The sequence below is a fragment of the Glycine soja genome, chromosome 7 (assembly GCF_004193775.1).
Source record: "Glycine soja cultivar W05 chromosome 7, ASM419377v2, whole genome shotgun sequence".
In the NCBI taxonomy this organism is placed as follows: domain Eukaryota; kingdom Viridiplantae; phylum Streptophyta; class Magnoliopsida; order Fabales; family Fabaceae; genus Glycine; species Glycine soja.
In genome coordinates, this window is record NC_041008.1 from 6,331,778 (window position 1) to 6,402,983 (window position 71,206).

At 31.1% G+C, this 71,206-nt stretch overlaps 8 protein-coding genes across 14 annotated transcripts in view; 6 read left to right on the forward strand and 2 right to left on the reverse strand.

The window, feature by feature from the left end:
• LOC114418417 (pentatricopeptide repeat-containing protein At2g13600-like) overlaps nucleotides 1-1,568 on the forward strand; it is a 4,443-nt gene extending 2,875 nt beyond the window's left edge. For both annotated transcript variants that reach the window (XM_028383738.1, XM_028383739.1), the window contains exon 2: nucleotides 1-1,568. This exon is cut by the window's left edge. The gene's annotated coding sequence lies outside the window, so the exon portion shown is untranslated.
• Nucleotides 1,569-4,619: 3,051 nt separating this feature from the next.
• Nucleotides 4,620-12,999, forward strand: LOC114418418. The gene is made up of 14 exons (XM_028383740.1): nucleotides 4,620-4,924; nucleotides 5,770-5,828; nucleotides 6,263-6,380; nucleotides 6,884-6,957; nucleotides 7,195-7,263; nucleotides 7,464-8,066; nucleotides 8,673-9,208; nucleotides 9,437-9,501; nucleotides 10,004-10,083; nucleotides 10,393-10,497; nucleotides 11,167-11,306; nucleotides 11,397-11,525; nucleotides 12,198-12,350; nucleotides 12,438-12,999. Exons 1-14 carry the CDS (start codon nucleotides 4,720-4,722, stop codon nucleotides 12,577-12,579), a joined length of 2,478 nt encoding a protein of 825 aa, XP_028239541.1. The 5' UTR covers nucleotides 4,620-4,719; the 3' UTR covers nucleotides 12,580-12,999.
• A 2,833-nt stretch (nucleotides 13,000-15,832) lies between these two features.
• LOC114418420 (calmodulin-binding receptor-like cytoplasmic kinase 2) lies at nucleotides 15,833-20,220 on the reverse strand. Its single transcript, XM_028383741.1, has 6 exons — nucleotides 19,850-20,220; nucleotides 18,705-18,949; nucleotides 18,224-18,392; nucleotides 18,029-18,118; nucleotides 17,303-17,604; nucleotides 15,833-16,477 (listed from the first exon to the last, which is right to left on the reverse strand). The coding sequence occupies exons 1-6, from the start codon at nucleotides 20,094-20,096 to the stop codon at nucleotides 16,211-16,213; spliced, it is 1,320 nt and encodes a 439-aa protein (XP_028239542.1). The 5' UTR covers nucleotides 20,097-20,220; the 3' UTR covers nucleotides 15,833-16,210.
• Nucleotides 20,221-23,333: 3,113 nt separating this feature from the next.
• Nucleotides 23,334-25,802, reverse strand: LOC114418588 (pentatricopeptide repeat-containing protein At2g46050, mitochondrial-like). The gene has a single exon (XM_028384017.1). It carries the CDS (start codon nucleotides 25,593-25,595, stop codon nucleotides 23,661-23,663), a length of 1,935 nt encoding a protein of 644 aa, XP_028239818.1. The 5' UTR covers nucleotides 25,596-25,802; the 3' UTR covers nucleotides 23,334-23,660.
• Nucleotides 25,803-27,463: 1,661 nt separating this feature from the next.
• On the forward strand, nucleotides 27,464-31,847 carry LOC114418421 (probable E3 ubiquitin-protein ligase RHB1A). 3 transcript variants are annotated; one of them, XM_028383744.1, is made up of 5 exons: nucleotides 27,464-27,651; nucleotides 28,193-28,369; nucleotides 30,360-30,732; nucleotides 30,856-30,965; nucleotides 31,182-31,847. In XM_028383744.1, exons 2-5 carry the CDS (start codon nucleotides 28,307-28,309, stop codon nucleotides 31,209-31,211), a joined length of 576 nt encoding a protein of 191 aa, XP_028239545.1. In that variant the 5' UTR covers nucleotides 27,464-27,651; nucleotides 28,193-28,306; the 3' UTR covers nucleotides 31,212-31,847. The 3 variants fall into 3 exon arrangements, with proteins under 3 accessions (XP_028239545.1, XP_028239543.1, XP_028239544.1); XM_028383742.1 differs by having other exon boundaries at nucleotides 27,465-27,651; nucleotides 28,196-28,369; XM_028383743.1 differs by lacking the exon at nucleotides 27,464-27,651 and adding an exon at nucleotides 27,677-27,800 and having other exon boundaries at nucleotides 28,196-28,369.
• Nucleotides 31,848-37,307: 5,460 nt separating this feature from the next.
• On the forward strand, nucleotides 37,308-40,174 carry LOC114418422 (G-type lectin S-receptor-like serine/threonine-protein kinase SD2-2). The gene has a single exon (XM_028383746.1). It carries the CDS (start codon nucleotides 37,449-37,451, stop codon nucleotides 39,957-39,959), a length of 2,511 nt encoding a protein of 836 aa, XP_028239547.1. The 5' UTR covers nucleotides 37,308-37,448; the 3' UTR covers nucleotides 39,960-40,174.
• An 11,855-nt stretch (nucleotides 40,175-52,029) lies between these two features.
• LOC114418423 (AT-rich interactive domain-containing protein 1-like) lies at nucleotides 52,030-56,097 on the forward strand. 3 transcript variants are annotated; one of them, XM_028383748.1, is made up of 3 exons: nucleotides 52,030-52,171; nucleotides 52,622-53,836; nucleotides 54,594-56,097. In XM_028383748.1, exons 2-3 carry the CDS (start codon nucleotides 52,640-52,642, stop codon nucleotides 55,425-55,427), a joined length of 2,031 nt encoding a protein of 676 aa, XP_028239549.1. In that variant the 5' UTR covers nucleotides 52,030-52,171; nucleotides 52,622-52,639; the 3' UTR covers nucleotides 55,428-56,097. The 3 variants fall into 3 exon arrangements, with proteins under 3 accessions (XP_028239549.1, XP_028239550.1, XP_028239548.1); XM_028383749.1 differs by having other exon boundaries at nucleotides 52,031-52,171; nucleotides 52,647-53,836; XM_028383747.1 differs by lacking the exon at nucleotides 52,030-52,171 and having other exon boundaries at nucleotides 52,189-53,836.
• A 12,810-nt stretch (nucleotides 56,098-68,907) lies between these two features.
• The window catches only part of LOC114418424 (ubiquitin-conjugating enzyme E2 5-like), a 2,884-nt gene continuing 585 nt past the window's right edge, over nucleotides 68,908-71,206 (forward strand). Inside the window, exons 1-5 of one of the 2 annotated variants that reach the window (XM_028383750.1) lie at nucleotides 68,908-69,099; nucleotides 69,233-69,312; nucleotides 69,835-69,949; nucleotides 70,063-70,115; nucleotides 70,228-70,356. In XM_028383750.1, the coding sequence (XP_028239551.1) occupies nucleotides 69,056-69,099; nucleotides 69,233-69,312; nucleotides 69,835-69,949; nucleotides 70,063-70,115; nucleotides 70,228-70,356 (421 nt within the window). In that variant the 5' untranslated portion in view covers nucleotides 68,908-69,055. Of the gene's footprint in view, nucleotides 69,120-69,232; nucleotides 69,313-69,834; nucleotides 69,950-70,062; nucleotides 70,116-70,227; nucleotides 70,357-71,206 lie in introns of both variants that reach the window. The other variant, XM_028383751.1, reaches the window with a different exon arrangement.

Below are 71,206 nucleotides of genomic sequence, written 5' to 3' on the forward strand. Positions count from 1 at the left end.
TTATGTGTTGTATATGCTATAGTTGATAGGTGATTGAAGGAATGTTTGTCGGTCTAACTACTCAGATTCAGTGTAAGTTGTTGTACTGTCATCACATCAATTTAAATATAACTTATTTCATTTGAGTTATTAGAACTTCGATTTTGTTGTTTATGAATTGTGATTTTGATTTGCATGTTTTGGACATGTAGACTTTCTTTTATCGTAAGGAGTTCTTTCAATGTCTTTAAGTAGGTCCTGAGTCGGCTTTATGTAGATTCATTCACTGATTTATAGTCCAAAAACTTTTAAGATGCCAAAACACCTTGACAGTGTGTTGAATTTTGAATGTTGGAGCCAAAATGTCTTCACAACATGGCTTTGAGTATCCATCTCTATTAAAGGCTTAGTTGTGTTGTTTATCTTTATGTCTGTGTTCAGGTTTTTGTTTTAATTATGGATGGTGTATGAAGTGAATTCTTATCCACAAGCTAAATTGATCAAGGATAGTGACAAGGTTTATGGCCTTTTTGGTCTTTTGTCTTCCAATGATTCACATTTGGCTTATATCTTTTGACTTGTGTGTGCATGTATGTGACTAACTGACTATGTTCTTTGATGATGAGAGTAGATTCAAATGATGGTCTTTAGTGGCCTGTGATAGGAACGTATTATGATCATATACATGGATATTTTCCTTTTCTTGATATATTGAAGTTGTTTGGTTATTTTTGAGATTCTCTGTGACCTTCATGTTCAAGTAACCATGATCTTGGTTTCTGGAATAAATGTTCTGCACAGTTAGTTCTCACATATTGTTAATGTTTCTTTTGGTCATATTTCATCAAAAGTTGTAGAATATTTAGATACCGATCTATTTGTTCTGCTTCCCAAAATCTAATTGCTCTTCCGCAGTTCCCCTTATTGGGTTAACTCGCAGCTTTTCTATCTATGTTAAATCCTTTATCTGTAGCTTATAAATTTTACATTATATCTCTGTTTCATGCTACATTACTTCAAAAGCAAAGCCTTTCATCCTACTTATCTTTACTGCCTTGGTGAAATCTGAATGCAAAATGTATTGCTTTATATCACTTGAATATTTACTTTTTTGGTTCAGATCTGTTACCTCATGACCTACTTTGTTTGAGTATATTGTATACCATCTAACATGTAGATTTTCATGATCTACACCATATAGTAGTAGGTGTACAATTGATTTTGTCAACTTGAGATCTACATCACCCCAAATCTCAATATTTTCTTAGTTTGCCATTTTTGCAGGAAAGTGCTTAACTACCGAATCCTATCTTTAACGCGCATGGTATTTGTTAGTGGTAATTGGCATCCCTTGGCAGGAGAGCTCGAATATTAATGTGATTCTTATTTTTTTAATTTTGAAGGATAACAAGGTTGTAAAGAAGTTACTGGAGCTATTATGATAGGTTGGTCGTTGCCATAAGGCACTGTTCGAACTAGCTAAAGAATATGTCAATTCCCTTCATCATGATTGATAACATTTGTAAACATTTTTTTAATACAGTTGTAAGCTTCTGAATAGATAGTGATCATTTGCTCTTTATGCCCAAGGACGAGTTGCTTAAAATTATATCGGTCATCAACTTGATAATGGGAATCTATAGTTTGGTTAGGATAATAATTTTCTTTTTTAGAAAATTGCATCAGATAAATGTTGATTGAGTCAATGCTATCAAGGGATGTACAGGAATAGTTTGGTATGCACAGTACTATCTAAACAATGCAGACATCCGAGAACTGATTATAACATGATTTATTAAAACTTATATTTAAACTTAGATTTTTAGTCCATAAAATAAAGCTTTCTATATCCTCGGATTTCTTGCTCTTATTCACAACCTTATATCTATTCTGTATTGTAATTATTCATTTACCCCTATTTATTAAAGATTGTTTTCTAAAATTATATATTTCTTAAAATTGCTCATTTCTTTTAACACTAAGTACTCAAAATGCACAATTTATATCCCTTTATTTAACTTCTTTTATCATGTGGCAAACAAATTGTCATTCGTCATTCTATAGATTTTTCACGTTTTCCGTTTTCTGTTATGTGCTATTATATACCTTGTAAAATTCAACAACTTTTAAATCTTATTTATTCATGGAATAATAAGTAAAAATTTAATGTAAATTATTTCATTAGTTGCAATTTGAATAGTAGTTTTTCATTTTGTAATGCTAATATTTTTTTACACAATAGTGTTTTTTTTTTCATAAGGGGATATTATAACTATAGATTCATGATATAAGAAAGAGGTTCATTACAAAATTTGTTCTGTCTTATTTTAGCAAGAATAACGTAAATAAATTATATGCAAGATTTTCAAGCATAAAAATAATTTTAAAAATATAATATCATATTTTCTAAGAAAATAATATGAACAAAAAAATACATACACTTAAAAGAGAGACTATTGCACGACAGAAAGAAAAAGATGAATTCAAAAAATAGAATTCATTCCATAGATATAAAGAAAAAAAAATGTGTAAAGACTTGCAGAATTACCACATATTTTAGGCATCAACCATTGATATTTTTATTTAACTTGGATCGAATACTTTTGAATTTTCAGTGTATTACTTTTTTATATAGTTTTTATGATTTTTAATATGTATAAGTAATTTTATACATTTATAATTATTTTGGGAAGAAATAAAAAGTTAAAAATTTACTCAATAAAACCTAATGGTTAACTTCTCCTAAACCTTCAAATTTGCCAACTTATTTTCAAGTATAGGACCTCTAAAATTTTACTCGGCAAACAACAGTCCATAAATAATCCAAAACAACAAGAGATTAACCAAACAATTTATCTACATATATGTTAGTGAGTGTCCATAATCAGTTTCCAAAAATCATCACTCATTCAGCCCTAAAATTTGCTACAAAAATTTCTTGCGGTTTACAAGATATTTCTTTCACGAAGCCAAACTCATACTCAACAGCTGCAACTTAATTCATACAATAATTTTTTTTTAAGAGTATACCACTTTAATAATTTTAAAAGCAACCTACCCATTTTAGTGAAAAAGACCTGTTTTGGAAAATTGTATATGCAGTATGAAGGGTTGGAAAGAAAAAGAAAAGAGAAATAGATCAGTTTTTGGGAATAACATTAATTGCCAGAGCCATTGCATACACATAAAGTTCCTTCTATGTGCTTGATTATTTACGTGAGACAATGACCTACACAACTTTATTAGTTTCTGTCATTTTCTTTGGCGTAGCTTTGTTCTTTCATTTTTAAGTTTTACCAACTTTAATTAAATAGTTCCCAACATTTTTCCATTCAAATCAAATCCTGGTGCCGTTTCTGACCCACTTAGATTTCATACGTGTATAAACCATGAGTTGGTATTGTAGTGCGTTCAAACTTGCCGTTACTGATATTTATTCTTTAACTTAAAAAGTATTTTTATTAATATTTTCTTCATTTTAACTAAATTTAAAAATATCAAATTAATGTTAAACTATTTTTACTCATATATATGTTAAAATTTGATTAATTTTCGGTTCTTTACTTCAGTCATTGGAATTTGGACCCGTCCCTACATAATTGTATAAGTATACTTATACTTAGTTTTATTTATCTATTATTCATCCATATCATATTTAATTCTAATGACACGTTTTTCTAAAAAGGACAAAACAATATGTTTTTTATGGAACTCATGGAAGACTAAACAATATTTTTTTATTTTTATCTATATTTATATTTTAAAGCATAATAATCAGATTATTATTTGTAATGTTTTTCACAGTGTGTCACAGTTCACAGTATCGCGAATCTGTTGAGTCTTCGAAGCCTGTCGTTTACAAGTCAACTCCAAGACTTGTTATTATTGTATTTAACAAAATAATAAAAAGAAAAAGAAAGTAACACTAATATTATTTTTTGAAAAAGAAAGTAACTTCAATATGATTCTGATTATATATTATAAACCTAGTTTATAATTCCTATTACATTAATTAGGAATTACAATAGAAAAATGTATTTTAATGTGGTTACCTTAGGTTTAAGTTTGAAAATCACTTCAAACAAATATTAATCCTCATTTGAAATTTCTAGACCTCGTAATTATTTTGAACAATGTCTACAATAAAATCAAAATCAAAATTGAAAGATAAAGTAAAGGAAAAACCATCACAAGATCTTAGATTCATCAAATAAATTATTTATAATAATATATAATTTTTTAATAAAATAAAAAATTGAATGTTATGGAATCATCGCTATACTGAAATCAATAGGTGTAATCTTATTGTTTTAATTACTTTACTTGTATATAAGAATAATTACATTAAATAAATAGGTATGACATTATTATTTTATTTCTAAAAAAACTCATTATTTTAATTACTTTACTTACGTATAATAATTACATTAATTTTATTAACAATGTACTTTAAAATAATTTAATTATCATAGTTGAAAATAGTCTTGATTACTTATATATATATATGACAGTTAGCTTATTAGGTATTATTATCTTAATTAATATAATTATATGTTTTTGTAAATAAAAAAATTCAGCTGTACTTAATATATTATTATTATTTGCTTTAATTCAATTAGACTTACTAATACTAACGCCATTATTCATTCATTCATTCATCGTGACTCGCCTGCGTCTTCATGGTCTGAGAACAACCTCAATTCCACCAAAACACAAAAACAAAAAAAGACAAAAAAAATAATGTCTTTGAATTCGATTCCGTGGTGTCATCTCAAGCCGATTCTTCTCAGTGCGCTGTTACTTTTTTGTTGTTCTCTTGACCTCTGCTCTGCAAACGATGAATTTGGAGTGGGAACCACTGATGTCTTTGATGATGTCCTAACTCTTTCCGGCTTCAGCTACCCTCAGACTACCCTTAGACCCTATGATTTGCTCTACATCAGAGGTTGGTCACCTGTTTCTCTATATGCTTCGATTTTTCTGCTTTCGTTGTTCATGAAGCATTTCACTGTGTTGTGTTTAATGGGTTGGAGTTTAATTTTGAAGGTTATAGATGAATTAGCATGGTAGCACTTTCTCTTCTCTCTCTCTGTTTTTTTTTTTTTTGAATTTTTTGTTGTTCTTGATTGATTGAGTCAATTATCCATGGTCATGGTGATTGGTCTTCAAATTGTTATTGGTTTGATGAATCTCAGGTGATTGTTCTGATTATGTATGCAATTGTTCAGAATTAAACTCTACCGTGGGAAACTTAGGGAGGGGAGTTGAACAATTTAATGAGGTTGATCTTATGAGTGTTATGTGTTGCAGAGACAGATAAACTGCTCTATTGATAGTGCCTTATTATGTGGATACAATTGTGTGATATGACACTAAGAACCATGGCTTGAACGATAGGATGCTATCTTGTGATTGTGGGGCTGTCATTTGTTCTTTAATCTGTGATGCATTGAATTTTGTTTTGATGAAGTTGCTACAGTTTTGTCTGAAATTGTGGTTGTTGACTCGTGAGTTTTGTTTGCTGTCTTATTACATGTCTCTTTCTTTCCCTGACAGTGCTTGATTATTCATATGCACATTGTTTCCTGTGTGTTGTGATTGATTTACACCATTGGCACTTCTTATAATGTTGCATTTATGTCTAACTTTCATGCACTGAATCCCCCTGCATGAGCAAGAAATGGGTTCTAATAAGATTTTTCAGTTTTTTTTTTTTATGAATAAAAATAATAGTCACTGTCAAACTTATGGATGTTCTTACTTGTATCTTGATGTTTTCTCTTGTTACAGTTGATATACCACCATGGTTTTCTGCAGTTTCCATATCATTGAACTCAGATGTAGACCTTGTAAGTAATATCTATATTTCTCTCTAGATAGGAGCACTTTAGAATACTAGCATCTCTATTGATGTCTTTTGACTGGGAAAATGGTTTGTTCATTTGGATTAAATTTATTCCATTTGCCTCTATTTTGATATTGTTTTTGTTTTATAATGCCTCATAGTGCACAAGGCAATAATGCAGTTCTCTGATAAAAATCCTATATTGCTTATTATATGTCATTTTAATTTTCTCTCTATTTATTTATTTGTTTATTCAAATTATTTTTAGGAAAATTTTTAAGCATTTACTTATTAAAATTATTACTTATCTATTTAAATTGCTTGATTCTTGGTTTTGTTACAGAAATTTTTTATGGGGAACCTGTTTTCTGATTATCATATTTCTGTTTAATCAACTTTTACTTATTTTCCTCCGGTTCATAATTACATTGTTTTTAGGATGTTTCAAGAGTTGAAAGGGTGCCAAAAAGCTCACTGCCACTGATATGCTTTAGAGATGGCAGCCCTCCTCTGCCAGATGCTTTAAACACTTCTCTGAAGGATTCAGCTGTCAAAGGTAGAAGCCCTGCCTAAATATATTCAACTCTAGTTAACAAAATTAATAAACTTAATATTTGAGCACATAAGTTCTATTTTGAACTTCATTCTAAGATATTTAATATTTATAATTATAGACTTGTTTTAAAAAATTTATTCATCAACAAGATAGAAACATGGGAGCCCCAGTAAATTCCCACCATTCATTAAACAAGAATCATAGTTTCTATAGAATATTCTTCATTTGATTCATTAGTATTTCCCTCTTGTAATTTTACATACCCTACAATGATGGTTTCTTTTGGCTATAGTGTAATGAATGAAAACTGAACTGATGGATGTGTAATGTTTTCTTCATTTCTTAGTGTTTCCCTTCATTTTGAAGCACCACGATAGCATTTGTTCCTTCTTCCTCTTGTTTCCTGTGTCCTTCTCAATGAAGGAAAAAGACTACAATGTTTTTTTTTAAACTGTCTTGTGTAGTGCCACTATAATTACTTTTCGTTCCCCCTTTTTCTTTAGGAATAAATGGTCTTGATGTTGAGCAGTGCTTTCCTATGGAGAAAAATATCACTATGAAATTGACAAATGAACAGGTATTGTTATAAGCTTCTTTTTCTTTTTTTACTTTTGCCAATATCTTTATTGGCTTTTAGGTATTGTATCTTTAAGCTCAGTGTCTCATTTCCTTTTGAGATCTATAATGGCATAGCTATATCTGCCTTAGTATTAAAATTCCTTCATTAATAATGGGGAAGGGTTAGTTCACAAATGATTTTGCTTATTGTCCTCTTATAATATCATAGACAATGAACATGTGAATTATTGTTCAGATATCTCCAGGTGCTTGGTACATTGGTCTTTTCAATGGCATTGGAGCTTCAAGAACACAATCAAAGATGGTATGGTTTATTACCCAAATATTACTTTTATCACAAAGATTGTACACAGCTTCATACTGATTTCTGCCTTTATTTTTGCATCCTGTCTCCAAACAAAATAATCCTTAACTTATTTCCATTTTGCTCAATTCTATCTTAGCAAAGTTCTTGATGCAATAGCTACACATGGATGATTAACAGTTACTTCTCTACCTTTACAGATTATTCGAGGTTCAGCATACTCCTTCAGTGCCAATATAAGTGTGGAAGCATGCTCGAATTCAATGATGAGGGGGGAGTTATGTAACAGTACAGTCTATCCACTTTCATGCACAGCATCTGATGTCTATAATTCTATGAAGGCTACAGTGAAGAAGCCAATGATGGAAAATGCAATGACCTGCAAAAGTAACTTAGAAATGTTTTGTTCTCAGGAAGGCGTACCAGAATTTTACTCCTTGGATATAACAAATATGGCAGAAGAATTGACCATTATGGCAGCAAATGTTACATTCAATACTACAGCTTTAAATAACACTTTTAGTGCAAATGATGTTAGTTTAATGTGTTTTGCTCGCCATGGTGCAATTCCTTCAGAAACTTTGCATGATTATTCTGGGGATTTAAATAAAGCCCCTCTGGTTATCCGTTATCCACTGATTGGTCGTTTGTACATTAGTATATTACCAGTTAATGTTACAAAAATGTTGGGAGGGACACAGGGTGGCAATTTAAAAGTTTGCTATTCAATGGAATCACAAGTGCTTCAGTGTCCACTTGGAAAAGCTGGATCAAATTGCACAATGGACAGCTACACACTTCAGGTAGTATTGATTGCTAGATGTTTCTCTATATATACTTTTTGTGCTGGTGTTTTTTTTTTTTTTTACAAAGGTTCACTCTAAATTATGCTATTGTGATATTTATTGGACAACAAAACTTGTGCTTTGGGTTATAACTTAGAATGGGGATACAATCACATGCAGTCATATCTTGATGGCTAAGAAAAACATTAGATAACATCTGATCTGTACAGTTCAGAGTCCATCAAGATGTTTATAATTTGCAGAAATAGGAATGTGCCTATTCTTGGTGAGTGCAGGCATTAGCATATAAGTGGTGCTTATCTCTTGGGAGGTCTACTTGATTTCTTTCCTAGGATAAACTGAATTTGTTTTTCAAGACTGAACTATTTTATGTGCAATGCTAAAATATATGGATTGAAGAACCTGTTCAACATATTAAATTTCCTTGTATAGAAATTATATATTGGAGTTTTTCACTAAACACTATCCAATAGGAATTTTGAAGCATTTCCCAGAAATTCAAGTTTAACGGCACCTGTGGTAGAATCAGTTCTATATCTTGTTGCTTAAAGATATTTCCTCACAGGAATAAGTTACTGACAAGATAAGAATGGTTGTCTGCAGACAGTTCTAAGGAGAGGTGCAACCCCCTTTGAATCATATTTTTTACCTGTGGCTGTTGGTGAAGGAGCATCTTCTGCCAATTTTCCTCTTGAGCCACTTTTAAACAAGTCATCAAATGTGGGAGAAAGTGGTGACATTTGGACTTATTTTACTTTGGATATTCCCCGTGGTGCAGCTGGACGGAATATTCACATACGGCTATCTGCAGATGTGAAGATCAGTTATGAAGTCTATGCTAGATTTGGTGGATTGCCTTCTCTTCATAGCTGGGACTATTATTATGCTAACAGGACAAGGAAGAGTGATCAATCCGTGTTTTTCATGCTATATGATTCAAGTGATGACGAAATTGACTTTTACATTATTTATGCTAGAGAAGGAACTTGGGGTATAGGTCTAAGACATCTTTATATTGGCAGTGATTCTTTGAAAGCACAAACTGTCATGTCTATTTCACTTGAAGGATGCCCAAAACAATGCTCCTCTCATGGAGACTGTAAATATTCTTTTGATGCCAGTGGATTAACATCATACAGGTTTATGTTAAACCCTTTTCTTATTGTTAATTCATTAGTTCTGGTTAAATTTCATTTGTTTGTTTTAAATTAGTAGATAAGAACCATATGAATCTTTGGTATTGACTGAGCCATTTTTGTAAAATAGTCAGATACTAAGTTACAGACTTTCCAGATTGCTTGATTTGTATTTGTGGCACAACTTCCTAATGAAATTTACTGTTTTTAATGTTTACTTTTTGGACTCAGCTTCTGCTCTTGTGATCGAAACCATGGTGGCTTTGACTGTAGCATTGAAATTGTATCACATAAAGGTACTTGTTAATTTTAGAATTGATAATTTGTTGTTTCTGTTACATGTTTCATAGTTCAACTCTTGTTATATTATCTACAAGATACATCCCCCCTCTTGTTGTTATCTGATTTCCTGGGTAGTGGGTACTATTTTACTCAGAAATAGTTCTATTCTAAGTGTCACCATTCAGCAGAGACCCCAAACTAAATGGTTTTGATATATGTTCTGGTCAACTATCTTTAGTTTTTTTTTTCCATTTTATGATGTTATTTATAATGATTTGTTGCAACCAATATTAATGTATGGATTTTTTGCTAACTATCTACTGAAAAAAGAAGGTAAACATAGTGAGTTTGAGTTGAGTTTAGTTTGGCAACTTTAATCTAAATATAAAATGATAAAAACAAAGTATGCTTTACTCCTGTTTTTCTTTACGGTTTGTTAAATATATGGATATGGATTTTCTGTTTTGTTTATCCTAAGTTTTGTTCTTTAATCTGGTTGTTGAAAATTTGCTGTAGGGCATATACTACAATCAATTTTTCTCATTGGATCAAATGCTGCAGCCATACTTCCTGCCTATTGGTCCCTTCGGCAGAAGGTAATTCTTGTTGTCTTTCCTTTTGTTATCTATTTATTATCCCAATTATTTGAGTGTATTGTGATTTATCTGCCCGCATACAGAAATTGATGGAACTATTTAAAATTATATATTAACTTGAATGTTGAGGATAAATAATTCTAGATATTTAAGTTAACACAACAAGGAGACAAAAGATTTGGATTCTCAAGAAGTAGTTATATGCTTGATTAGAGAATATTGCATCTAAATCTAATTTTTTAACAAAATAAATTGACTTTGTTAAATAGATTTTGTGTTGAAATGGAACTTGTGATTTCCTATTTGCAGGCATTTGCAGAATGGATTTTGTTCACATCCAGTGGCATTGCTAGTGGGCTATATCATGCATGTGACGTTGGCACCTGGTGTGCATTGAACTTTAATGTTTTACAGGTTACTGCTCTCTTCCTTTAGTGGTCTCTCTTACTTGAATAGCTGTGACAAGCTTCAACATTGTTCTGTGACCTGAGTTCCAAATAAGATTCTCATTCTTAACAGGATTATTTTATGCTGTGAATTACTCCCAGGACTTGGGTGTCAATGATAGTAGCATGTATAAACACTCGGATGAAAAGCTAAAATCACTTAGAATGTGTTTGGTTTGCATTTTCATTTTCTGTTTTCATTTTCAAAAGATTAGAATTATAAAAATATGTTTGGTTTGACTTCTTGTTTTCTGCTTTCAAGAAATAAAAACACTGAAATGCGTTTTCAAAAAGAAATGTATTTTTATATTTGCTTAAAATTACATTCCTTGCCACCGCGTTTTCATTTTATCCAAAATGAGGTTCCTAGTTTCAACTGAAAACACTGAAAACGAGATTTTATTATTTTCAATTTTTGGTTCGTTTGAGAAAATATTTTCACTGAAAATGTTTTCAAAAATCCAACCAAACACATTTCCATCACCATTTTCTATTTCCAGTGAAAATGAAAACAGAAAACAGCCAAACCAAACACCCCCTTAATTAAAAATGTTGTTGGGGATCAAAAACACAACTCAACAATGGCTATAATTGTTTATCTGGGCATTTATAGAGACTTGATATTTCAACATTTTAGTTCATGGACTTCTGGCTCTCTTTCATGGCTGTGGTTAGCACTTTTGTATATCTAGCTACCGTTGACGAAGTATATAAGAGGGCAATCCACACAGCTGTTGCTATCCTCACCGCCCTTTTGGCTGCAACCAAGGCAACTAGGTAAATTGAACTAGTGGACAAACAACTTAGTATATATGCTGCTAAAGACGTTTAAGCTTCATTCACAAGTATCTACACTGAATTGTGCAGGTCTTCCAATGTTGTTCTTGTCATTGTGATTGGGGCTCTTGGCCTTCTTATAGGATGGTTGATAGAAATCTCAAAAAAGTATAGGTCCCTCTCCTTTTCATTTGGATTATCGCTAAGTTTCATTCAAAGGTGAGATCTCTGTGCTTAGTACAATTTTTTGAGCCCGGCATTTTCCAGATAAGATAGTGATCAATGGTAAAATTGTGCACACTACTTTACTTTTGAAGTATTTTATGTGCATGCATTGATTGCCAATTTGGGAATCCCTCCGGTGATGGCAAACTTTATTGCTGATAGAATCATGATCTGGCCGTATGGTACTGTTTAGCATGTATTCACAAAACCCTTTTGTAACTTACCAATTTGACACGATACTGCTGTTTTCTTGTTCATTCATGGTCTGACTCATGCATGTAGTCACTGATTTTGTCTTGGAGTAGGGCTTTTTGTCATAGACGCTAGAGCTGAAAAGCTTAAAATGCAGTTAATTCAACCTTCAAATAGCTTTTTGTTTTGTTCATTCGAGTAAAAAGGTTGATGGTGGGAATTCAAGATGAACCATACTCAGTTCCTTCCACAAATACCTTAATCTTATATGTTAACCAACCCCTTCAAGGTGGTCATTGTCATATCCTGTATTCATAACATGTTCGCAGTTTTATATTTTCACTTTAAACTTAGATGTGCTTGAGGATGAACAAATCCTGAAATAGCTTATGTTATGTCTTAAATATATTTAAACTGCGGTTTTATATTTTTATTTTAAACTTGAATGTGCTAAAAGATGAATTTCCACTGCAGTTTGCAAACTATAAAGCAATGGTTCTGTAATCTAGTCAAGACACTTTTGAGACGGTTTCGCTGGGGTTTTCTGTTGGCTGGTTTCATTGCATTGGCTATGGCAGGATTAAGCTGGACGCTTGAAACCAGTGCAAACTACTGGTTTTGGCATAGGTATTACAATACCACTACTCTCTCTACTATCATCTTGTTTTTCTGTCTTCTCAGGCCTCATGTTTTGCTCTTTTGAAATGGTTGCAGCTTTTGGCATGTTACAATATACACATCTTCTTTCTTCTTCCTTTGCTCAAAAGCAAACATTGTTGATGCTGAAGATTCATCATCACCTTCAAGTGGAAACTATGCACTGACTCGTCAGGATTCATTTCCAAGAGGTGATTAGAAGAACATATATGGGATTGGTGGGTGCAAAAAGGAAAGAGGTGGATCTTTTGGTATTTAATTTTTGCATTGATGAGACACAATTGCGTAGGTAAAAAGATATGGCTGCTGAGCTGAACTAGAAATCAACATAAGAGTGAATTGTGAGGCCTAAGATGTTAACAGGGATCAACAAAGCAGTCTCTTGTAAATTCTTTTTTCTCACAGGATTTGCTTATTTACATTCATTATAGGGTATATATACTTTCCGTAAATATCTTTTTTATGCCATAAGATAGGAGAAAGAAATCAAACAAGGGATACATTTAGTCAAGGATAAAATAGTTAAAGGGTATATGAGCTTTGGTCATGTAATTATAAACTAGAATATTAATATTTGATATCCTGGGAATTGTATATATGGAGAGTTCTGTTGGTAAAAGCAACTTCACGTAAATTGATGGGTCTTGTTATTTAATTTAGCAGTCTATTGTTTCTCAAAAGCAAATACACGGCTCAATACGTGTTTGGAATACCAAGCATATATAATATGTAACATCTATCTACCTAGGGATGAAAAAAAAAATCTATATCCATGGTTACTCACGATTTAAATAAGATTATTTTTCTCTACCCGCTTATAAATGCGTTAGGGCCACGTAATAAGGTACCCATGCTCGTGAACACCTACTGTGAAAATTGTATTAAAAAATTGTAATATATATTTCATGTTTTCAATTTGTTTACTTGATTTTAGTATATGATAAAAATAAGTCGTGCACCGATGCTGTAAGTTTTTCCCCTTTCATTCAATTACAAACTAATGGTAATTTTTTTACTATAATTATACTTTTTACATAATATAAGGTAAATTTGTGATAATGTGGGTGTTCCGAAGGGAATGTTATAGAGTATATTGTAAGTATTTTTCATTTAATATTATTTACAATATGATTGAATAATAATTTAAAAAATATTTATATTTTTAATGTATTTTAATTTTTAGATGAATCAGTTCTTCGATCAAAAGTTAAGAACTAATCTTTTAAAATACTAAAATCCACTTAAAGAATTAATTTCTTCCAACAAATGTTTTTTATATGCACACATAAAAAATATATATTTTAATTGCATTATTTTACTTTCATTATTGAGTGAAACTTATATGAATTATTAAATAATATAAGTTTCAATTTATATTTAGTGAATCCTATATAAATTTTAGGTTGTTGCTAACAAGAACGCGCACTAATTAAAGAGCCAATAACACAACGTTCTCATTGAAGATAAAATTGGAATTGCGTATAAAAAATAAAAAAGAATCAATTTCTTAACGAGTACCCTTGAGTGCACTAATTAACATTTTCCTTCAAACATTAAGAAACAGTAATACCACACAAAGAGCTAGAGTGGGATTGTGTATTTGTCTAAACTCAACTCAAAAAGAAACACATGAGTGTGGTGATTTTAATAGCCTTCTTAGTAATGGTTAAATTAATAGAGCATGTTGGGGGCGAAAATTTATACTCGAATACACACTGAATAACCTTCCATAACCTTGAATTGTTGTCCTCGACCACCATCTTTTACTACACATTTTCGGACAAGAAAAAAAAAGACAACAATAAAAGTCAAAATAACACCAAAGCATGTATAACAAAACTTTTCAAATACACACTATATGACCTTCCAGAAGTTCGAATTGTTGCCCTCGACCACCACCTTTTACTAAAAAAAATCGTGTGCATACAAGAAAACAAGTAGACAACAGTAAAAGTCAAAATAACACTAAAAGCATGTGTATAACTAAAATTTTCCATAAAATTACATAAGGAATTCATTTGCCTATACATTTTAGCTTCAATAATATAGTTCCATTATAAAAAAAAATACATATATTAAATAACTTCTAAACAAACAAATTAAACAACTTCAATGTGTGTCGCCTATACTTTGACTTGATTTATTTAAAAATTCTCGAATTGAATAAATCAGTAACTTTTCAAAAACTGAAAGGTTAAAACTGAATAAAGATTAAAAAAAAGTTTTAATGCATGGTATGTTAGGGAGCGATGGTTTGGAGGGAAAAAAAGGAGAGTAAATTTCTTTTTTTATAAGTGATTTTACAACAACAAAAAAGTTGCATGTATTTGTAACATTTAATTAGTATTAAGAAAAGTATGAACGGAAAACATATTAAAACTTCTCTGGTGTCCGTGTCTTACATGTCCCTTTCGAATAGTTAATAAATCAAAGAAAAACAGAAACTAAGAAAGTATATTTAACATGCAAATTTGGGTGTTGTATTTTCTTAGAAGTAGGTAGATTTTACGCAAAATATTAAAAGTACTATATATATATGTAACTTGCTTGGAGTTCTACGTACGACATGGCATTATTATTTTTTGTTTGCTTGGAATTCTATGACAGTATGACCTGGCTATATCATATTCACAGAAGTAGGTAGATAGCATGAAAACATATTTACGTAAATACATACGCATAAATAAAAAAAAGTATAATACATTTGTCTAATAAAAAAAGTAAAATGTATTGCTTAAAAATTAACAATTTCTATGTTATCTCCTTAGTCAATGGTTATACGAGAATATATAAAACAAGTCAAAGATTAAACAAACAAATGCTGACAGACAACAAACAGGTGTATTGAATCATCTAGTAGTTGTCTTCTATCCACCGGTAATCACGTGTTGAATTATATTGGTTTGAACACAAAAATAAAACTACTTAATGAATTAATTTAATCGAAATAGATTCACTTTGGAATTTTTTTATCAATTCGAACTAATTAATCTGATTATAAATAAGTTGGGGTTTGAGTTTATTGATTAAGTTGACATTTTTCAAAATTTTAAAAATAACAATTATACTAAAAAGATGTGATTTATATTTAATTTATTTTAAATGAAAATATTACGGTTTCATATTAAAATATTTTTTTAAAAAAGTTTAGTGTTTAATACATGATCGGTATTAAAAAAAAACTTATACTATTGATTAAGTAGAAATCTCTTTTGTAAAAAAAAAAAAAAAAAAGAGTAGAAATCTCCCGAAATATGATTTATTTTTTTATGTATAAAACCGTCACAGTTGCTATTGTAATGGCCCAACCAACCACTTGTTGCACTATCAACTTGGTTGTTATACAGGCAAGTGGCCATTTTGCTGCTCACGAATATAAATAGCATTAAGATCAATTTATTACCAACTGACCCACCTGAAAACTGATTAGAGTATCAATCGGGTCCAACAAAAAGGAAAAAGTGAAGCATGTATTTAACCGCAAATGGAATATTATAGCCAAATAGTAATACACCAATCAAGTTTCCAATCATAAGAATAGAAGTTTTCCTCCTTGTGTTGTTCCAAGAAGAAAAAGAAATGCACAATTAAGGAATGCAAGGTACTCATCATCTTTAAGGGAAGTAGCTCTCCCATTCCTATACACAAGCCCAAAACTCTCATGTACAATTTCCACAGAATATGAATTTCTACATGCCACCCTAGTCCAACACCAACCACCCCAAGTGCCGAAGTTGCCAATCATTATATAGAAGAATGGTTTTTCTCCCAAGGCCATGGTTTGTTCTAACTTACATTCTTTGATGCCAAGTGTTGCAACTTCAGCATTTTCACTTCTCTTTTATTGAGGTGCTTCTTTGGGAAGAAGTGGAAAATGAGCGAAAGTTCGAAGCTGATAGCTGCTCTCTGAAATCCTTGCGGATGGACCAAAGGATCTCAGCACATCTCTTCATAGTAGGCCTAATTTGTCTGCGTGGAGCCAAGCACTGTAAAGCTAGCTCAAGAATCTTTTCTAGTGCCAAAGTATTTGCAGTAGTCTGATCCAGTCTTGGGTCCAAGACTGAGATAGCATCTCCATCAATGAATCTCTTCATAGCCTGCACTTGTAGCATACAAGTTACATTAAAGAATGTGTGTGTCTGTGTAAAGAGTATAATTAAGAACTTATTCAACAAGTTTATCACATGGAACTTACTATTTCACCTATGAAACTTTCTAAAGTAAGTTAAAAAGAAGTCATTTTGAGAAGGTGGAAACTGTGAAACTTATTATTAAAGATATTAACGATACATGCATTCACAATGTAAAGGTAATTTATATTAGGGTCTTGTTAACCATAGTATTGGTTAACGAACTAAAAGAAGATAGTATTTATTGTGGAGATCATGGGAGACTATAAAAAAAGTCATGAGCAGTGCAATTCTGCGCATCCCAATAAAAATCTTTTTTTTTTAGTTTCTTAATCAATGACCCAAGGGCATTGGTTAGCATTTTCTTTTATATCATCATTCAATCACAAACTGTGATGTATGATAAGTTTACCAAATTTTATAATAATTACCTTAAAAGTAATAATAATAATTTTTTATTGATTGACATTGTAAAAACCTTTACAGAAAATGCATGTATGATAAACTCTTACTAAAATAAGCTAAAAGGAGCTTATAGAAATGTCATCATTTTGTGAGCATTATTAAGCATCATGTAAGTCTTTTCAAATGCCTTCTCCATCATTCTTACCAACTAAAGCTTGGAACAACATGGATTGAGATTGTGTAATCATGAAGAAAAGATGCTTAACTACTGAGCAAAATGGAGTGTCATAGAAGATATTGTTGGTTTTCATGAAATTATGAAAAACTACTAAATAGCAAACTAGAAGAATAAAATGAAGGCAGATAGTACACAATACCAATACCCACCCATTTTGCCGTGATTCGCTCCCTGAGTTCAAATTTTGGTTCAATGGGGCGTCTGCCTGTGACAAGTTCAACAAGCAAAACTCCAAATGAATACACGTCACTCTTTTCAGTTAGTTGATAAGTTTTCAGGTATTCAGGGTCCAAGTAGCCAGCTGTTCCTTTTATTTGGGTGGAAATATGTGTCATGCCAGAGTCACTGTCAGGGGCTTGTCTAGCAAAACCAAAGTCTGCTACTTTAGCTCGAAAATTTTCAGTGAGAAGAATGTTTGAAGATTTTATGTCTCTATGGATGATAGGATGATCTACAAAGAAAATACAATATACAACAAATGTCAGATTCTTTTTCAGCATTCAATATGTCATCAAGGACGAATAAACCATCAATTTGTCCTCAAGTATTACCCTCTCCCTTAAGTAGTCCTAAAGTAATAAAATTATGTAAGTAATCCTCCAAGTATTAAATATCTATCAGTTTAATTCTTAAGTAGTTAAGTTAATATATTTTATTAATGTTCAGTACCCAATTTGAAGGGTTTTCCAATACTTTGAAGATTACTTAACATGATTTGTAATACATAGGTGATTACTTATATATTTCTTTTACTTTAAGAACCATTTAGCAGAGAGGGTAATGCATTAAGGACGAAATTGATTGTTTACTTTCTCAGGGACAAACAACTATGAACTTTGCCATGACTGAGTTGCTTGATAAGCAGAGAGTTGTACCTATATACATATGAAGATAGGTGATAGCATGAGAAACATCAATTGCTATATCTAGACGTGCAGCAAGGTCCAGAACGCTTCCATGAATGCCTGTAATAATCTTTTTGGTCAAGTTGTAGTAGGCACAAAAAAGCCAATGCTGGAGGCAAGGGCAAATCACAAACACACAATAGCTAAAAGGCTAGAGAAACTCACAATCTAAATGTTCTCTAAGGGTTCCATTTGGAACATGCTCCACAACAATGATCCTTTCATCCTCTTGCTCCAAATATCCAAAGAACTTGACCAAGTTCAAATGTTCCACCCGTGATAGTGTTTGGATCTCGCTTTGGAACTCCACCCCCAAATGCTTCTCATACATACTCTGCAAAGCAAAAGACAATTAACCAATAACTTTTGGGTGCTTGTTATAGTTATTACTAAAATTCTCATGAGAAATGCAACACATTATTTTGAACACATTCTTTATTGTAGGCAGAAATTTATTAAAATCACAAATTTTTATAGGTCACACTTCTTACTTAACAAGTCACTCATAATTTTGTAGTTTTTAACAAAATTTTAACCAATATTAGAGAGTGTTTTAAAGAGTGTGCTGCTAGTACTCCTGAGTTCTAATTCCATGCAAATGGTGACACAATTTTGTAGGGAATACACTAGAAACAACTTAAAAAACCTTCTTAGCACGCTTTACTGCAACAACAGTCCCATCTAGGAGTTTGGCCTTATAGACAGCACCAAAACCACCTTGGCCAATCTTGAAAGAAGGGGAGAAGTTCCTTGTGACTCGGAAGATTTCCTCCATGGTGAACTTCACAATGCCTGGTTCTTTCGCTGGCAATATGTTGTATGAACTGATGCTGATACCTCGATTTGAGCCACGCCCTCTCTGACTACCAGCTCTTGAAGCATTCGATACAGCTAAAAAACAAACACAAGGGATTATTCCAATTCATCCACTCCATTTGATAATAAGCATGAAGAAAAATCTACCGATATATAGTAGCACTTGAAAATCCATAATGCTAAAAACCTATAGAAAACTACGCAAACTAGTGACCTGAAATGCAATGCATTGACGAGGAATGAAGCAGTTTCTTAGCTCAAACATTTAGCAGCAGAACTTCAAAATCTGCCGTGTCTGTGAGACATATATAGATGCTAATTTTATTTTATTTTTTTTGGTGACACGTGCTAATTTTGTTGATAAAACCAATCAAATCATTACCTAAATGCAATACATCAATGAAAAATTAAGGCCTGAGAGAAAGTGCAATCTTAGTTCAAAAGTTAAACCTGCACACACAAACAAACAAATGGATATTTGCTGAATATCTATGCGGTTATGCCCAAAACAGAAAGCTATGATTTTGAGAACTCTAGCACTTAACCAAATTCTCAAACTCCAATTTAAATTTTCTTGACACTTCTACCCTTTTTCTCGGCTGCTTAAAAACAGAAACTTCATGGCACACAAGTTCAAATTCCGAGATCCAAAACAACAATAGAGGAGCACGTGTGTGTGCGGGCACACACACGTTCACCAAAAGAATAACCATTTTTTCACCTATTAATTAATCGAAAGAAGAGAAAAATAGATGATGCAATTCTATAAGTTTATTTTAGTATTGTTATCCGATCAGAATTAGAGTTTCACTTCGAAAACTTATGTTGACATTTAATATGAACATTTGTTATCTGTGTTATCGCCGTAAAACTCTAATTCTAATCGGAAAAACACGCTTAAAAGTTAAAACAGTTAAGTCCCTTCATCTAAGTTTAGTCCAAAAAAAAAAGAGAGAGAGAAAATGAAACTAGTACAGGAAGAAGACTTGAACTCCTCGGAATCCCCGAGGCTCTTGGAGTTGTCGAAATCCGGCCGAGCGAAGCAGCCGGCAAAGATTCCGGCGAAGGACTTGGCGACGGCGGAGACGGGGTTCCGGTGGGTGGAGACGGTGGAGGAGGTGCTCAGCTCGGAAGAGGCGAAGCTGGGGGAGGGCGGTGCTCTTCCGGGCGTGGTCCGGTGGTCGGAGCTGGATCGCCGGCGAGGAGCATAAGGAGATGTCATGTGTTTGTGTTTTAGAGAGAGAAAAATGGCGGGCTGGTGGAGGAGAGAGAGAGTCAACTGAAGTGAAGTAAGAAAAGCATCGACTTCGCAATATTAAAAGGTGGGTGACGCTATTATGCGCCGTGGAAGCCAAGCTTGACAATTTCGTTGCTAATTTCAATCTCACGTTGTCTTGTCTTCTTCATTTTCTGTGGTTGTTTTGTTTCTAACGGTTTAACGTAGGAACCACTCAAACCTTAAACACATTTTTATGTATATTACGTAATAAACAAGAGTTTAAAAATGTTTGAAAGTGTTTTAACATAAAAACAAACATACATTTAGTTTATCTATCATCATGGAGATATAAAATAGATTGAATAATTAAAAAAATCATAGATTCAATTTCTTTGTTAACAACCTTCTAATAAATTAATATTTATTGATAAAAAAAAATACTTACCACCATATTTTCTAAAGGGGGTTGATTCACAAATGATCATAACAATTAAGGCATTCTTCAATGCGTTCGCGTAATTACGGTTTTAAATTAAAACCACTTTAAACACAATTAAATTAGGGGGTGTAAATGAGTATTGGGTAGTATATACTAATGTCAATTCGTCTGGTGCGTGATTTATTTATTTTCGTTTAGCTCTGACCGCGTTTTTTTTCTTCTAAAATGACTAAATTCTCTTTTCATGGAACATTAGAGTAAATATTCGATGACAGATTGTTTTAAGCTAGCATGAATTGATTTGAAGTAATTAATGGGGAACGGAATTGTGTTTTAAATGATTTTGAAAAAGAAAAAAAAAGTCCTCAACAAGTGTAACCTGAAAGAAGATAAGGATGTTTTAGATGTTTAGCAAGTGGCTGGAGATGCAGAAAAGGCAACATTTATTGCATTGACTTGGAAAGCTACTAAAGTTTAATGATTCGGGATTTTAAAGAGTCTCTTTCAAAGTAAAGTACCATATGAATCTGGCTTTTTTAACTTTAATGATTGAATATTTTAATGAATTACGTTATGTTAACATTTAATGGTGAAAACAGGATTGTTTCAAAAAGATAGTATAAGGATAGTTAAAAAGAAATAACAGAAAAATCAAGTTCAATCATATTATGACCAACTTTAATGACACTCTTTGGACTAAGGAATAATAAAGGAAGTAATTGCGTAAAAATTATAAATTTTACAATTGTCAAAGTTAATAAATTTTTTTCATAATATAGGATAATATTCAGAGTGTGGAACATTTTGCGAAGAGGTCTGTTTTGTGTGAGTGTTTTGCTGAGGGGAACGACGAAACACATATTTCATTAAGAGGAACAACAAAATAGGTGTATGTTTCGCCAACAAAAACAATGAAATATATGTAAATCAAGTTTTGTGGATTTCGTCATCCTTATTGACGAAATAGGTGACACTGTTGCTTTTTGTCTCATCCTCTCCCCCTCCCCTTTATATAACACTCCTTTTGTATAAAAAAATATATCAAAATTATATTTATAAAAAATACATATATACAAGAGAAGATATAAATAAATTTAGTCATGCAAAATAAATATATCATACACCTTTATAATAACAAAAAAAAAAAAAATAACAACAACACAAAAAATACATATAAAAATTGGGAGTGCCTTCAAGAGGAAATGGACGAAAAATATATCAAAATGGTATTATATAAAGGGGAGGGGGAGAGGGTTGGGGGGCAGAAATTTAAATGGTACAAAAAAGCAATAGCACCACCTATTTTGTCAATGAGGATGGCGAAATTCACTCTGCACACTGACCTACACCTATTTCGCTGTTCCTGATGACCAGATATGCACCTATTTTGCTGTTTTCAAATTTTTAAAACGCTCACACAAAACATATTCTTTTCACAAAATGTTTCAAAACAGATCCTATTCGAGAATTAATTTTTAAAAGAAACTCCTCAGGTCAATTTGCCATTTGGTTGGGGGTAAGTTGGAGGGGAAAGCATGGAAGAGCCACATTAAAGCAGATATTGAAAAGCGTGTGCAATTTGGTTGCGCTGGAATGCAAAAAAGTGGAAAGGAATAAGCTTAAAAGTGGGGAGACTAAAGTACTAACAATTTGTCTGTTTTCCTTGTTTTGGCTACAGATAAGTTATTCTTTTTATCTTTGAATGTTTAGTATTATTAATTTTATTAATAATAATAAAAATCATATAATAATAATTTATTATTAATATAATAATATATTATAGTTTAGTATTAATTTCTCTCTTCTTCTTTTTTTTTTTTTTACTTTTTTAGCTATCAATCAATTATAATTCAAATATTTTTTTTCTATTCATCCTATATTTCTACCATTCTTTTGTTTTCTCTCCTCACAACCAAACCAAAGCTTAAGTAGGGAGAGAGTTTTTTTTTTTTCTTACAGATAGAGAATATTATAAAAAATCTGTTATGATTTTTTCTTTAAAAAAAATATAATCTAAAAATTTAACACAAAAAATCTGTTACGATCATATAAATAACCTCAAGAAAGTAACTAGTGGAGAATGTACATTTATTGAAAGGCAATTTTTCTTCCTTTTACTCAAGCGCCTTGAGACCATCTTAAACATACATAGGATTACTAATTTCATAGACCAAATTTTGTTCCTCGTTATGATTGATTGAAGCTGTGTTCAATTTGGAGGTGGTTAACGTCTAATTTTCTAGGTTGTTGGTCGATAATGTAGACATTCCAAGTTCAATCGTGTTGAAGCATTTCAAATTAGGCTTCGTTGGCTTGAAAAGTCAAAACGGCTACTACCATTTTCTTCCTTTGCGTGTGCTAATTAACAAGTTAACACAATGAACAACCATGTGTTTTTCAACACCAAATTTTTTAATTTTAGACAAGCATAATCTTCTTCCGCGTACTAGTTCACATGACAAGAAGATGTATCTGAATAAACACCCCAGTTAAGTTTAATCAATTTAATCATAGGTAGTTAATTTTTTTTGCCAAACTCAGTCCTTTACGGGCCTTGGATCAATGGGCCGACCCACAAGTTTTTTTTTAAAAAAAAATTGTTTAATCACATCAACAGTATAACGTGTATCTTTGATTAGAAGTTAATTAACTGCTTCCTGCAGTTGAGAAGTTGATTGCAGATTATCATGATTTTAATTGTAGCTTAGAACAATGACACCTGCAGTTCAAATTTGACGTAGTCATGGCATTAGATGCAAAAAACTTTGGATGCTGCTCTACTCATAACAAGAAATAACTATGGCTGGAACGTTTGCTTAACATGTTAGTTCAAACATCAACATTGATATCCAAATTCTAAACCACCACTTAAGGTGCCCATCTTCGAAGGAAATGTTACTTAGATGTTCTTTATGTACTTTAGTATTGTTCTCTGATCAGAACTAGAGTTTTACTTCGGTAACCTATGTTGGCTTCTAATGTAAATTTGTTACACAAATTACCAAAGTGAAACTTGTATTCTAATTGGAGAACAACACCAAAAACACGTAAAGAATTGCATTTAGATTTTGTTCAATTGGATAATCCATGCTAGTGCACATTATGTAGATCATAGACTGATGCATCCTTCACGAATTCATACCACTTTTTTCCTTCATTGGCCAAAGCAGCATTTTCAATGTAGCATGCATTTCTAAAGCTTTAGGATGTATCTTATCATTAGATACGAATGAATGAACTTGATTAGTAATCTCTATCCAGCTGCAACCTGGGACTCTTGCATCACACTTGTTTCCCATCATTCTACGAACTCTTTCCACATCACTCCAATGTCTATGGGAAGCATAAATGTTAGACATGACTGCATAGTTTACATTCTTCTCTGGCTCTATGGTGAAGAGCTTCTCTGCGGCCCATTTAGCCAGTCCTATATTTGCATGGAGATTGCAAGATGCAACAAATGCTCCTAATGTATTTGATTCAGCTTCCATTGGCATTGACCTCAAGAATTCAAAAGCCTCATTTATAAGACCGTATCGTCCAAGAAGGTCAACAAGGCAGGTATAGTGACCTGAATCAGGAACAATCTTATACACACTGGTCATTAAGTTAAAGTAGTGAAGTCCCTTAGTCACAAGGCCACAATGAGAACAGGCAGAGAGAACACCAAGAAAGGAAATTTGATCCGGAATTATTCCACAAGATAGCATCTTCTCAAACACTTCAGTTGCTTCTTTGGCAAGACCATGGAATGCATACGCATTTATCAATGAAGTCCACGAAACAAGATCAGGTTCTCTAGTTAATCTGAAGCATTTACATGCACTAGTAATGCTACCACACTTGGAGTACGCACTAATCAGAGAATTAGCAACAGATAAAAATTCTTGAAATGATGACTTGACAGCAAAGGCATGAGCTTGCATTGTTTCAGTAATGGCAGAAACATAGCCACATAAACTAATAGTGCTTGAAATAGTCAGTTCATCAGGGGAAAACCCTTCACGAAGCATCTCTCTGAGAAGCTTCATAACCTCATTCCCTTCTCTACGATTCCCATAGCCAACAATAATGGTGTTCCATGCCACAACATTTCGAATCACCATATTATCAAATAGTCTGTGTGCATCCACTATATTTTCATTTTTTGCATACATGTTGATCAATGCACTAGCCACTAAAACATCTGAATCAAATGACAGTCTCAGAATATGACCGTGAACCTGCTTTCCAAAATCATAATATTCCAAAGAATCACATATACTAAGAAGGTTGCTAAAAGTGAACTCATCCCCATTTGCACCATCCCATCGCATCAAGTTGAACATGACAAAAGCCTCTTCTGGTAAACAATTCAAGGCATAGCAAGAAATCATCACATTCCACACAACCAAATCTCTATGTTGAACAACAAGAAAAACCCTCCTTGCATTCTCAACTAAACCACATTGTGCATATAAATCAACAAGAACACTTCCCACAAAACAATCCAAATCTAATCCAAGTTTCACTGCAAAACAATGCAACTGGAAGCCCATGTCAATATCATGAAACTTGACACAAACACCAAAGAGACCATTAAAAGTTGTACTATCTGGAACCACCAGTTCCAACAACATCCTTTTAAAATAAGAAAAGCACTGTTGTTGGTTCGAGTCATTTTCATTTGCATCACCACATCCAACAATACCTCGAATCAGAATGTTCCATGACACAACATTTCTCACAGACAATTCCTCAAACAGTTTCTCCGCATCATCAGCTTCCGTACACTTAAGATAAACACCCAAAATCTGATTTTGCAGGGACAGAACATGGCAAAATCCAAACTTTATCAAATGGGCATGTAGCTGTTTCCCTTCAGGAAGAAGGGCCCTTTTGGCAGAAACTTTGAGGGCATTGGCACAAAACAAATGAACAGTGTGAGGGTCCCTGAAATGGGTTTCATCAGGAACTGGCACAGAAGCTCTGATTATGCTCCATGAATGGGTGCATTGAGTGACAAATGAATAAGGGATTGGAGGGAAACGGAGCTGCTTTTTGAAATGGAATTTGCAGAGCATAAGATGAGATCATGAGAGGCTAAAGCTAAACACAGTTACACTTAGAATTTTCATGTCAGAGATTTGGCCAAGGGTTTAACGGTTTAACGGTTGATGTTTCAAATGTGGAGTCTAGACTCAAACAACAATAAAGTAGTCCAATGAAACAAGATTTGGTCTTTAAGAGCGATTACTGGTGAGATAAAATGCTTACAGTTAACAACCGTTATTGAGATTTGATTTCTTTTCATTACATATGAATATTAATCTAGACTTAAATTTTTAATGGAACAAAACATAGTGGAATATGTTCATAAATAAATCATTAACTAGTTTGTCAAAAAATAAAATCATTAACTTCTAAACTTTTCCTTAATAAAAAAAACTTACAATTTTTTCTTAATAGTTTCAAAGTAAGACTAATTTCAATGTAATCATTGTCCAAGTCGAGTTTTTACTGATTTTCTTTATATATGTTGAAATAACTTAAATTGAATTTCATCCTTGTTGAAATTAAAATGAGTTTAATTTGTATGTATTAAGATTTTTGAGTGTAAAACAAATTAATTGTTGATATGATTTTTAAAGTTATTAATATAATAATCAACTTATTATACATTGTTATAAAATAATAATATAGAAACTTCGTATACTATCTATACGTACGTTTAAAATATACAGATTATAAAGAAAGTAATTTTTATATTTATGATAATAATATAATTTGGTTTTTAATTTTTTATTTTATTGAAATTCTTAGATTTTTATATGTATTATTTGATAGAGAATATGTTTAGTATATAATAATTGTACCCAAAAAAGGACACGAGTGTCAGGGGAGGCTAGTTTTCCTGACTTCCAGAAAAGAAAAAAAGGGGTAATTGAATCTAAATTTTTAGAGGCGGGCCAATTTTTATCCGATTGATATGGAGAAAAAAATTAGTGTAAGGTTTCAAAAATCATGAATTGCTATAATTCATCAAACAATAAAATGAATGCTTGATATATTTAGAATCCTAATAAATGCTTTGTTTGTTATATATACAGTGACTTGGACAATCTGTTTTTTATTCTTTAATATTGTGTCTGGTTTATTTTGTAAGAACATTGTTCTATACTCTTTAATATCATTCTGTTAATTCTCTCTCTCTCTCTCTCTCTCTCTCTCTCTCTCTCTCTCTCTCTCTCTCTCTCTCTCTCTCTCTCTCTCTCTCTCTCTCTCTATATATATATATATATATATATATATATATATATATATATCTAAGCCTATCCAACACGCTACTATAAAATGATCAATGTAGGTGAATAACAATTGAACTCATATAAAAAGATATTGAAAATTGGTCGAATCAGATATTGAAAATTGGTCGAATCATATGATCCGCTGGTAATTCCTTCTAAATCCTTGTTTGAATAATTTTTATGAGTTTCATCCTTTCATCAATTCGAACTAAATAACAAACTAACGAATCAAATTCTTATTTCATCAAAGTCACGATTTTAATTTTTGTAACCGATATAAGGACTAATTTATAAGTATATGAGTTCATTGAATCTAAAAATTTGTTCTTATCTTTTATTCACTTAAACCTTTCTTTACCAAAAATAATATTCATCTTGTTAATTTATATAAATTAAATAATAATAATTTTATAAATTAACCTAATATCATTATTAATTTTATATTAAAAAAATAATTATATTAAGATAATTTTTTTCTTATACGATAATCATAATATAAAAATAACTATTGAATAAAAAATTATATTTATGTTGAAATTGATTATATATTTATAATAAATTTGTTGAGGAAGTAATTGAGTTGACTTTAGCTGTGCAGTTGTACACTGCCAGATTCCAAAGCCAACAAACGACAAAGTTCCTTATGACACAGAATCGAGTGGAGCGCGTAACACTATGCACAACCCCACCAACACAACACAGTAACATCAAAAGTACTGTGTAACAAACAACCAACATTAACCTATGTACACATAATCGAACTTCTCAATTTCACAACCCCTCTCTATCCCTTTTCGTGGAACCCATTTCCCATCTCCCCCTTCCAAATAAGGTACTTTTTTTATATTCCCTAAACAAAAAAAATAAAGGACTGTTTCCCTTTTCCACCGCAAAGTTTAGGGTTTATGCCATCAATTTTGATTCAAATAGGCTTTGGGTACTCATCTGGGTCATGGTGTTTGCTCTGTTTTGTTGTGTCTGGTGATGAATCTCACTTCGTTGTTTGGTTGCTACTGTGTTCTTGTTGATTGTGTGGATTGGTTTGTTGAATGGAAAGTTTGTCTTTTGTTGAAATTTGTATGCTAATTGTGTAGTAACATGTTTTTGGGATGATCATGAATTAGGTTAAGGCATTTGTAACTTTTTGCAACTGTACTCTATAATCTATCTTGTGTAATAAAGACTGTATGCAATTTGTTATGTTATTTATTTCTCAAGATGAAGGGCTTGGCTGTTATACAACAGTGTAATTGAATGTTTCACTTTGTGGTGTTTGCATGATTTTAATGTCATTGATTTTATGGCCCTATGGGATATAAGTTTGTTTCTAATGTGAAATATATTTGTATGTACTCTTCTTTGACTTGTGGTAGCAGAATGAATGCATAAAGTTTGGTGGCATCTGATCCTTTTTCGATCCCAAATAACAGAAGAGAATGAGAGTATCACTGGTAGGTTTGATTATTTAACAGAAAAACGGTTGGAAAATGGGAGGTTGCTGTTGTTCTGCCAGGAAACCTCACCTGCATGGAACGCCAGTGTATTACTATGTTAGTAATTTGCTATCCTCTCTTACCTGATTTGTAGCATATATGGTTGCTTATAAATTATAATAAGCATCAATGTAATAATCTTGCTATTAGTTCTTACTATGAAGCCCTTAACCATTCTGAATAAAATAGATTAATTAATGATGGGAAATAGTGCATATAGTGTATTGATTCTAAGTGGTACTTCTCACCTCGTCTATATTGTATTCTCCTTTAGTTCTTTTCCTTCTGCTAATTAATGAGCCCCCATGTGACTTCAGACAACAACAACAAAAAAAGGTGAAATAAAGGCACTGTTTTTAAGAAACCAAAGAGAAATACCGAAAGGGCTCCAAACTCAGTATAATTTCTTCTCTTACTGTTTTTGTTAGTAAGTTTCATCCATAGAAACTTATATTTTTTTTTTGTACCAATTGCCAAACACTTGGATGGGTCCCTGCATCAAATCAAATAATAAGAAGCAGGTCGGCCAAGAATACTCTCACTTGTTCACCATCTTTCATGCAAATATATACTAAGTTACTTACAGAAAATCAAACAGTGGCTATCAGTCAATCCATTAAACATGCTTACTATCTCGGGAAAAAAAAGTTGGTCCATAAAAACATGTGGTAGATTTAATTATAAAAAAACATTGAATATTGAAGGTTCATTCAGTACTTGATTTCATCTAGTAAGTTGTCCTCTTCAACAAAAACATGTAGGAATCAATTTACGTAATAAAGTCAAGGGAAACGAAAGATACTATAATAGTTCAAGTTCAATCAAGTGAATCTGTTACTACTCCAGTCCTCCTGCAATCTTAGTTTTTACTTCCAAACAGCTTCACTGCTTTATGCCTGTTATCATTGTCATATGAAGGGATAATCAAACTATTTCATTGTCAACTTGCTGTTAAAATGTCTCAAAGTGGTTGCTATTGGTGATCACCCATGTCAACATGTGACCTCTGCAATATTTCATTTGCAAAAATCACTATTTTCATGTTACATTAAGTCTCATATAAGGGGTTTGATTATGACTAACTTTCTTAAATGCAGGCATGCATCAAAGTTGCTGCCAGATTTATTTTTCATGTTACTATGGACTTTGGACCTGTTTTATTTTTATTTTCCTTTTTTATAAAATTTTTCTCATAGAGCAGTGAAGTGAAAATCAGTAGTTAAATTTGACTAAATAGATGCTTACACAAGGCAGGGAAGCATTTAGAAAGATAATCCTTGGTGTTGTGTTGTCACTTAATTGAAAGATCAAAAAGTTTCCTTAGCAGTCATTGCTTGAAGGGATGAGAATGATGGAAGAAAGTTGACCAATGAGTAATGTTATGGAATTGACAGAAATTTAGTTCATCATTCACACGTTTGAAGTGAATTTTGGAAAGCTGCACCTTGGGTGAAAAGTGGGGGGAAGTTGTGATAGGATGCAAATTAATGAAAGATTAGTAAAGATCCATATCTTTTCTCCCTTTTTTATTATTTAAATAAGTCCTATTTTATTATTTGTTTTAATTTCTTACAAAGATTAAGTGCAAGAAAGTGAAATAAAATCCATAACTGCCTTCATATTGATAATTTCTATGATTGGACTTGGCTATTGGTAATGGTATGTTGAGAAGAATGAGTATGAGCAAGCAACTTCATTGTTATTTTGCAATTTGTGAAGATTTCTTAGGAGGTTAAACAAAAGTGTTCTAGATGGACTCTATGCAATTTATAAATTATAACTCTTTCCGTAGTATCCGTGGCTTCTTTCTCTCTAACCTTAAGTAAGAGAAATTCTGCAGCATTTCCCCATGCATGAATGGTCCGGTGGGGGATGTCAAATGCAAAGATGGCTGAGTTTTAGTTTAACTTGATTGTTTTCCTTGCACTCTTTGAAATCAAGTGTTGCATGAAATAGGGGAAACTATTATTTTTCCTTCTCTAGTGTTTTTGATGATGGCATAACATAATAACATATGATGCGATATCTAAAATACTCTTGTTTTCAGTGCCCACCAACTTTAGAAGAGCATGAGTCTTTAACGTCTAATGATGGTACGGCTACGTCACTCACTACTGGATTGCTGGTAGGCTTGAACCTGGAAACTTCCACACCTGATACATACCATCCCCCTCCTGCACCTCTACCTTATGATATGGTCCTGGGAGGTCCAGCATCAACAGATTCTGAATCAGGCAGAGAAACAGTTAGTGGTAGTAGCTTTGAAACATTAATTACATGCAAAGATCCTGAAGAATCTGACTGTAAAATTAAAGCTAATTCAGCACCTATATCTCCAAGCAAGGCTGGATTGTCAAAATCTAAAGAATTTCATGCATTAGTAACAGAAGAAGAGGACGGCTGTCCAATTTGTCTTGAAGGTTAGTAGAACTTATCTTTTAAAGTCAGATTTTCCATGTTTCAGTTGAGGGATCCGGACCAATAAGTTCTGACTATCTCTGGAAACTATCCTTTGATATTTTTCTTTTAAATTTTTAATGCAGAGTATGATGTTGAGAATCCTAAAACTCTGACAAAATGTGAACACCACTTTCATCTGTCTTGCATTCTTGAGTGGATGGAAAGAAGTGACTCCTGTCCTATATGCGATCAGGTTTGGCTTTCTGCATCAATTCCTTCTTAACTATATAATGAAAAGAGGGTGGTTTACTTTTGTGCATTTTTTTTAATGAACTCTAGCAGTTCCTGTTAATTAATGTGTATTATTGGTTATTGTTGACAATAAAAATACCATCTTTCTGAGCATTTTTATCTTGTTTACCAATTACACAGAGCTATAGTGAAATACTTTTTCCTTCTGATGTTACAGGAGATGATATTTGACCAGACATTGAACTAGTTCTGTTGTTTAAAAAAAAAAAAAAGAGCTTGCTAAATGCGTGAAAGGTAGATGAAAAAAAACTCATTGTTTGATAGCTGGTTAGAAGATAGTACAAATTCATTTTCAATTCCTAGAGCATTTAAAAGGTCGTTGTTTTAATGGACCCATTCGTTGGGCATACAATCTGGGAGAAGAAGAATGAGAAGGTTTTGACAGAATGCTACACCACATTGCGTGTCTCTTTGAGTGCAATTTCTCATGTTGGAACTTACCTATCATCAGTGAAAGAATGCAGCTTTTCTCAATAAGAAGAAATTCATGCTCACGGAATGGCTTCCACTCCCCCCCCATGTTGCTTTGCTGCTCTCTCTCTCCATTTTCTTGTACAAATTTCTCAATATCTATTTGTTTTTCTATGTTATTTTCTTTGTGTGAGAAAAAAAAAATGCATACTGATCTTGTAAATCAAGTCTGCTTTACATTTTGCCACATTTTCAATGTATATTGTGGTGGATGTTGTTGGGGATCCCTTCTTTTGTTGTATACACTGAACCCCTTTATTTTAAATTGAAATTTCTTCTGCTTGGTGGCAAAAAGGGGTAATCGTGAGCATTGTTAATCTATGTAGATTCTGCTGGTTGACAGTGAACTCAATATTTGTTGTTTTCCTATGGTAGAAGTTGGATGCTGTAAAGAGTAAGCAAGAGGTATTACACATTCTCATTGTTCCAGTTGTCTTTCTCTGCACATGTGTATGGATGGTTGGCTTAGTCTAAACTCCAAAAACTGCACGTGAGTGAGTGAATTAAACAAATAGCACAATAAGTTCAACATGTCAATGGCACCATTAATGCCTCCCTACCCTACTTTCCCAACTCAAATGTTGATTGTATCAAATCAAAGCCATACAACATTTCCATTTTAAACCCCCCTTCTTAAATTCCTTGTCATGGATTGATTATTGATAGAGACCTCTTTCCCTTGTTTAGTACTGTGAACTTCCCTACTTTGCCTACCTTTATTGACAATTGTAACATATGATATAAGAAAACTGTTCTAAACAGAAGTGTAACGGATGATGGCAGTACAGAATGATCCATCATTGAAGTAATAAATGTTATGGTGTGTTTGATTTTGTTTTTAACTTTTGAGTTTTAAGAAATGATTTTTTTTAAAAAAAATTAGAGGAGTGGGTGAAATTGAAACAGTGCAAAAAACAATGAGTAATATAAAACTGACTAGGAAATTAAAAATGGTTTCATATGTTTTTGACTCTTGTAACATCACATGTTTTTCACTTTAGTCCTAATAAAATCTTCCGAGTACAATCTCTATATTTTTCTGTGTTAGCAATATACTGTAGATCTTGTCGTTAAATCGTTTTTTTTTTTTACAAAAAAAAAGTAATATTTAGTCTTTATAAAATTGTGGTTTTATTGGTTTAGTTCTTCAAAATGTTGGAACTAAAACAATTTTCAAAAACTAAAATGAAAAAATCATGATTTAATAGGACTAAAGTCTTGAAAGTGCTCACAAAATTTTTCACATCAGCAACCCAAGTTAATAACGAGATCTGTATTGTTAACAGATAAAAATACAGGGACTAAAAGGCCTGGTAAAATTTTATAGGAACTAAATGTTTTTTTTTTAATTTTAGAAACAGAAAAAAAAAACTTTTAGAAAGTTCTCTTGTTAAAAAGAAAGTAATTTTTAAAAATAGGAATCAAGGACACCTTATTAGTTGTTGGCAGTATAAACTCTAGCCCACACAGGAGTCTCAAATCTTGACAACCATGGGGGGTATGATAACTTGTTTTGATTGGTTAAGAAAAGACAAAAAAGTAGAGATTGTAAAAAATAAACCTGATGATGATGTTTTGATCATAAAATATTAAAACCTCATGATGAGGTTTTGATAATAAAATTTTAATTGATTGATAAGCATGCGGAACTTCTTGGCTTTCTTCTTTAACGAGAAGATTATCATTAAAACCATTTTTCCAAAATAATGTGGGGCAAAACTTTGAAAATAAAATGACAAGTGAAATTCAAAGTCGTTGCCTAATCAAACCCTTCTTCAACTGTTAGCGAAGCTAGAATTAGCAGCCATAAAACAACTTTCAATGACTTTGTAGCTAGCAATTATGGGATAACAAACAAAAAATTGTAGTCATAAGTCAAAACCTGAATTGATTGACTTCCCTACCAAAAATACCTACAATAGTACTATGAATGGGCCTCCTTGGAGTGGTTGGTTGAGCTGGACTTTGGTGGCAATAACTTACACAGTTACACCTAGTGAAAATTGCAAATAAAATTAACTTTAAAGAATATTATAACTATTTTTTATACTCAAATACTTTTAAAGTCATTGAAAAGGTTAAAAGAATTATATATTCCAAATAAATTAAAATATTTATCAAAATTTAATGTATATAACTTTATTATCTAAAAAAGCAGTATATAATTATATATCTAGCTTTTGGTATATAATATATATATAATTAAAAAAAATTATTGCAAATATTTTGTTTTAAAAAATATTCAATTTTACGCTAACTTGAAATTCTCACTGAAGTGTTTATGAACAATTTTATTGACAGAAATTATTATACGGTAAAAACAAAAATATAAGATCTACTAGAATTTTAAACAGTTCAAATATAAAAAAAAAACATAAATTAAATTGAGTTTATGCATAAAGTTTTAATTCGAATAAAAATGTTATTTGGTAAATTGAAAATTTACACAATAGTACAATGTAATCTTTTAAAATACATGAGAATATTTCAGATTTGAAAAGCTCCAGAAGCTACAGGCTAAAAGGTACAAGGCCACTTTGTGTTTGTGGGATTCATTCAAGCTCAAACTGTAACACACCGAGTGTGTGGTTGGTTTAGAAGAAAGAAACAAAAGAGAAAATTTTCAATTAAATTAGAATATAAGAAGTTTAAGTCTCACAAAATAAAATATAAAATTTCTTTTGTATATTTTTTTTTCTTTAAAACAGACACATCCTAAATACTCTACACAGATTTTGGTTACATTTGCAATAAATAATGTTTAATAAGTTAAAAGAGACTCTTTTTTTTTTTGTTGAGTTAATAAGTTGAAAGAGACAACTTCGGTGAAAATCACCAAAGGCTTCACCGAAGCACCCAACAATAAATGAAGAAAGGTTGCAGATCAGGGAAAAATATATTTCTTTTATCATGTTGCAAAATTCTATTTATTAGTAATTTTCTAATTAATCTCTATTGAGAATTTTGTTGATCACTTTAATGATGTCTTTCTTTTTAGCTACAAAATTAAAATATAAAATTATACTTAAAAATTCAAGTTCAGTTTTACTAAACGTAACATTAATAGAAAAATAGATACCTGCCATGACTAGATGATGTATTGCCCTAATTAATTAGTATATGTTTAGGTTAGTTATTTTGGCATTCAATTTATTTTAATAATTTCTCAAAAATAGTTTTAAATAAAATGTGATTATTTTCCCAAAGTTACCAAGCAGCATGCACAGTCATTTACGCGTTTCTTTGCAATAACTTTTTGGTTTGGTCTTTTTGTTCTTTGTTGGGTTTAACATGCTTGTCAATTCTTCCACTTGTTTCTTTCCCTTTTTTTTAATGGTCCCCTTTCCCTCTGCATGCTATTGTTTTATCCTCTTTTTTTTATTTGTAAATAAAAGACAAGATATTTCATTTCGTAAAAGAAATGTTATTTTTTTCCTCAAAAAACCTTATTTTAATTATTTTTTTCCATTCCTACGTTGAAAACAGATAACTTGATGAGTGAACTTCAGAAGTTGTCTGCCACCACCATTTCACTCCAATTTGTCTTCTTCCCAAATCACCCTCTTCTCTGCATTTTCCTTCACTTCTTGCCTTGCCTTTTTATTTCTTTGTTTTTTTTATTGAGTTTTATTCCAATAAGGTTTATGTTATGATCATAAATAAAACTTCATGCATTATCGGATTCAGCTTTTCAAATTCGTTTGAGTTACTTCGAATAAAGGGGCAAAATATCATTATTTAAATCAAATATTCACTTATACGCGAAACTCTTTAATTTAACATATTAATTTTGAAAGCTCTGAAATGTGAATTGTTCTGAAACATTACGTAATAAATAAAGTATTGCTCAATGATGAAGTTTGGCGCCACTGATAATAAATTAAATCCTTTAAATTTATTGATCATGGTTTACCTTTTTATCGTGAATTTGGAAAAATTAATTAAAAATAAATTTACATTAATAATCTTTATATCATAAAAGAATTAATCTTTCACTTTTCAGTAATAGAAAATATCCTTATTCATAAAAAAAAATTACTACCCTTTTGAGAATCTGTACGAAGCAGCAAATCCTTTCGTATCTATATTAACAATGATTGAAGCTCTTAATTTTGTGTCTTAAACTATTTTTTTAAGGGGCAGGAGGTAAAATTCTCTTTCAACATCATTATCCCGTGCAAGAACTTTATGTCATAAACAGTTTATATGGTTTCAAATTATTCTACGTCAATCAGTTAAAGGTTTGGCTTTAAAAAAATAAGAAAGCATCATCATATATTAAACTAAAAGAGATATCATCATATCAAATTACTAAAAATAACTAAACAATCCGAATCAGCTAGTGTGTCTAAAAACTATTGGTTATAAAGAAACAGCTAAATTGTTAATGAAATTTTATTAGTTGTCAGTCCAGGGAATAAAAAGAGACTTTAATTTAATCTTCCTATGAATCATGAACAGGGGAATGATTATCTCAATGCAAAACATGATGACATTATGGGTCTTAAGCTTTTTTAAAAATCACCCCCCAAAAAGAGATATCCCCTTAATAAACTTTACATGGTGATGTTTTCATTCCGAGGGTGGAGGTCACGGGATAATTAATGTCACAATCTGACATATAATCTCCTTCTCAGTAATTGTTTCTTGTTTTGCTGAAAATCCTACTCGTGATTTTAACTCTGATATTAATTCTTGAATCAAACGTTAACCATTAAGATAAAAATTATAGTTGATAACTAAGAGGCAATTCTTTTTACTTAAAATTCTAAACATCATCCACTTGGGTGTTTTTCATTAGACAATTGATGCCACAACTTCACAAATAGATGAATTTGAATGTTCTTCTCTTGTTTAATGTGTAAAATATTTGTCTCTTTTTCAACAATTATATTTTATTATTCAAAAACAAGTGAGAATTCAAATTGAGATTAATTTTTATTTGAGCAAGTGTCTTTGTTAATTTTTTTATATGCAACGTGGATAAATCTATTCGAATGGAATTTGGTTCTTACTTAAATTGATTTTGTTTTTCTATACACTAATATCCGTTTTCATATTTAGTTTAACTTATTTTTAAAAATAAACACTTTTTTAATCAATTTATTCAAAAAAAAATATGTCCCATGTAGAACTATGAAGTCCTGTATAAAATAAAGAGGACGAAGTCTAATTAATTTCAAGTTTTTGATAGTATATCTTCTGTGCTTTGATATACATTTAGCTTAAGTTTCAATAAATATATTTATGTTAGTTGAACATATAGTACATAATTATTGTATATTTTATCGTACTTGTATTTTAACGTGGTTCAAAGTTTATATATGAGATGATATCAAGGGTGATTATGACGGAGGTGAAAGTTATGATAATAAATTAATAATAATTAAATATTTTAAGATGTGATTTATTTATTTTAAATTTTTTTTAGAGATTTAATGATTATATTATATTTTAATTTTAATTTTAAAATATTTTAATCTGAATTATATATTATTTTTAAGTTCTCATATAATAAAATATTTCCATATATAATTACAAAATGTAAACAATCGCTCCAAATTTATTTAGGAGCTAAAGAGGTTTGATGACATCCCATCCGCTAATCCATATTTTAAATAATGTGTTTGATAGTGCGGAAAAAAATAGAATGAAAAAAATGAGAAAAAAATATATGAATTAATTTATAAATTTCTTAAAAATTAGAATAAAATATAGCAAATCAACGATAAAATAAATTGAAATTCAACGCTGCCAGGACACTCAGGCTTAAAATAATTGAGCACAGAAGGCAGAGTGTGAAAGGCGAAAGGGTAAATTTGAAGATATAAAAGAAAGAATTTAGAGAGGAGAAGGAAAGCAACAAGAGCAGAGCGAGTGGCACTGGCATGGGGGAGCACAAACACTTCCCTTCTCATGCAATTTCACTTCCTCCTTAAAACTATACAAAACAATGTCCCTCTTCATTCTCATTCTCATTCTCGTTCTCCATTCTCCCACTTGCTCAACCAGCACCATCATCCTCCAAGGCAACGCCACTCTCCAAAGCCCCAACAACACCTTCCGATTGGGCCTCTTCTCCTTCTCCCCCAACTCCTCCTTTTACCTCGCCATCCGCCACACCTCCCTCCCCTCCCCCAACACCATCTGGCTCGCCAACCGCCTCCACCCTTCTCCCTCCCAAACCGCTTCATCTCTCCAACTAACCCAAACCGGTCAATTACTCTTAACCCACTCCAACACCACTCTCTGGACCACCACCATCTCTAACATTCACCCTTCTAACTTCTCCTCCCTCTCCCTCAAGCTTCTCGACTCCGGTAACTTAATCCTCACCGCCCCCAACGGCGTCGTTTTATGGCAGAGCTTCGATTCCCCCACCGACACGTGGCTCCCCGGCATGAACCTTACTCGCCTCAACTCTCTTCTCTCCTGGCGAACCGAAACCGACCCTTCCCCGGGTCTTTACTCTCTACGCTTGAAGCCACCGTTCTACGGCGAGTTCGAGCTCGTCTTCAACGACACCGTTCCTTATTGGTCCACCGGCAACTGGACCAACGGGTCATTCCTCAACATCCCCGAGATGTCCATCCCCTACTTATACAACTTCCACTTCCTCTCCCCTTTCTCCCCCGCCGCGGCGTTCGGATTCTCCGAACGCGCCGAGTCGGAGGCCGGAAACCGGCCTCCGACGATGTTCCGAGTGGAGCCGTTCGGCCAAATCCAGCAGTACACGTGGAACAGTCAAGCAGGTTCGTGGAACATGTTTTGGTCTAAACCTGAGCCTTTGTGCCTGGTTCGGGGACTCTGCGGGAGGTTCGGGGTTTGCATTGGAGAAACTTCGAAGCCGTGTGAATGCATCAGTGGGTTTCAGCCTGTGGATGGTGATGGGTGGGGTTCTGGTGATTATTCTAGAGGCTGTTACCGTGGGGACTCGGGGTGTGATGGGAGTGATGGGTTTCGAGATCTGGGGAATGTGAGGTTTGGGTTCGGGAATGTGAGTTTGATTAAGGGGAAATCTAGAAGCTTTTGCGAGAGGGAGTGTTTGGGTGATTGTGGGTGTGTTGGGTTGAGTTTTGACGAGGGGAGTGGGGTGTGTAAGAATTTTTATGGGTCGCTTTCGGATTTTCAGAATTTGACTGGGGGTGGTGAAAGTGGGGGGTTTTATGTTAGGGTTCCGAGAGGGGGATCTGGTGGGAGGAAGGGGTTGGATAGGAAGGTTTTGGCTGGGGTTGTGATTGGGGTTGTTGTGGTTTCGGGGGTGGTGGTGGTGACTTTGTTGATGATGGTGAAGAAGAAGAGGGATGGTGGGAGAAAGGGGTTGTTGGAGGAGGATGGGTTTGTGCCTGTCTTGAATTTGAAGGTGTTTTCTTACAAGGAGCTTCAGTTGGCCACGCGCGGGTTCTCGGAGAAGGTTGGGCATGGAGGGTTTGGGACAGTGTTTCAGGGGGAGTTGAGTGATGCTTCGGTTGTGGCGGTGAAGAGGTTGGAGAGGCCAGGGGGTGGGGAGAAGGAGTTCAGGGCTGAGGTGTCAACAATTGGGAATATTCAGCATGTGAATCTTGTGAGGCTAAGAGGGTTTTGCTCTGAGAATTCTCATAGGCTTTTGGTTTATGAGTATATGCAGAATGGTGCTCTTAGTGTCTATTTGAGGAAGGAGGGACCTTGTTTGAGTTGGGATGTTAGGTTTAGGGTGGCTGTGGGGACTGCTAAGGGAATTGCTTATTTACATGAGGAGTGTAGGTGTTGCATCATACATTGTGATATCAAGCCTGAGAATATTCTCTTGGATGGAGATTTCACTGCCAAGGTTTCAGATTTCGGGCTGGCGAAGCTCATCGGGAGGGACTTCAGCAGGGTGTTGGCGACCATGAGGGGGACGTGGGGGTATGTTGCGCCGGAGTGGATTTCTGGCGTGGCGATTACCACCAAGGCGGATGTTTACAGCTATGGAATGACATTGCTGGAGCTGGTTGGCGGTCGGAGGAACGTGGAGGCACCGCCATCTGCCAGAGGAGGAGGAGGTGGTAGAGAGAGTGGCAGTGAGACGGGAACTAAGTGGTTCTTCCCGCCATGGGCGGCACAGCAGATAATTGAGGGGAATGTGAGTGATGTGGTGGATAAGAGGCTTGGGAATGGGTATAACATTGACGAGGCTAGGAGGGTTGCTTTGGTTGCAGTTTGGTGCATTCAAGATGATGAGGCAATGAGACCTACAATGGGTATGGTAGTGAAAATGTTGGAGGGGTTGGTGGAGGTGAGTGTTCCTCCACCACCCAAGTTGCTTCAAGCGCTGGTTACTGGGGATTCCTTTCATGGGGTTAAAGCTGATTCAGGCAATGGTGTGTCTACTGGTGGAAGCTTATCTGATGGCAACTTGGAAGTGTCAACTGCTGATTCTGAATCATATACAGGGAATGTTTTTTCTCCTTTGGATGTGAATGTCCATGTTAGTGTTCGATAACAAGGTTCTGGTATTGTCCAGATTATAGAATTGTAACTTTGTAACCCCTTCTCTCCCTTTTTTTTTCTCCGAGGGATGGAAAAAAAGAGGACCATTTGATGTGGATGTAAATTAGTTTCCTTTAGGATGTTGGAACTTGGAAGAGTGATTTAATGAGCTTCTGATTTCAAATATTCATTCTTCTTCCAAATGAATGAAATATTAACTTATATATACGTGTGTGTTTAACATGTTTATGTTTAACTTGTGATGTAATTACGACAAAAGCAATGACAATGATTCAATTTTGACCCCACCTTACTGATGAGTAAAAGAAATTTTTGAACATAAAATTGAAGTGGTTATGTTAAAAGATCGTTTTCCATTGTAAAATTGTCCAAATCGTTTTGCTGCTTTGTTACCTAAGTTGCGTGTTACAGCAGTGAATTTTGCAATAACTTAAGCTTGACTTGTAACAAACTGTGTAACATAAGTTGCATGTTGTTTTAAGTTATGTGGTATTGGTTGGAATCGGTAGCTACTATGGCCTCTGAGAATCAACTGTACTAAGAACAGCGTGCATCATCCTGATTTTCATGTACAGCGCCTTGAATTATCATCATGTTGTGTCTGAATTATCAAATGCAAGCTTTTTTGCGGTTGATTATTATTAATCAATAATCACTAGCCAATTTCTAGCATCCCAGTTGGTGTCTGAAAATGTTCCCATAATTTGTAACTCAACTGCTTATAAGCATTTTTTTTCTTCATTCTTGCAAATTATCTCTGTAATTATCCATCACTTTGGTATTTGTATTCGTGGTTTCTGCCTTTCTGGTTGTCATTGGTTGTCATTGGTCGTTGGTATTATTCCTTTATTAAAAATAACTTAGATTTCTTATCATCTTTTTGTGAATTAATAGCTTTTCACTCAGTGTGTTGTGCCGGACAACTATTAGCTTTGAATGTAGTATTACATTTTGACATTCTAGAAGAATTAGACCAAAAATGTCAATATTATACTATTTTGTATTGGATTTTGTTTTTTCCACGCTTCCTTTTATAGTTAACAAGAAAATTGACCTGAGAGGAACCACCCTCCTTTTCATGCCATGGCAAAATCACAGCAAGCACATTTCCTGTTAAAGATGGAAAAAAAAAAAGAAAAAAAGCAACCCTAGCTGTAGATGTGGAATACTAGTTATTGCTGACTGAAGGTATCTAGTTGGTGACAGCTGACAAAATGAAATAAAATCTTTCTAAGGTTGTTTACCATATACTTAACTGAATAATTCTTTTTTCCTTTGATATTACAGAGTATGATTTGACCAGCCAATGAATTAGTTTCTTCGTTTTATAATTACATTTTCTAAATGGGTGGCTGATGAGAGGAGTTCATTGTTTTATAAATGGTTGCATTGATGGTACTTAGGGTGCTCGTGGTTTGGTTATTTAAATAACCACAACCATTGGTCCACAACCATTGGTACTGCTGCCCTTTTTATTTTTTTTATTCATTAGCCGGTTAAATGTTTTATAGTTTATTTTTTGTTTACCTTGCTTTTACAGCCATTGTTTTTCTGGATCCATCTTTGGGTAATTGTGAGGAAAATGAGGTTTTGACTAGATGCTATATCATGTTGCTTCTCTTGTTGACTGAAAAATTTTGTTCGGTTGTGACCTTTTCTGTGTAGTGTGTAGGTTTGATGCTCTCTCTCTACATATTTTCTCAATATTTTTTTGTTTATGTTCTTTTTTGTAAAACAGAAAATGGATACCGTCTTGTAAATTACAGCTGCAGTTACGTTTTCAGATTGCTAGTAAAATTCTGCCTATATTCTCAAGAGAATAAAAAACAAAGATAATAATTATTGCCAAAAAAGACACGTGGGCAAGGAAGATTATGGGTTTTTGTTAATGGATACTTTAAGGAAACTTGTTAAAGAATTTAATATCAAAGAATTAAAAAGTAAAAAGATAAACATATAGATGTTTTTTAAAAAAATTACTTTTAATTAGTATTATTTATTTATTTATTTATTTAAAAAAAAAAACCCTTCAACCCCTTTCTTATATTTTTTTTATTCGAATGAATTAAGACTGAGGTACTGGTCTTGAGTCCTTTTGTTTTTTGTCAAATACCTGAAACTGGAAAGGGAGAGGGTTCACACAAATGAGGCACACAAAGCAAGCATGCCTGTATCTTATCCTGGGCTGAATCATGCACATGGGGCTCTTGGGTGGGAAACGGGTTAAGTAGACTATACCTTAAACATTAACAAAAAATATGACCAACCAGTGAAAATGGATCAATTCAAATTTGATTCATATTCTTTTGGATTAAATTTTTTTAAGCTCAATCCGGTCTTATATTGGGCTATTGGGCCTATTCGGGTCAATTTAAAAATAAATTAATTAATTAAAAAAATAAAAAAAGTATTTCTATGTAAAAAAAAAATCTAAAGATAAAAAGTTATTTATTATGTATTTTATGTTGCATTTGTTATATCATATATAAAATTATAAGTTATATTAATAAGTTATTATATTTTATGTAATATTTATTATATTATTAATTAGGTCTCTTTGTGGTATGTCAGATCATTCAAATTTGAGTCTATTTGGTTCGTCAAGTAATACAGACCGGACCATCAAGACTTGTTTCTATATGAGTTATCTTTTTTTGAGTTTAGTGTAATTTAATTTCGGACAAGTTTATCGGATCATGTCCATTTTGTCAACCTTGTTTTAAACAAGTTAATTTACATATGTTTTTCCCACATGAACCGAGTTATAATTAGATTCCATAGATAAATAAAGTTAACTAGTTAACTTTTGGTAAACATATGGGTTTGTTGAATAAATCATAAATTAGCTAAAATACCTTAGAGTGTGTTTGAAATCAAGAAACGATAAAAGATGAATGAAAAAATCTAATATATTATGTGTTTTTCTATTGCATGATTTTACTTTAAAAAAAAGATTAAAAAAATGTGGGTCTAACAAAGTGTGCTATATTGTAAAAAACTATACGGCTTAATACCTAGAGGTACTTTTTTTAGAATTTGTAAAACAATCTTTATTAAGAAAAAAATGTAGTATAAATTGAATGTTAAAGATGTCATATGACATATTTTAAATAAAAAATCAATTTTAATTCCCTCAAAGACACCTATATAGAAGAGGCACATGAAAGAGAAAGCATGTTCACAACTTCCGATTGTTCTATAGTACTTCTTAGAGATACTGCAAAGCTACTCCTCAGCTCCAGCAGATATAATTGAAACTGTTGGTATAGACTACTCTGGAATTCTGAATATCTAAAAAAAGTAAGCTCTAAAGTGAAGTAATAAGAAAAAAGGAAAAAAATAAAATGAAGTATGTTTTGAGGTTATCACCAATATCTTTGTTGGCACTTGGCTATGTTAGATGTGTATTGTTGTCTAGTCTTAATTGGCAGTTACATATTGCAAATCTCTTTTCAAATCTCCTTCACTTTTGGAATTGCATGTAAACTTCTTTTTTAACTGCCAAATTACAGATTCCCACACAGAAATATGTGACTTACAGTTGTCTATTCATATTTCCTACTAATTATTCCTAACGACAATTTTAACGGCTTTTTGTTAAATGCTCTTCTCCTTTTCAAACTAAAACTTTACTATTCTGTGTACTTATTCATGTTTATTTGAGATTAAATAGTTTGCAAAAATTACAATTAGAGCCGATAATAAATAGAAACTAACTTAAAAATAATTTGAGACTCATTTTGATAATTAATTTTTTAAATTTAATTCATAAGTTAAATGAGTTAAAGTTAAGTTTAAGTTATACACGCTAAACTTAAATTATGTATAATTTTGACAAAATAAAAATATATTATTTTATATTTATTTATTTATTTTATATAAAAATTATTAGAAAATAAAATAATAATTATTCAAATAAAAACTCTCTCACACACAAATATATTATATGATATATTTTATAATATTAAGCTTATATAATTAATTTTTTAATATATATATATAATACTTATAACTTTAAATCAAATTGGGCTAACGAACCGAATCAAGTTATTCACAAGCTTGAGTCGAACTAAAAAAAAAGATTTATGTTAAACACAAGTCGAATTGTGAGTCGAGTCAATGCATATTGAGTTATGTGAACCTCAACTCTTTTTCACTCCTAATTACAATTACAAAAGTGTTCATGAAAAAACATTGAGTTGGCTACACCAATAAAACTGTAAAATGCAATCAAATGGGTGTAAAATTTTTCAGTTGATCCATGATTAGGGTGAGAGTCCGTGATTTCCTATTTTGTTGTTTTAATCTTAATCATCCATTTACAAAAATTTTAATCTAGTGACTATAAATTTTACCATACCATACATTGAAGATATAAGATTGGTCTAGTGATTAGGGAAGAGTGAGGGAGAAAAAGAGGTGGGAAGGGTTGTATATTTGAATCTCCCTAACTACCTACACACTTCTTTTGCTTATGGCCATACCTACCACAACAAAAACAGATAGAGTGCAAACCCTTGTACTCAAGGTACATAGGGACACCACAAACCACAATGTGTGAGGCCAATTGTCATTCAAGATCAATTTCTATGCAAATCCGAGCAAACTTGCCCCTGGAATGGATAGAAGTCATCTTGTCTATCTTTAGCATTGTCTATAGTGTTGAGCTAATCCTCCACAAGAAGCTATTGTTATAAAGCTCGATAGGTAACCTAGGAATATGGATCCACACCACGATCTTCTTCATTGTGTATGCATTATTCAAGAAAAAAGGACACCAACATTAAACAATAATAGGGATTTTCCATTGTCCAAGTGCCTTGATAGAGAGCGTGCTTGTAGTCTTCCTCTTATGGGAATTGTACAAGATAGTAATCATATGGCATGTCTGTGATCTTGATTTTGTCATGTTTTGTCCAACTTTTGTTTGACTTGTTTTCATAACCCTAAAATGCACCTTGACCCCCAATAACTTTTATCACTTGAGTGTTCGCCTAGGGTTGACACCAAACTCATTACTCATCATTCGTTAAAGTCACCTCAAGCCTTGACACATAAGATTCAAACCCCCCCACCCCCCCACCCCCTTTACTTTATTATGATACTAGCACATACCTCTTACCCCATCGGTTTTTTTCTCTAGTCGGCCATCAAGCCATTTCAAATTCATCAACTTAACCATATAGAACTAAGTTCATTATCGTCCTTCATCGTCTCTTGTTCGTCCTCCTCTCTTAACCGCACCTTCTTTTTACTCCTAACCAATAGATCTTTTTCCTGTCATGATGGTAAAGGAAGACTCTCCACAGATGATGAAACCCTAGCATTGTTCATTACTGGCAGGCTAACACATTTTTCTATAATTACGAGTAGCAGTATATCAAATCATTAATTATTGAAAACAACTCAAGTATTTCTCTAAATAAAACAACTTAGACATGAAACACAACACACACAGAACATAGGGGAAAGCTCTCATGATCAATTATGGCCTATGTGATAGCATAATAGGCTATTTTGTTTAAATTTAAAAAAAGTAATTGTGAAAAAATGTTTAAAAAGCATATAATATTTACTTCTTTAAAAAAGTAAAAATTGCCTTTATAAAACACAAAAAAATTAGACAAACACAATAAAACAACATAAAAACATTCATTTTATTTTAAAAAACATTTTTTAAAATAAGCCTATAGAAGCCTTGTCTGGTTAATTTTCACATTTTCTCATTTTTTTCATTGCAAAAAAAAATTGTTGTGGGTCCCACCTATTTTTTTAAAAAAAAATCCCATTCATTTGTTTCCTACCAAACAACTAACATTTATTTATCAAGTCATTAGTGTGAGTGATATTGAACTCAATTTCCTTAAAATAAGGTCTTGATTCAAGTTTTGTAAGTGATTGGGAGGGGAGACTCATTAAAAGTGGCCACTAAAGTTTCATAACAAAGATTAACCGTAGATAAAATTGGTGAATATTTTATGTCAATAACATAACATAGTGATAAAAAAACAACAACCAACATTTATTTATTTCTACTCTATTTTTTCCTTTTATTTCCTCTCCCTTTTTTTTCACTATACCAAACACACTGTTCAGGTATAATATTAAAACTAAATAAATACATTAAATTGCATCATTCTTATTTATCTCTAACTATATTACAAAATATTTTTCTAATGTATTAAAGTCGATTGGTAGATTTTCACCTAATTTTGCTTTTACCTTCATTTCTTGACATTTTTTCACCAATTAAGAGGCTCAAAGAAGGTAATGTTAGGTTGTATTCACAACCTGGTTACATGTCTAGAATTAGATATGACAACAAAACAAGTTGGAGATGAGTTTAACTATTCTTAAATCCCACCATGCTAAATACAAGATAATTTGGGGTGAGTTTAAAAGAGGCAGCTAAAAGAAAAAATCCAACCTCATTCTTGTTAGGGTTGGAGAAACTCAGATAATCCTCTTATTTTTGTGGTTGAAATTTGTTAATGACTTGGGAGAAAATTTTGTTGTCATCAACATAAGATATTTTTAATTTGTTTTTATTGTTTTCTTAATTAATTTACTAATTAATCAATTGAAAAAAAATACTTAGATATATCTTGTTTTTATCTCACATTATTACCATGATGTGGACGATTCCAACCCACATTAACAAAAAATAAAATAAGATGTTTATAATTATTATTAATTATTTGTAATATAGTTTTATTAAAATTATGAAATGATTCAAATTAATTAAATCTTCAAAGTTACACTCATATAACCTTACAAAGCAATTTTCATGTAAACATATCATGTAGATAATTTTCTATGACTTATGTAGGTCAAAAAGACACTGATTGAAATCTTTATAGTCAACCAAAAATATTTTGTTCATTTTACACAAAATTTTTAAATAACTCTTAAAAAATTCAAAAATTATATTTATTATTTTAAATATTATTCCATGATTAAAAATATACTTTTCTCTTTTTACTTACCTTTAGGATTTTTTTACCCAATATTGTCCTCGAGGAATAATTTGATCATTTTTGGAATTGTTTCTCCACTATTAAAAAATTATTAGAAATAACAGCTAAACAATACTCTTTATATTGAGTTTATCTGTGTCTCTTAGAATTTTGAGATTTTTATTCATGTTTATAAATAAATACAAAGTAAATAAATGAACTAATATTAAGTAAAAATAAGAAATAATAAATTGTTGGTACAAGTGATATTAGACTTGATCATCTTAAGCAATATCATATATTCAAATTTTGTGAATAAAAAAATGTAATTAAAAAGAAAGACTCTCTTAAAGTAGACCAATTACGTTTTTTAACATAAATTAATTATTATTGAAGTCACTGAATATTTTATATTAATAGTAATCATAAAAAAATTAAGTAAAAATAAGGATGTTATAGTTTTCATTGTATTTGGTGAGGAATATAAAAGAAAATAAATTGTGTGTGTGAATAAATAGTTAAAGTGAAAAAGAGTAAGAAAGAGTGGGGATTTTGATGATGATGTATTTAAATTTATTTTATCAATTAAGAAAAACCTGTGGTTGAAAGTTCACCATTAATAACTTATTTTAATTGTGAAACTTGATATTACAAACATGAATTTGTTGCTAGAATTTATTGTATGATATGGAGTGAAAAAAACTTGATCTTTATCACCTTAGATATTTATTTAATTCATTCTTACCTTGTTTTATTTATCAAGAAAATTAAAGAACTATCAAAATTGCATCAATCATCAATTTGGTAAAGACATTAGTTTAAGAATAAATAGTTATTTTTGTCCGTAAATGTGTAGAACACTGATAAATTTATATCCGAAAGATGAAAATTCAAATTTTAGTTTCCGAAAGTGAAAAAAGTACGACAAATATATTCATCCATCAATTTTTGTTCGTTATTATTAATGGAAGAACATACATGATACATAGGGATGAAAATGACAAAAATAATTGTCAACATGGCTGTTGAATGGATTGGACCAAAATGTCAGTGAGTTTCTATTGGACCAAAATATCAGTAAATTTCTATTGGACCAAAATGTGATTAAGATTCTATTAGATTAATTTGTGAGATCCTAAATTTCTTTTCATTTAAGGGTAAAAATCTTCATCTTCTCCTGTTTTATGACCGAAAATTTGCAATAATTGATATACTCTTACAATGTTTATTTTGGTACATTGGTAGAATGTTTATTTTGAAAATTTTCTATTGTGACCGTATTAGGTAGTGACAAAATCAAGTTAAGTATTATTTTTTGTAATGATTAACTTAATATCTGTGTATTTTTATTTGAGTAAAGTATTGTCACATTTAGAAATTTTAGAGTGACAGATAGATTATACTCATTAATCAATATTATATTTATTATTATTATTGTTTTAACTTATGTTTGTTTTCCTATTTTTTTAAGTGTTTATGCTTGCAATGATAAAAAAAAAGAAGAAAGATAAAAATTAAATTATATTTTACCCTTAAATGAAACAAAATCTAGAGTCTCACAAATCAGTCAAATGAAAACTTAATGACACTTTCGTAAAATCTATTCAGTAGTCATATTGACAATAATTTTTGTAACATTTTCATCCATTTCTATCACGTAAGTTTTTTCATTAACGATAACAAACGAAAGTTAACGTATGAATGAATTTGTCACACTTTTTTCACTTGTATGTTTTATACATTTAAGAATAAAAAAAATTATTTATTCTTAATTTAATGAATTATTGGTTGAACAAATAAGTCAATGATTGAATCACATAAATCAATATAATATTTAACACACACATCATAAAATAATATATTTAATATATGTATAACAATTATTATATTACACTAATATACATATTACTACTTTTTATTACTATGTATAGATCATTATTAATATAAATTTGTATATATATGTATATATATATATATATATATATATATATATTATAATTAATTATTATATATATATATATATATATATATATATATATATTATAGTATTTAATAAATCCATACAAAAATTAGCATTAAAGAAAGGAAAAACATTTTTATTTACATATTTACAAAAATACTATATAAATAACATTAAAACTATTTTTTTTTCATACTTTTGTTTCACTATTTTTTTATTACTTGAAATTATGTCTAATGAACAATAATAATTAAATATATATTTCCTTATTTATTTATTTATTTATTTTAATATTAAAATTTTAATTTGTTTCATAAATGTTAATTCATATGTATGAAATATATTTTCCCACATTTTTCATATTATTAATTTATTTTTAATTATGTAATTATTTATTAATTTGTACTTTTTAATATTTTTATTCGTTGACTAAATTTTATGAAGTCACGTATAAATTAACACCGAAGTTGAACTTCAAATTCATAAACTACTTTTGAAAAAAAATCAATATTTTATCAATATTGTGATGTAGGATTAATGTAATATCAAAATTCAAACAAACTAATAGAAGTCATAATAAAGGGATCAAAATACATATTAGTCGGAGCTAAATAAAAAATATTTATAAGTAAATCACTGAAGTCATAATGTATAAAAAGACCAAAATGCTCACTCTCGTGCTATTTTGCCTGAGTTTATATAGAGAATGTTATTCATCAAGTTAATTGCTAAAATTTATAAATATTAATAGTTTTAATTAGTATTGAATTAAAAAAAGTGATTCTTTGTTTTTTAAAAAAACTTTATTTGAATATAATTAAATATTAATTTAATATGATTAAATTTGTTATATATGGTTTGGTCAACAACTATGTATTTATTAATATAATTAAATTCATTATTAATAATTATGTCATTTAATTAAATTTCTTTAGATAACATCAATGACTAATATAAAATTCATGTACCCATCAACGAAAAACATTACTTTTAAATTGTTTCTTATTATTATTTATGAAATATATTTAATAGCTAGATTAAAATAAAGTATATATATTATAATTTATTTATTGGTTTATATAATTAAATATTGCATATTATGAAATATTTTAAATTTATTTATAGAAATATTGTTTTACAATATTATTATTTGTAAAATATTTGGTGTAAACCAAAGTATTTCTTAATCAAACTCTCAAGGATAAGATTATCTACTAATCACATCATATCATATTAGTATTGTTTGTAAAATACATTTTAAATAACTGATTTAAACAAATGATTAAGTAATATTAACATTTAATTATTATAATTGTAAAGTATGTTATTACTTATTATAAAAAGTATAAAGATTAAATTTTAATAATCAAAATTGTATATTAAATAGCATTAATGTGAACAATTTAATGCTTTATTAAATACAATTATTAAAAAAATGTTAGAAAAATAAATTATCAATGGTTATTATAAAGTTACAAATTCGATTAACTGTCAAAGTTTGTTGCAGTGAAGTTTACAATAAAATAATATATAGATATCTATTTTTTTTTTAAATATGAATCATTAATTTTTTTTTAAAAAAATATATAGGAGACTAAATCAAGTTGATAGCTTGAAGCATAATTTGAATTCGTCTTCAAAATAGTTGGACTAATTTTAAAACTCAAATCTGGCCAAATCAACCTCAAACTAAACTTGGTTAACGAAAGCTTACTGAAATAAGTCAAAGCCTTCATAGTTACCTTTTTAAGTTTACACAAATATTTTTCAAAATACTTGTAATATGAGATTGGTATAAATATATATTGTGTATAAATTCTTCTATATGTAGTGGTATCGAATTCAGGTCCTAAGTAAATAGCTCAATTAATTACTTTGGAAAAGAATTTTATTATTCATAGAACTGCTATCTAATTTAAGTAAAATTATCTTTAGTAAATAATACTTATAGTCTTCACAAACAAAATATTCTATATGACCCCTATATCAATGTGAACAAAGTAACCTTGAAACCGAGTAGTTTAAAACTTGTAATCAAATTTTTTCATCTCATTTAGTTCGTGGAAACATTTTTTATTTTTAGCTTTTATTTTCACTTTAATTACAAATAATATTACATTATTTTTTTTTACTGTATTATAGTTTTCAAAAGTGTGTACAAAAAATCATAAAAAATATCTTTATTTTCTATTTTCACTGCTTTTATACAAGAGAAATGTTAGTGGTGTTGTTTCTGACATACTCTTCATAATATTTTACTTATGATTGATTTAAATTTATTAAAAATTATCATTTTTGGTAGATTTTGATTCTCATTTAACAATTTTCTTATTATATATTAAATGAGAAGTGAAAGTTATAAAAAATTAATTATTTTTAGTAAATTCTAACTAATTATAGAATATTTTTTTTGAAAAAGAGCATCAGAGAAAATATCATTGTCATTCATCTTTTATACAATTTTTTAAAAACATGAAACAATGAAAACAATGTAACATTTTTTATGATTAAAATTGAATAAAAAAATATGTGTATCTGAGATGAACCCTTAATTTTCTCTATGGGCAGTATCTATAAATTTGTGGTTCAATACTATTCTATTTGGTTTAGCTGGATTCGTATGTATGATAAGTTTTTGGTGAATCATAATCATGTTATTTTTAAAAAAATAAAAATCCTAAAAAAACAATGAATTTATTTTATACAATTTATAGATAGATTTTATACAATTTGTAGGGAAATAAAATCCCCAACGATTAATATAATGTAAAATATAAATAATAAGATTACATTGAATGCCCCCAATCAATTTGGTATATTATTGGGCAGAAAGGGGTAAGATGATAAATCTTGGAATTTTAGACAACCATTCATTAGGGCACCCATGTGTTGATGACAAACTCTCATGCCTCCTCATATACCCCTTCCCACAAAAGTCCCTTTTATTAATTAAATATTAAATATGTTTTTTTTTCTCTCATCTTGTTAAAGAAATAATTAAAACCCACCAATAACCCCAACTCAACCATGCATCTAGTTAAATCCTAACCAAGGTTAGTGGCTCCTCCAAACCACCTTTATAACAAGAGGATGCTGTGGATCCAAGCAACTCCCCATTTTTTCAGTTTTATGAAAATGGAATTCCTAAATTCCCTCAAAACAAATTGAAGAGAAAATACAAAAGAGAGAAAAACATTTTTTTTAATAGGCACATAGTTTAGCCAAGGTCAAGGTAGTCACAACACAGCACACCATAGGGGTCCATCGAAACCCTTTCTCTAAAAACTGGTACGTCTCTCTCTCTCTCTCTCTCTCTCTCTTTTCTTTTTTACTTCCAATGAAAATTGAGATATTGAAGAAGAGGGTCTGCGTCTGTTGAAAACTTGAATTTTGGCCCCTAATCTCTCTCTCTCTCTCACACACACACAAACTCTCTCTCTCTCTCTGCAATTAACATCATTGTAGAGAGAGAAAGAAAGCGCGGGATACGAAATTTTTCTTCCTCGCACACAAAGGTGGTGGAGTAAACAAGCCCTAGATAGCACCAGATCCCACCCTTTTCCACTTTCCCGCCAAAATCCATTTTTGACCGTGACCCAGATTCTCAATCGGTGCCAATTTCGCACCCTTCGAACCGTTTTCATCGATTCTTCGCGAAAAAAAAATTGTTGAAAAAAAACCTAGTTTAAAAATTTTGAAACAAAATGGATGATTGGGAGTGTGATTATTTGTTTCTAGGGTTTGAATTCCAAATCAATGGCAGGGCGGTCGGTGTTGAACGCCGGTGTTCGCGTAGAAGATAGTGGCAGCATTGTTGGATGCTCAAACGACGGTTCTCAGCGCCGTTTCGAGGAGTTGGTTTCTGAGTTCACGAGCGAGATCTGTGGGAGTGATTATTTTTTGCCTTTTCCGCCAATGTTGGGTGATGGGAAACCTGTGGATTTGTATAAGCTGTTTTTGGTGGTGAGAGGGAAGGGTGGATACGACGCCGTTTGCAATTGTAAGTTGTGGGATATCGTTGGGGAGGAGTCTGGGTTGGGTGTGAGTGTTGGTTCTTCTGTGAAGTTGGTGTATAGTAAGTATTTGAGTGCTTTGGATGCGTGGTTGAAGAAGGTTGCGGAGAGTAAGGTGTCCCCTGAGTGTGGTGTGGTGGATGATAGGGACAAGTTCGGGAGGCGGTTGATGGAGTTGCAGGCAGAGGTGGAAGGGTTGTTATCTGGTTGTGGGGAGGGTGATGTGGCTCGTGAGGAGGTCAAGGGTAGAGTTGATGATGATGATGATAATGTGGATGGGAGGAAGTCGTGTGGTGATGGAAATGGAGGGTGTCTTCCTGATTTGGAGGTGCCGGAGGGTGACATGAATGAGTCGGTTATTGGAAGTGGGGGTGAGGGAAATGAGGTTGATGGAGGTGAAGGAGATAGAAATGGAGGGTATCATGATTTGGAGATGCCGGACCGCGAGGTGAATGAGTCGGTGAATGGAAACTCAGGTGAGGGAAACGATGCAATGGAAGTGGGGGAAGAGTTTGATAGAGGGATAATGTCTAAAGAGCAGGTGGTGGATGTATCAGATGGGGTGAACTACAGTGTGGCTGGATTGTTGAGTGGAGGTCAGAAGTGTGGCGGCAATGATGATAAGGGCTTGGTGTTGGATCCATCTGGTGGGGATAGTGATGGTCGAAAGAGGAAGAGAGACATGTTGGATTTGTCTGATGGTGATAGTGATAGTGATAGTTCTGATCGTAAGAGGATGAGAGAGTTTGCGTTGGATATGCTGAGCTGGGTTACAGGTGCCGCAAAGAATCCCTGTGATCCTGAAGTTGGTTCAATACCTGAAAAGGCAAAGTGGAAGTCTTACAGTAATCAGGAGGTGTGGAAACAGGTGCTGTTGTTTCGAGAATCAGCGTTTCTCAAAAGAGGTTCTGATCCAAGCAGTGAACAACGTAGCTGGCAGGTAATTTGAAATTATATTGAGTAAACTTAGCTAATCCTTTTGTATTATAAATGTGTTTGAGGATGTGTGCAGGAAGAAATTTAAGGCATAGTGGAATGGGTCGGGATGTCTATCTAATTTTGAATAACATTTGGATCCGTTCTTTACTACCTTGTGTTTACATAAATATAATTATGTTTGAAAGTATGTTATAGTGTTTTTATGTTGAATTACCAAATAAAGAGTATTTGCTTATTTCTGAAAAAGGATAAATAAATAGCTGAAAAGAGGATTGCTTATGACCTTTTAGTCATTTTTCCGCTCCAAAAAAATGTAGAATCTTTCTAGCATGTTTCTAAGATGGGTATCGATCACATAATTCTGTTTCCTTGCTATTAAAGTATGTTATGCTATTATATATTTACTTTAAAGGTGGCAAGGCAAACATGACCTCTATTATGAGCCCTTCTTATTGAAAGCATGGATGACTTATGGATCTGTGAGCCCTTTTAGAAGGGTATAACCCAAATTGCAGGTTAAACCATGAAGGCAGAGCTCACTTGTCAGTAAGCACAAGTATATAATTACCATCTATTGACAAGTTCTTGGTTAGTTGCATGCTTTGGGGGTAGTGAATGCATTCTCCTTTTATTAGCTGGTTCTCTAGATGTCTTGAATTTTTTGTCCGAATGCTCTGCCATTTTATGTATTTGAGTAAACAAATTTCAAATATGCTTGTGATATCAAATTAAAACTGAAGTCTTCTGTCGCTTTACAGAGTCAGAAGATGCACCCTTGCTTGTATGAAGATCACCTTGGGACAAACTACAATCTTAGGGATAGGTTGAAACGTGACAAGAAGATTTTAGTTGGCCAATCTACACCATCTGCACGAAGCTCTTCTGATTCATCTGTAGGAGCTGAGAACAGAACACCAAGTCCTCATACTGAAGATCCCTCTGATGCAAATTCAGGTCTTGACAGATGTGCCACCGTACGCATCCCTTTGGGGGCAAATCATCAAGCTGAAATACCAGAATGGACCGGTGTGATTTCTGAAGGTTATTCTAAGTTTTCAGGGACCCCGATATGGCCATTGGCAACAGCAAATACCAGACTACTTATTGAAAGGGACCCTATAGGAAAGGGAAGACAAGATTCATGCGGCTGCCCTGTACCAGGTTCTGTTGAGTGTGTAAGATTCCACATTACTGAGAAAAGGGCTAAAGTTCATCTGGAATTGGGGGCAGTATTTTATGACTGGAATTTTGATCAGGTAGGTGAAGATGTTAAGCTATTGTGGATGGAAGAAGAAGAGAAAAAATTCAAGGATGTGATACGATCAAACCCTCCATCACCTGAGACATATTTCTGGGACCATATCTTTAGGGCATTTCCTACGAAGAGCAGGGCAGATTTAGTTAGCTACTACTTCAATGTCTTTATTTTGGAGCGCAGAGGATACCAAAATAGGCATACTCCCAATAACATTAACAGTGATGACGAGGACGATGAAGCTGGACCACTGAGGAATGTTTTCGGACAGCAGACACAAAATTCGCGTGGTTCCATCTTATTAACCCCCAAAAAGTCACAGACAAAGAAAAAGTAGCAAGTGGATGTTTGTCAAAACAATAGGAGCTTTGTTGGGGATGTAAATTTTGACAAATTTGTGCATTCTCACTGGCATTTTTCAGCATCTAAGGATCTTTCTCTCCTTGTTTAGAAGGTAAATCATCATTGGTTTTAGAAGCAGAACTTTGGAGCTTAAAATGGTTTTGTGTGTGGAGGAAGGGGGGGTGTATTTGGTGGTGGAAGTGGGAAAATTTTGGACAAACTTAGAAGCTGATTGCTAATCACATGCTTCCGATTTTGAGATGCATCTTCTGTCTGTCCACAGTGATATATAGCTGCCTCAGATTGCACATTTTTTTTTCTTAAAACAAACTTGGTTTTGATTGCAAGGTTTTACTTGAAGCTGAAGCCTTAGGGAATATAGGTCCACATTTTATTGTAGAGAGTCATGAACAAATACATCAAAGTGCAATTCAAATTGTAGGTTTCATATGATGCGACTTTATATTTTGATTTGATGTTTCTTACTTTCTTTCAAAGTGGTATAGAATTTGTTTTGGCTCAGATATTTTCAGTTTGGTGCCTATCAATATTCTTATTATGCTAAGTATTTGTCTGTTCTATTTATATCTTCTGCACATTCTAGAGTTGTTTTGTACTTTGTTCTGCCGGAAGAAATTATTGATACCCCACCTCTCCCTTCTCTATATCTTGTGTTTTAAAGGTTGTAATGTATGGATTTTATTTATCACTTTGTCGTATTCAATTGTTTTTTTTTCTTTTGGGTACATTTGTCATATTCAATCTTTACTCTTGAATTCTGCTTAAATGTCAGTTAATTTTACCTGGCTATGTAGATGTAGCAATACTCTGTATGCTGAACACATTATTTATTAGGGTGAAATGAATATATAGTAAGAAAAAAAAGGATACACTTATACTACAGCATAGCGTACGTAATTATGAAAATTTATTTCGCCATAGTTTAAACGTTACAAATTTATGCATCTAACACTAACTGGATAAATTTATGTTTGGAACTCTGCTTTTTAATACTTTTTAAAATAATAATGTCTTAATTCATCCTTTAAAGTGCAATTTAGCAAACTAAAATTTTACTCTGGTTACAAAATTTGCTCTTTATGATTGGATATAACAAGTAAAAACATTCAAATCAGTGTATACTTAGTAAGAACATGAATAGAGTTAGATGGAGTGATTGCTAATTACATTTGGTTAGTTATTACCCAATGTTTGATTACGACGAAACAGCCAAGAGAAAGGGAGAGGGAAGTGCGGGAATCAAGAAAACTTAAAAGGGGCACTGTTGTTGTTGAACGTCACAATATTGTCCTCTTTCTCTTGATGGTGATCGGTCCATCCTCTTTCTCAAATATTTTATTAAAAAAATATTTTTCTTCTTTTTTTTACCCTTTAAACAATTTTAATTTAAATGTTTCTTCTTTATTTCTCTTCAACTAAATAACCTCTATTTCTATCTTATTTTTGTATTTTTCTTCTTTTCTTTTCTCATCCACCTACTTTCCCTCCCTCTATTTCTTCTCCCTCTACCAAACAAAGCCTTGATATTTTCCTTAGATTTTCACTCAGAATGATTGCTAAATACATTTTGTTAGTCTTTAGTTTTTTCTTCAATTTGTACTTATTATTGAAACTGAAATCATAATACAAAATTAAAAGTATAATAAAACTACTCCCTCCGATCTTTTGTGTGCTAAGCCTCGCCCAAGGCAGGATCGAATTGGACTTAAAAAACCCAAATTTAGTTCATGTTCAAAATTTAAAGCCTAATCTAGGCCTTTTATCAAATTAGTTGGGCCAAAAAACTGTTCAATTCGAGCTTAAAAATTGAGACACAAACCTTATGAATGCCTGCTTTGTAAGCTAAACCCAAATTAGGACATGATTAGATTAGGCTGAATATTCATGATTTAAAAATTAAGCCGATGAATTGTAGATTCAAGTTGGGCTTCCAAAATGCAGACTCTAATCAAATTGGGTTAAAAATTTCCAAATTTATTTTGTGCAAACAATTTAAAGCTCAAGCCTTAAAGATCATTTGTTTTAATTTATCTTCTACCATTCTCGGGATTATCAAGGTGAGAATATTTATTCCCATTTTTGTTACAAGATTATGAAAACATATTATCAAAATATATTTTATTCTTAAGGAAAATCAGTCCCATGTGTCAACTAGTTTTTTTATTCTCGTGGCAAAGAGTGACAAGGTTAGATAAATTTTATTGATACAATTCTAATATACTCACTACTTAATACTCATCACTTCGCCACCTTGTATTATTCCTTAAAAACGTTCCCATCAAAATTTAGTTGTTAAAGAACATGTTTTCTTAAAATACACACGAAAATTATTTCCATAGTTATATTTGAAAGAATGTGGTCCTTGAAAACGTAATACTATACCTTGAAAAAAAAATCTCCTATATTTCATTCGGTGGATTCAGGATATACCTGTCATGGGATCAATGCAGGTTAGGTAAAAAATGTTGGGAAATTTAGGGGAGTAAGGTTTATGAGTCTTCTTCAATGATCTTTCCCTTTAAGTATGAGTTTTTTACACATGTAAATCGTTGTTCCACCCACGAGACACGTGCTTGGATCCACGGTCAGAAACTTGACACCATATTTTAATCCAAAATCTGAAAGCTTGAGTTTATGGATCTTCTCCTCACTTATATGATGCTCAACTTTTTCACTTCTACTTGATATAGGATTTCATCTCACATTTGTACTTTAACAAAAAAACTTATATTTAATTCAAGCTTTTAAAACGAGGCTTAAGCTTAGTTTGTACTGGTTTTTTTTGCGGGCTAATTGTTATGGCCATTTTAGGTTAAAAAATGTCTATATTTAATTTGTGCTCAAAATTTAAAACTCAAGCTCGATATTTTATTAAGTGTGTTCAAATCAAGATGATCATGAGCTATAGCAGGTCAAGCCGAAAGACCCAAATTCAATTTAAACTTCTAAAATGACACATAAACCTAGTAAAAGTCCCATCAGTGCGGGCTAAGTCTTGATTGAAATAGGCAAAAAAGTCAAGATATAATTCATGCTATAAAACTAAAGACCAAACTCTACATTTCATCAAATGAGTCTTGGTTGGGTTAGTTGGACAAAAAATTGTATATTCAATTTGAGCTTTTAAACAAGGGTCAAATCTTATAAAAATCCACTTTGTATGGACTTTTGTGGATAAACTCAAGTCAAGGCACAATTAGATTTGACTAAAAAGACTCATATTTAATTTAAGCTCAAAATTTTAAGTTTTAACATTATAATTTTATTAGTTGGATTCAACATAAGTCAATTGAGTTAAGAAAATCTACCTCAATTAATTAGACGAAGTGTTTAAGTTATTATAAACATTCTAATACTATTTTTTATTCTTACGGATAAAAAAATATATGTTAAATAATCAAACTCATTTTACCACTTTTAACAAAGATCAAATAAGAGACAAAAAAAAAATATTGGACAAAAGATGGAAAAAAATATTAAGAGGGATTACACAACTTCTAAAAGAAAATAAAACTAGAAAATATTTTTGTTTCATTTAAAAACTATTCCAACCCTGTTTTATCCAAACAAGTTTTTGTTTCAATTTTAAATTTGAAAACTAAAAACTTATTAACACGCCCATTGTCATGCTATTAAATTGATACATTAAATGTAACTAATTAATTGGTAATATAGTCACAAGTCACAACATGATGATGAAGACCATGACAAGCTCAATATAATAAAATGAAATGCAGAAGCTCTTTACAAAATATTTTCTTTCAATTTTCCGTGACTTAAAGAATTCAAAGTTTTGAATAGTGCATAAGAAACTGCCAATTGAAAGTTTTAGATTTCCATGTGAATATGTGATTATATTTCTCAAAAAGATTTTTTATTTGTGAAAACCTCGACCTTGGACTACATTTATTATCGGATCTTCCTCCAACTGGTCATGGTTATCTTTTGCTTCAAAATTTGACTAGTTTTTCATTTTTCCATATCACTCTTGTTTAATTTGGGCTACGATTCTGATTGTTACCCAAAATAATAATATTTTCCATTTATTCAAATTCTCGTATTTTAGTATCACATATTATTTTTTATAAGAAAATAAATATTTTTCTTAAACTCTAATGATTAGTGAAGTTGAGCAAGACTAACTTCATGTGTTTTTTAAATCCATATTTTTTGTTTGATTTTGCATAGAAGTTTTTTTTTCTGGGTCACCATGATTTTTAGTGGAGTCTCAAACTCTAACATTATTTAAGGGGACTAATTCCGATTACATTCAACCAACCACTTGTTGCTATTTTGCATTGAAGCTTTATCCTTTCATTCTACATATTTTCTTTATTAAAAAATATGTGTTTTCAGGGAAAGAAGTCATTTATCTGTAAGTGAAGTTTTTGATAAGGAAAACAATAAGTACATTCACAAACTTGCAAAAATACGTTTTCCTTATTAAAATAGAGTGCATTGATATTCTTTTAAATTGGACCCTCTTAAAATTATTAATTTAGTTGTGAGCATTGGATTGAATGTAAAAGAAAATTGTCAATAGATTTTCGATATTGATGTGACTAAATTCTAGCTAATTAATTTGTGCCAAGTAAGTGCATTGATTACTTATTTGCCTGATCTTAACTTATTTAAAGGGAAGGAAAAAAAAAAACAAGTGTTTGTGACTTTAATATTAACACATCGTAATACTACAAAACATCTAAATTTAAAACATGGGATACGTATGCATTAACTAACTTATGTCTTACTCAAAGGGAGAAGCGTGTATAAAAGAAGACACATATTCTACTAATTCATTCTAATGGGGTTTGGATTACATTCTGTTCTGAGTTATTGAATTGCTAACATTGTACACAAAACAGTTTCGATATAAATTTGAATAAATCTGATGATAAATGCAATATTTTTGGTCTGAGATGTTCCCTATTTCGAAATCATAATAGATCCGTCTAAAGCAAGTTAGGTGTAACATTAAATACAATAATATAAAATTGATGTTATAAAAAAATAAATATAGTAATATAATATTTGTAAAAATAATAAGAGTGCGAGTATATGTAAAAAAATTGACAAAGAAGAACATGTACGTTAGTTAGGAAAATTGAGATTAGATACTGGTTAAAATAAAACTAGAAAGTATTTTTCTATTAATGGAAAATACTTTTCTAAGAAGATTTGCTGTATTTTTCATTATTTTCTTTTTACTACAACTAGCCACATTCATTAGTGCAGCTCAGAATATTATGTATATCTAATTTCTTTGGTGACGCATGACACTAAATCTCTTTTAAAATAATACACGAATGTAACTTTCTTTTTTATATTTCTAATTTAATAGAGCCTAGCTGTTCACCATAAATATAAGGTTCGATTAGGGGCAGTAAAGAAGAGGTAAGACATCTTTAATAGACTCCTAAGACACAACTTTGCGGAAATCTTGGTCAAAAATATCTGCAAGATCCCTTCCTTCATCAATTGGTATTCTCAACATGACAGAGTAGTATTATATATATATACACACACAGAAGATTAGTATAAGTGTATGTCTAACATATAGTTCATATTTTGAAGGTATAAAATCAGAATTTTGATGAGAATCTATTAAAGCTCAGAATATTGTTAAATAAAACTGAGAATTTTCAATTGATAAATTAAAGTAGGCTGGCCTTTTGATTGGGCCTGACCCAAAAGATAAAAAGTGTCGATAACATAAAATAGTACAGAAATTCTTGAGTATAGAAAGTGTATAATACAAATTATATATACTTAGTCCATCAATATCCAATAATTACACAAATGTTTGTGTGAATATGATTATTTTATATTTAAAGTGATAATGTATCAAATTGTCGGTTGGCTAGGTGCGCGCGCGTTAGATGTACACTTGAGTCTCTTATTAGAACATGTCTTGTGTAGTTGTGTTCTATGAAACATCAAACTTTACATGTTATCTATTGATTTTGATATATGGAGAGGAAAATGGAGATTGATTGAATTCTTTATCTAAATAAGAGCCACCCATTTTAATGTATTAGAAAAGAAGTCCCATGAACATCCCAACAATATATTTCACCCAACCCTCAAGGTTCATTGCCGTCAAAGCAAGTTTAGCCCCACAGTCCAACATGCTCTAAGTTGTCCAGAACGACACCAATTGTCTTTTGGATTATAGCTAGTTAAGCATCACCCACAAGCTATTTTCACATAGAAAAAAGTAAACTGGTAAAGGATTGTAGATGAATTTCTAGAGATTCATTCTTGAGACTAAAAATTTAATAAAGAAATGTGGCAGCTACCTTATATCAAGTGTAGTATCTCCTTTTTTTATTTAAATTGAACAAGTGTTTTTTTTCTTCTGACAAGTCATTGTTAGATTTTCTAAGTAGGATACGGAGTGTTAAGATTTGATCTTAGGTCTTCTAGCATTGAGGGCATGAACCATTTTGTAGATTGAGCGACTCTGATTTTGTTGTACTTAATTTTATCCCCTTATGACAGAGGATTATAATGCATGTACTTATTTGTTAATCTCTTCGGAATCTTTTTGCTTTTATATGATAAATAAACTTAGTAATTGCTTTATTTTTTTTTCATTTTCATTTCAACACAAATATTTCATTGTTGATTATGTATCATTTTAAGACTTCAAAATTATTAGATTTTATCTTTAAATCAATTAGTATTAAATGAGATTGTCTCATTATTCTCCACTCTCACCTCTATATATGTCCACAAGAACATGATGCCTACTAGAATAGGTGATCACGAAAAATATATTACTAAAATTCGAGTTTGAATTTAACTTAGGTTTGTAAGGTGAAATATATATAGTACATTAATTTTATCTTTAATTTTTTTATGACAAACAAACATATATTGTTAAGAGAGAAGATAAAGGGTGCAAGGAGTTTCATTTTTAGTTGATTTGAGATCTTCAACAAAAATAATATGTATTAGACTTATTGATCTTTTCATTTCCTATAGTTCATCAAATGGATGATTTTAGACCTTTAGTTTCAATTGTTCAAATCAAGTTCTTATGCTTTTTTTCTTGTTGTAAAAATAATTTATGGCAAACCGAAAAAATTATTGGCTAAGTCGTGGACAATGTCGTTTTTTTTTAAGACGTTTCGTGGCACTGCCAAAAATTGTGCAATCAGACTATCAACCACAAAGTCCTCAGGGTAAAACAGCCCAAACAACCCAAATCACTATATAAGATTTCCACTGTACTAAGGAAACCTTTCTAGAATTACACTCTCTTATATGACTTGAAAAGTCACTCTAAAGCCACATGAAAATATGACTTGAAAAGTCACTCTAATAGCCAACCGAAAATATGACTTGAAAAGTCACTCTAATAGCCAACCAAAAATTTAGTGCGATAGAAAGAAAGAGGGAGAAGTTTGCAGATTTGGGAGGGAGAAAGAAAGAAAAGTTGAGGAAATGCTTCTAAACTAGGACAAGAAAAAATGAAGAAAGAGGCTCGAGGCTCTCTATATATAAGGAGTGAAATACTATTCAAGTGTTTATCCTGAGTGATGTGGGACTTAGAGTGATACACTATACAAGAGTGTACCTTAGCAATGTGAGACTTGAATTTTTTTTTTCAAACTTTCATCCATTATCTCCTTTGTTCTAACATTTCTTTATATGAAAAAGTTTATGAGTTGAATCTCGAGAACTCAGGAACCAAATATGTTTCAAGGTTTAAATAATATTTGGAGAGATAATGATAAATTGCGTACAAATAAGGTTCTTATTTTTAAAATTAAAGAAATTTAGTCCAAACTTTACTTATCAATAATTTTTAACATCAAATTTATTAGATTTTATTTAAAGATAAATTTTGCTTACACTTAAAAATGATGTGACACTATATTCCTAATGTGATTCTTGAAAATGGATTCAAAGGTTAAAAAAACAAAATTCAATGCGAGATTTGAATTCACTATCTCATACAACACAAGATACAAGACTACCAAGACATAATTAACTTGTTATATGTATAAAAAAATTATTATATATAACTTAAATGTGTGATAAACTAAATATATATATATATATATATATATATATATATATATTATATTTATTGCTAATAAATAAATAATATAATATTGTAAAACCAAATATACAGTTAACTTTTGTTTTTTTAATACAATTTTTCTTAATATAACCATCTGCCCATATAAAATAATTTTTCTGAACAATCTTTTTAATTCAATTCTAAAAATATTATCTAACACTAATTTTTTTTGAAGAAAATATCTTAGTCATTGAAATAATTTATTATTATTATTATTATTGATGTAATGATTTATTAGTGAGACAAAAAAATAAAATAAAAAATATTAATAATTTTTAAAATATTAATGAAAGAGTTATTGAAATTAGATAAACTAAAATCACTCATTTGATAAACTGTAGGAATAAAAAATAAAAGTAAGCCTATTTATTTATTTAATCAATTATATCTACATTTAATTTTTAATTACTTTATACACTTATTATTCTTTATGCAAATAGGATTTGGACAGAATACAAAAACACGTGAATAAAGGAATTCCAATGAGAGTAAACATGAAATATATAATTGAACAAAATCATGTCAACCACACCATAAATTTGTTTCATTTCACGGGAAAAAAGTAGAAAAGATTAGACATATGTAAGAAATGATACAGTAAACTACAGTACATAAGTTATTTAACCCTATATATTATACACTAGCTTATATTTATAGGAATTAAAAAATTATTTAAACAAAAAATTACTAAATAGAATAAATATTTAGAATTTACTTTAAAAATACATGGATTAATATTAATATTGATGTTTAAATTAACTGAATCTGATGGTTGAACCAATATTCCACCTGTCATTAATTTTTAAAACTAAAATTAATATAGTTCATATTTGTAAATGTTTATAGATTTTATGTTGCACTTGATTTGGCTTCCAGGTGACAAAATTCAACTTGCTTTTAGTCCGCTTTAATAGGACAATTGGGCGTGATGAGTTAACAGTTGACTCATAAATTAGAAGTGGATTGTTGAATTGACATGTTATCACAATTTGGTGAGTCATAAAATGATGAAAATCTAAATGATTTATATTACACGATAAAGTTTAATTTTCGATCACTCATCAAATATGTTTATTTTAGCTTTGTTTATTTCTAGCAAATGAGATATAATCATATAAGGTTATGATAAGATCCAATCTTAATTACATAATCCAAAAAATATTGCTACAACATAAATGAAATAAGTATATATTATAGGTTACAAATTAAACTATAACTTAAACATTTGACATTAAATAGGTTTTTTAATTTCACAAAAAAATATAAAACAATATGTTAATAAATTAGGTCGATCAACTTGTCTAGCTCCATCTTTAACCCGTTGAGTTAAAGGATTATGAATTTACAAAACATTTAAACAATTAAGTATGTGTTTGTGCATGACCGTGCAAGATGCAAGGTAAATTAAACATTAGCCTAAGGTCCCAAAAAAAAAATTTTTTTTAGGCCCCTAAATTTTTTTTATTACTAACTACTAACAAATTTTAACTGATCAAAATAAAATAATGTTGAATCTCTCTCTTCCCTAAAAATTAGTCAATCAATATCATCTTTTTAAAAATTAATCAATATCATAATTAATGTCGTTTAAAGTATTTTATTTATCCCAAAAAAGTAAATTCCTATTAATTTTCCTTTAACCCATTCCAATTTACTAATTAACGTATCTCACTCTCGAGACTCTATTCTTCACGTTTTTTCATCTCCTCATCTTCTTTTCATAAAAAAAATCTATTTTTCTCGTTCCCTTGAATGAAACCTATTGTCTATTGATCAAACTTTGTCTCCACGTAACATCAATAGAAGTATTGAGTTATATTAAAACTTTAGATTTTTTTTCAAATGTTTACATTGCATATAGAATTTTATTGACAATCCATGTAACAGTGCTGAAAGAAGTTTTTCAAAATTAAAATTGTTTAAATCATATCTAAAATCAACAATGTTACAAGATAGATTGAATGAGTTAACTATTTTATCTATTGAAAATGAAGTGTTAGAATTAGTTGATTATAAGACTCTGATAAATGATTTTGCTGCTAAAAAAGCTAAAAGATTAATATAAAAATTGATATTTTATATAATATACTAAGTCTCTTTAAAATTCTTGTAAAAAAAAAGACCCTTTTAACATTTTTACCTTAGACCCCAAAATGTGTGTACAAACCCTGTATTTGTGTTTAGGTTGAGGAAGATGTAACTAAGAAATATCAACCCAATTGCTATAGTCTTTTTTATTGGAATTTATGATTTGTACACACTCTTAGTAAATTACTTTTTTTTCTATATATTATATATAAGATTCAATTATCTAATTCATCAAAATTAAAAAAAATAGTCAATTTAATTAATAATAATAAATTTATCTTAAATTTATATATTTTTTAAAATAATGCTTCTTATTAATATTTTACTTTTTTTCTAATTGTTTGTCAATACATTTTATCTCTTCTTTTAATTAGGAATATTTTAATCTAATAATAATTAAAGAAAAATATTATAAATGGAGTATTATTAAAAAAAATTAAATATGTTTTTATTCTTTTAAATTTGAATAATTTTTTTAATCCTTAAAAAATAATTTATTTTATTAGTCCCTCAAATTTTTAAAAAATTACTTTTAGTTTTTCCCATGATTTTAAACCCTAAAATATTTGACTAAATGACTGTTTTTTTCTTTATATTCTGTTGGTTTTAAAAAAGAAAAATAAAAAGAGATTTAAGATTATCATAATTTTTTATATATTTTTGTCTGTTTCAAATTGTGATAAATTATTTTGAAAAATTAAATTAATTTTTTTAATGACGACAAATTGTTACAAACTTTGATATCATTGACGTAAAGAATGATAAGAATTAAAAGTAATTTTTTAAAAATTTAAAGGACTAATAAAAATAAATTCTTTTTTAAAAGATTAAAAAAGATAATTACTAAAATTTGATGACTAAAAAATATATTGTTTAAGTCTAAAAAAAAATATCATTTTTAAACTTTACTGTTGTTTTACTTCCCCAAATATGATCGGTGAATACAACCAATAAAAGTTATTGAGCCGACCAGAGAATGTCATTAATTCTCCGTCTTTATCTCAAAGTTTTTCAGTGCTGAATTTTTCCCATTTGTTACAAGTTACAACTTTCTTAACTTTAATGCTCATCTTTTCATGCTAATGTGATGGAAACAAGACACAAAAGTAACTATAATAAAACTCGTAACTATACCGGTAAAATCATAGTATAATTTTACTTATATACTTCTGGTCATAAAAGAAATTTGTTGTATTGGTAACATTAAAAGGAACAAAATTCCCTAGATCTCTAGATCGACGATCCCTTGGTTGAATTCAACTCAACGTCATCCCATATGGCCATATTACTTTATTCTGATTTTTCCAATGTGGGAAAGCAATTAATTAAAATAACTAATAATAATTATTATAATAAATAATACTGTACTTGTATCGGTCCATCAAATAATCACACCCACCTGTTTTGTGATTCAAAATTTGTGTCTATCCATTGTCGAAGAAATGAATCTGAGTTTCACTTTTACACACCTTTTATTATCCTAGCATACCAAAAGAATAGTCACCGTCCAGAAAGTGATAAGAGAATGATGAACAGATGGACTTATGCTGTGTTATGTATACCGAAAGAAAGCAAATGACACTGTAATTAGGATAAGGTAGGGAAATTAACAGCTGTAGGAACCATGTGCCATAAATTTATCACTTTAGAAACACCATCTAGTGAATAAAAGTGCAAAAATATTTTTTAACATTATGTATTGAATCTATTCACCCACTCTAGAATCATCTAAGATATGGATAATGCTCTGACGCATTCTTATTTAAAACAATATATAAGAACAATATAACTAAGCTCTAAGTCATGTGCTTAGCCCTGAGATGCTCCAAAATAAGTGAATAGATTTTTGCTTTTTTTATTGAATAGATCTTTTTGTTTGACACTATATATGTATCTTTTTGTAAGAAATAATCTTATTTAAGCAGGTTAAAACATGAATTTTATTGTTATGTACTCATCTCTAAATATAAATTACTGTTTATATGATTGTTAATGATTTATAATTAAGTGATAATATCCATCTATTTTATATTATTAATATACAAATTTTCTCTAAAATTATTATGATAATAATATTTTTATATGTATCATAATTATATATTTAAGATTCAAATTTAAAATCACTTGATTAAACCAAAGAGTCGCCCTACAAATGAATTCAGGCACTCCATGATAAGTAAATGAATTTTAATGTTACATACCACATGCCACTCTCTAATTAAGGATAGGAATCATAGGATGACGTGCTAACAAAATGAGACGTACATCTTCTATTATTTTATTTATAAAATATTAAACCTCGAATAGAAGTCTAATTATTTTTAACTTAGACGGTGAAAAGGTACAACATGGGGAATGGGAATTAGGTTGGAAGCGTTAATTGATGAGAATCTCATCAGCATGTAAAAGGGTAGGCTATTACTTCACTGTCTATTCTATTCACGTTCTTTTCTTTTGTATTTTAGTTTTGTGTTAGAAGCGTTAATTGATGAGAATCTCATCAATCCAATTAATTATATAGTAACTAACAACAATATAATTTTTTTTTCAATTATTCAACTTTTATGTTTGCAACTTGCAAAAATTATTCTTAAAAAAAACTTGCAAATTTTTTTCCCTTTTTAATATATATAAAAATAATGGGAATATGTTTTATGATTTGGAGTTAAAAATTTTATTACTTTTTTTTATTACTTTTGGTCATATATAATTAACTATTTACATTTTTTCTAAGTTTTCTTATGACTTAAATTATCTTTTATAACCTTATGTATTTTAAAGAGCGACTTATTTTGTCAATTAAATTAATTACTTGTTCGTTTAAGTTTTTATACTTTATCAACAAAAATAAAACTCATAATTATGTCATTAATTTCTACATTAAAAAGAAAGGACGTGAAATATTTAATTTCTATAAAATTGAATTCAATATTTATATAAATAAAAATATATTTTTTTGTCAAATTTAGTTTTTGTAATATAAAACATATATACATATATTTTATTAGACAAGTTATTAAAATATTAACAAAATTTAACCCAATTAGTAAATAACTGACTAAAGATTCAATATTTGTTCATGTATATAAGAAAAATCTATCAAAACATAATATTTATTTCTGTTATTTTTCATAAAAAGGATTAGTCTCTGACAATTCATTAGAAGATATGTCTTCTTTAAAAGAAAAAAAAAAGGTAGTACTTACATTAGCTAAAATGTTTTTATTGTTATCTGATTTTTATTATCTGAGTTCTGGTTTTGCTTATTACTGTCTGAACCAATTTTACCTCTTCAAGTTGCACAAGCAAAGTTCTCCCTCAATCCTCTTCTCTCTCTCTCTCTCTCTCTCTTAATTCCTGAAAAGCAAGTAACTAAGGAAAAGAAAACACAACACACACACAAAGGAAAAAACAGAAAAACCATGTCTTCTCCAAGCAAGCGGCGAGAGATGGACTTGATGAAACTGTTAATCCACCACTTCTTCTGTTTTCCTTTTCCCTTCTATTTCCATTAAAGTTATAATTTTTTTTTTCTAATTGGGTGTCTAAGTTTGACTCTTGATTCTGATTTTGATGTTAGTTTTTTTTTTAATTAATAGGATGATGAGTGACTACAAGGTGGAGATGATTAATGATGGAATGCAAGAGTTTTATGTGCATTTCCATGGACCCAATGAGAGTAAGTTCTCCTTTGTTTTTATCTATGTTACTTGCTTTAGAGCTTTTTTTGAATTGTTTTTGGTGAAAAAAGTTGGGTTGCTATTGCGGGTGTGTGGTAATTAACCATATATTGACTTTGGTGGCTCTAGATTTAGATTTGGGTGGCAGCAATAAGATTCTCATATGGAACTCGTAATCTTTTGTCTCCTTTTAATTCCTTTTTTGTTACTTGTATTGATTGCTCCGTGTGCATTCTGCAGAGTTATTGCATAAAGCAATTTCTGTTTGTTTTCTTCTTTTCATATTGTGGCTTTCCAAGTCTTAATATGACACTAATTTTTAGCCAGAAAATATTGGCATGATTTTTATTTATTTATTTATGCTGACAGTTTCTGTTTTTCACTTTTGTTTATTGTTCTGTCCCTGGTTCTAGAAATTGAACTGAGATAGAATGTTTTGGTTTGGGAAAGGTGCTGTTACTGCATTATGGACCTTAAATGTTTTGAATCTTGTTTTTCATCCTTGTGATGGTTCCTTGCAGGTCCTTATCATGGAGGTGTGTGGAAAGTGAGGGTTGAGCTGCCAGATGCTTATCCTTATAAATCTCCTTCCATAGGCTTTATCAATAAGATCTATCACCCAAATGTTGATGAGATGTAAGAATCTTGTATTATTGAATATTGCTGCGAAACTCTATACCTTGAGTAGTTTGCCTTGTGTTAATTTTAAGAATTGTGTGTGATCATATTGGATATTATAATAATTTCAGGTCAGGATCAGTTTGTCTTGATGTTATCAATCAAACCTGGAGTCCCATGTTTGGTAATGTTCTTTCTTTAAACCTAATGAGAAAATATTTGGTTTTCTATTTAAGTTTTCCATTTAGAAATTTTTTGGTTCATTTTCACATGTCTAAATATATGCATTGTTTCAGATCTTGTCAATGTGTTTGAGGTGTTTCTACCACAACTTCTTCTGTATCCCAATCCATCAGACCCCTTAAATGGTGAAGCTGCAGCTTTAATGATGCGGGATCGAGCCACTTATGAACAAAGGGTTAAAGGTATTGATTGATTTTGAAATTTCATTTTCTGAATATATATGTCTGTATGGCATATCAACAATTAAACTTGCTATGTTTTATTTGAGGCCTTTACTTTGTTCTTCCTTATTTGAGCTACAATTAAACTCTAAATTGGGAGGGGCGCTTGAATAAAGTTTTTAAACTCAGGGTAGTGGGTATGAACTACAATACTGTGCACATTCACCTACACTCTCACAGTTATAACAACTTACTAATAATTCTTAATCTCCTACTCTTATTCAATTAATAACACAATTATTTCTCTTCTATTGACTGCATCATGAACTTGATGACTATCTCAAGTTTACTTCCATATCCACCACTATTTTGACAATGCCTCCTATGATGCCATCAAATCCTAAACAGAAAAATGAGGCATATTACCGTATCTAAGGTGCATATGTGTATACGCTTGCAGAAGAGAAGCTTAGGTGTTAAATTTACTTGTGAAAGAGGAGACACTATTGATACTATCTTCATTTAAATTATACCGTAATCGCAAGCAAGTGAAAAGATGCTATCTGTCTTGTAACCTGGGTAGGACGCCACTAGCTGTTTATTATCATCATATCATAAGGAAATAAACCTTCCATTGAGTTCGTTGATGGAGATAATTTGTAAATCAACATTTAATTATGAGATACCATCATGTTATCCCTGCACCATTTTGTTCTGCCAATGTAACCTATATCAATCTGTGGGTCTATTTGAAAACTTTATGTCTGTTATCCACATCCACCAATTGTTCACTCATTCACACCTTATCCATAAGGGTTTTATTTCTTCATTGTTAGTCAGGCTTCTGTATCATGTAAAGTTCCTTCATAGG

Bases quoted from the DNA above. Each gene is read 5' to 3' on its own strand.
- LOC114418418 (XM_028383740.1), top strand. From the start codon at position 4,720: ATGTCTTTGAATTCGATTCCGTGGTGTCATCTCAAGCCGATTCTTCTC. The intron at 8,067-8,672 runs GTAGTATTGATT...GGTTGTCTGCAG, and splicing joins TGGACAGCTACACACTTCAG to ACAGTTCTAAGGAGAGGTGC. The intron at 9,209-9,436 runs GTTTATGTTAAA...TTTTGGACTCAG, and splicing joins AGTGGATTAACATCATACAG to CTTCTGCTCTTGTGATCGAA.
- LOC114418420 (XM_028383741.1), bottom strand. From the start codon at position 20,096: ATGACATCTCCTTATGCTCCTCGCCGGCGATCCAGCTCCGACCACCGG. The intron at 18,393-18,704 runs GTTTTTTAAGTT...TTTGCTTTGCAG, and splicing joins CAGTAAAGCGTGCTAAGAAG to AGTATGTATGAGAAGCATTT. The intron at 18,119-18,223 runs GTGAGTTTCTCT...AGATTATTACAG, and splicing joins CCTTAGAGAACATTTAGATT to GCATTCATGGAAGCGTTCTG.
- LOC114418588 (XM_028384017.1), bottom strand. From the start codon at position 25,595: ATGCTCTGCAAATTCCATTTCAAAAAGCAGCTCCGTTTCCCTCCAATC.
- LOC114418421 (XM_028383744.1), top strand. From the start codon at position 28,307: ATGGGAGGTTGCTGTTGTTCTGCCAGGAAACCTCACCTGCATGGAACG. The intron at 30,733-30,855 runs GTTAGTAGAACT...TTTTTAATGCAG, and splicing joins CTGTCCAATTTGTCTTGAAG to AGTATGATGTTGAGAATCCT. The intron at 30,966-31,181 runs GTTTGGCTTTCT...CTGATGTTACAG, and splicing joins CCTGTCCTATATGCGATCAG to GAGATGATATTTGACCAGAC.
- LOC114418422 (XM_028383746.1), top strand. From the start codon at position 37,449: ATGTCCCTCTTCATTCTCATTCTCATTCTCGTTCTCCATTCTCCCACT.
- LOC114418423 (XM_028383748.1), top strand. From the start codon at position 52,640: ATGGCAGGGCGGTCGGTGTTGAACGCCGGTGTTCGCGTAGAAGATAGT. The intron at 53,837-54,593 runs GTAATTTGAAAT...GTCGCTTTACAG, and splicing joins GTGAACAACGTAGCTGGCAG to AGTCAGAAGATGCACCCTTG.